The sequence below is a fragment of the Panthera uncia genome (genome assembly GCF_023721935.1).
Source record: "Panthera uncia isolate 11264 chromosome B2 unlocalized genomic scaffold, Puncia_PCG_1.0 HiC_scaffold_24, whole genome shotgun sequence".
Classification (NCBI taxonomy): domain Eukaryota; kingdom Metazoa; phylum Chordata; class Mammalia; order Carnivora; family Felidae; genus Panthera; species Panthera uncia.
This window is the reverse complement of record NW_026057580.1, coordinates 83,590,467-83,662,555: the sequence shown is the minus strand read 5'-3', so window position 1 is coordinate 83,662,555 and position 72,089 is coordinate 83,590,467. Positions and strand designations below refer to the sequence as shown.

General features: G+C 38.8%; 1 protein-coding gene across 1 annotated transcript; it reads left to right on the top strand.

The window, feature by feature from the left end:
• The first annotated feature begins 28,959 nt into the window (after positions 1–28,959).
• On the top strand, positions 28,960–70,491 carry SOGA3 (SOGA family member 3). Its single transcript, XM_049652964.1, has 6 exons — positions 28,960–30,152; positions 30,612–30,836; positions 32,864–33,022; positions 61,464–61,535; positions 67,106–68,281; positions 69,714–70,491. The coding sequence occupies exons 1-6, from the start codon at positions 29,055–29,057 to the stop codon at positions 69,822–69,824; spliced, it is 2,841 nt and encodes a 946-aa protein (XP_049508921.1). The 5' UTR covers positions 28,960–29,054; the 3' UTR covers positions 69,825–70,491.
• The last annotated feature ends 1,598 nt before the right edge of the window (positions 70,492–72,089 follow it).

Genomic DNA, 72,089 nt, shown 5'->3' with positions numbered 1-72,089 from the left:
TCAAACCTGTAACAGAACCATGCATTAAATGCAGATATTACAGTTCTTTCATCTGGCACATTTGTTTGCAAGAAGAATGCCCTACTTTAAAAAGCTATAGTAATGGATCAATCAGGAGACCGACCGGTAGAGATGGTTCTGGCCTTATGGAAGAAGAAACAGTTGATGGGCCTTTCCACCAGCACAGTGGCCACACCAGAGAGGCAATCTGCCAGCAGGGGGCACACTGCTCCCTTCCTGAAAAGAATTTCCAGGGATGCCTGGGTGACTCAGTGGGTTAAGCCCTGGACTTTGGCTCAGGTCATGATCTCGTGGTTTGTGAGTTGGAGCCCCTCATTGGGCTCTGCCATGGCAAAGCAGAGCCTGCTTGGGATTCTTGCTCTCTTCTCTCTTTCTGCCCCTCCTTTGCTTTCATTCTCTCTCTCTCAAAATAAGCAAATAAACTTACAAAAATAATTATAAAACAAATTCATTTTGTATTTTAAACTAAGTTTTAAAGCATATAAACAACTGAGAAAAGAGCTACTTGATATGTGGTATCCTTCTGCTGCAAGAAACTAAATTTTTTTATCGAGACTTTTGGAAATATTTTATGTCTCTGTCATGCCCAAGGGCAAATTTTCTACACATCAAAACAAAAATCCAAGCATAAGCTTCGTGAATAAGTTTATCGCTCTCATTTTTCAGCTTCCCACGATTCCCATGGAATGTAACAGCACCATCCTGCCAAAAATGTAATTCAAACAATGATGACATTTCACCGTGAAAGACACAGTGAGACTTAATGCTGCAAAACATAGATCAGAGTACAAATCTGTTGAAAAATCAGGCATTGATATGCACAAACCTACAGTGGCTCCCCTGGAAAAATACTTGTTATTCAGCGAGCATAATAAGAGAGGATTTTGTTCCCCCAATTACGATGCAATGTTGATTTAAAATTCAATGTTGTTTCTTAGGAAGGTTCTTTGCCAACATTAAAAAAAGGAAAATAATTCATAGACTAATTTGAATAAAAAGCACTCTTTCAACACATGTGTTCACTTAGTGTTCACTTTTTGGGCAAAGAAACAATCAATTTATATTCATATTTTCACTTTGGAATCACAGCTCTTAATTTAATGTTAATTAAGTTAAGCAGAATAACATTATAAAGCAAGCTACCACCACTGATGTGTGGCAGGAGCTGAGGTTTAATGTATTATTTCCGTCTGTCCTTATTACTTAAGAGAAGTTTCACTTATGCTTTGATACTCGAGAACTGAACATGATAGATTTTATTTTTTAAAAGAACCATTCACCATTTCAAGTTGGCTGAGGTGATTTGTTTACTTAATTTCCATTCACATTCCAAAGAAATAATTTTATTAACAATTTAAGAGAAATCAGAGAAAGGTGACTTCAAGCAATTTCGGCAAGACTGATGAATTTGGTAAATGGCAAACCACCCAGCAGTTCACTAGCCCACCTGGAGAGTCAATGGGCAGTTTTCAGAGAGATCTGAAAAGACAGGTAAGCTCCAAGGTGCAAGGAGTGCCGGCAAGCCTAACCTAAAGCAGGGCTTGTGATGAGTGAGGAAAGGAAAGGGAGTTCTCAACCTCACCCTACATACATCTTACGGAAGTACATGGAAATGGGTTTGTTCACAGGCTGTTACTTCTTTCTTGCACTTGGCCCAGATGGTACACTGGGAAGTGACCCCAACAGCAAATATTATGCTTTATTGAAAAACAAAGCCAAAACAAATCTAGCTAATCACACTAGAATCATGAAGATTATAAGTAAGATGAGGCTGCACCATTGTCTACTGTTGTTCAGCTTTGTTTAGAAAATTTTAACCAAGAAAGAAGGGAAGGAGAGAAGGAACGAACAGATGAATGAAGGAAAGAAGGAAGGAAGAGAAAGAAAAAGAGGGAGGGAATGAGGGAGGGAGAAAGGAAGAAAGAAATATGAAAGAAAGATAGGGAAGAAGGGGAAAAGGGGAGGAAAGAGGGAGGGATGAAAAAAGAAAGAACATCAATAGGACATATATATATATATATGAAAAAAGAAGAGTCAAATTTATTATTTACAAACAGTAAAATAATGTACCTATAAAATCAAATAAATAACTGTCAGGGTAGGTGAGAAATTAGAATGGCAATGTGTTCCTGGGATAAAAATGGACAATTCAAGGCTTTCCTATATCTGAGAAAAATAAAAGAAATAAAATATAAAACAAAAGAATACAGAAAAGTAAATAAGACACTTGGTAATGGCTAAAGCAGATAAATGGGACAGAAAAGAAAGACCAGAAATTGGCCCAAATATTGGAAGCAGTTTGGTACATGATGAAAAAGAACTTCCAAACCACTTTGGCTTTTGAATAATGTATTGGTCTAAGTAACTAAAAGTCAAGGTAGACCAGTACCTCAGAAAAATAAATTCTACATCAAAGCAAAAAAGAAAAAAGTTTTTTTAAAATTTTTTTAGGTGTATATATTTATTTTGAGAGCAAGCTAAAGAGAGTGCATGTGCACACAAGTGAGAGAGGGGCAGAGAGAGAGGAAGAGAATCTGAAGCAGGCTCCTTGTTATCAGTGGGCTCTAACTCACCAACTTTGCCAAAATCAAGAGTGAGACGCTTAACCTACTGAGCCACCCAAGTGTCCCAGAAAAAAAGTCTTTTAAAGAGTTAATGAAAACGTAATTACAGAGGCTCCTGGGTGGCTCAGTTGGTTAAACGTCGAACTTCGGCTCAGGTCATGATCTCACAGTTTGTGGGTTCGGTCCCATGTCAGGCTCTGTGCTGACAGCTCAGAACCTGGAGCCTGTTTTGGATTCTGTGTCTCCCTCTCTCTCTGCCCCTCCTCTGCTCTCTCTCTCTCTCTCTCAAAAATAAATAAACATTTTAAAAATAAATAAAATAAAATTACTAACTAAAAAGCCAAATGGTTTCAATAATGTTCCAGACATACTAGTAAAATATATCACCCACAAATTTATCCTAAAGAAGTATGTTAATGATTAGAGGTATACATTTCATGTTTTGAGACTCCATTTGAAAACAAACAAACAAACTTCTGCTTCCATACAAATGTGATTAACACTTAAAGTGTATCTAATTTTAAATCTTACTACTCAATCAATTGCTTCATTAGCACTTAGTTTCCCAATGACACTAAAAACTGCTCCCATGCTGGTGGTTGATACAGGAATTAAAAATTAAACTAATTAAGAAGCTGGAGTAGCAGCTCTTTTTTTTTTTTTTTTTACCTGGGGGAAGGGTATGATAATATTTCCACATAGGATGAAATCTTGTCACCTCAAGGTAGGAAAACATCATGTTCAAGTTACATACTTTCTCATGATTTTTCCCCTTGTGGAGCATATCAAGATTTGAATGACCTCATCAAATAACTAGAAAGTCATGAATATTAGCTTGATTTCAGTCTTATAGAACTTATAGAGCTTGGTGAATCTCTAAAGATATGTAAAATCTCTTGTTACACTCCAGGAACAAATTCAGTGATCACATGCACTGTGAAATATCATTTCCACAATAGAAGTGTAAGTTTATACTAAAAAATAATCAAATGATAAACTAAATGTAATCTTAAAAATATTCAGTCAAATGGTAAATATGTTTACATCAGGCTATCAGGTTTCCCTTACCTTAAAATTGTGCTGTAATATGTAGAAATTTAAAATGCCAGGGCGTTCTTGGGTGGTTCAGTTGGTTAAGTGCCTGACTGATGATTTTGGCTCAGGTCATGATCTCATGGTTTATGGGATGGAGCCCTGCGTCAGGCTCTGCACTGACAGCGTGGAGTCTGTTTGGGATTCTCTGTCTCCTTCTCTCTGCCCCTCCCCCCACACACTTGCATTCTCTCTCCCTCTCCCCTCTCTCTCTCATTCTCTCTCAAAATAAATAAATAAACATTTAAAAAAGAGAAAGATTTTTTTTAATCCAGAACTATATTATTGAAAATCACAATTATAAAAGAGAACAAGTATGGCTGCATTGTATCAAAATTATTGGTAGGACCAGAGTGGACAGGTGGATTCACAAGCAGGTTGACTGTCCAGCTCTGTGCCCTGTGGCTCCCTCTCTCCTATCCTAGCAGCAAACTGCAGAGGAGTTCCAGTGCTGCCTGAGGGATAAGTGAACACGTCCTCAGGAAGGCCCCCAAGGAAGGCTTGTCTTTTTACTTCATTCTTGGTAGCAACTATTTACTTCCCAGAAAGAGGGTTCACATACCACACTGTCACAAACCTTGAAATTTGACTCATTCTATATTGCATCTGAGAGCAAATGCCCATTTTCTGCAAGAAAATATCTCCCAATTTTTTTTAAATTTCAAAATAATTGTCAGCATCAGCGCTAGAAAGCTAGTTTCTTGAATATTAATTGGAAAAAAATCCTTTAAATGTATGCTGCTCTCTTACTGGGCCCACAAAATATGCAAATATTTGATTATAAATATATTGCCTATAGAGTGCCTTTTTAAAGATTACCTTAAGCAAAATAAAATTTCCTCAGTTCGTAGTGTGAAATATGAACAATGATGAAATTCTCTAGATTACCACTAGATGGTACTAAAAAACCTAGTAAATGTAGTCTGCTCCCCCTTGGTTTTGCTACTGTTTCAGCCTCTTTCAATATGGCTTTTTTTTCCAATGATTGCAATTATAATTCATATTTATTTAATAACTTTTACAAACACTGATCAAATAATATTGTGCTAGCTGAGCTACCTTGGACAAGTCCCTTATCCTTGTGCTTCATCTATGTTTCCTCATCTATGAAATAGCCAGAAGACTCTGGGTTCTCTTGCAGAACCCCACATCATGGCCTCTTGGCCCTGGATGAGTACAGCAAGGGGAAGCCTAGAGCAATCAGAGAATAAAAGAGCAACTTAGAATCCTTTCCTGGGATTTTTTTCAAACTAGAATTAGGAAAAGCCAGCTAGTGCTTCCCTGGTACAAGGAGCACCAAGCAGTGGGATACAGGCGCTGGGGAAATGGGACAGGAAGCTGGTCTCAAATAGGAAAAATGAAAAGCAGAGAAACAGAGCCAAGGGCCAAGACTGAGTCCTGGTAGTGTTTGTGTCCCCAGTTCCAGCTGTTCCTGGAGTTGGTGTCAGCCCTGCCCTCCCAGAGGTTGATTAGTCACACTGCTTTAACCACAAATGTGGTAACATTTGACCACAAAGTGTTCCTCCAATAAATACACCTTTTTGCCCCAGATAGTTTGAATTGAGTTATCGTCACTTTGACCAAAAGAATTCTTACTAATCAAGGTGGTGGCTTACTTTATCCACACAAAAGTGTAGCCAAGTGGTTTAAGTCCTTACCCGCATATCTGTTCAAGTCTCACACCCATGGTATGTAATAATACCAAAAGAGAAAAATGCAAATAAAGCAAAAGGTGAAATAAGGAGAGTAAGTTAAAACACTTATGATCCTTTAGGAGTAAGTAGAATCTTAAAGGGATATGCCCCCCGAGAAGTGTCAAGCACTTTGTGAATGGATGTTACCTCTTACAGCCATCACTTTGGTCTTACAAGACTAGATGGCTCAGTCCTTCCAGACATTATGCCACTGGGCATTTCAATAGTTTTGAAGGTTCAGTGAGTGGTATGCCTTTTTTGCATTAATTTGTAATGGTCTTGATTCCTCCCTTATAAGCTAATAGAGTAGACATATATTTCCTACATTCTCAGAAATTGAAGACTAAAGAAAATAGCAAAAGTTATTAGGGTTTCAGTGCAAAGCAGTAAACAAATTGGGATCTTCCTCTGTCTCTTTCTCTCTATTTCTGTACCTCAGGGGGAAAAACGTGAGACCTTGAGAATCCATTATGCCAACGTGCTGTCTATAAAAGCAGAGTCCTAAGATGGGCACACTGGCAGGGTGGTAAGACCAGGGAGAACCTAAGGACTCATCTCTTAGTTTTATGACTCTTTCAGACCCAGCAGGAGCATACCCTAAATTAACCCGGAGCAGTACAGACTCACCCCTCTGGGAATTGGTATACGGGTCAAAGTACAGCTGTCTGATACGTAGAGGAGCGATATAAAACACAAAATAAAACATGGTTTGAAAAAGTCCTTTATGACGGTAAAATTTTGTTTTCATTCACTCTTCTCTAACTCATTGCAATAGAGAGTACTATGGGTTCAAAATGACTTTTAAAAAACTATCCATAAGCCATAACCCTTCCTCCATAACAGCAACGCCATCGCCTCCAACTTCTCCTTGTGGACAGTGGTACAACAGCTCTCTAAGGTCACAGCATTAGGCGTGTCTATGAAATGCTACTTCCAATCACCCCCTATAGTTAATTTAGCCAACTCACTTGTTGTTCCATTTGAATTCATTACTTTTTCTCCATTTCCATAACCATTCTCCTGAATCAGATCCCAGGGACCTCAGATTGGATGACAGCAACCCCTCCCTTATTCTCTGTCTTCCTGATTTGTTCTCTCTCTGACTGTAGGTAACCTCTACTTCCTTCCTCAAATATCCACAGTGTATCCCTGTTGCCAAAACTCTGTCCTGGCATTTGAAACCTCCATCAGTTCTTTCTTTCTTATTCATGCATCTATTTTTTTTTATTAATTCATTCATTTATTCCATAAGTAAAAACATTTTTGAATGCCTTACTATCATCCTCTGCCCTGGGTGGAAGTGGAAAAAGCCAAAACCCTATCATCTTGGAGCTCTCATTCTAGAGCAGGGAGGCAGACAGGGAACAGATCAATTAATACAGAATCTGTTACATGGAAATAGTGTTGTGAAGAAAAAAACTAAAGCACAACAGAAAGGATCGAGATTGTTGAATAGGCATATATTTATTTGTATAAAGAAGTCAGAATATTGGGGCAGTCAGAAAAGATGACATTTGAAAAAGACCAGAGGAGATACGGAGATGAAGCAAGCGACTATTTTGGGGAAGAGCTTTCTTGTTGGAGTGGAAATAATGCTTCAAAACTCGTGAGTCTTGGGTGTGTTTTAGTGTCCGAGGAAGAGCAAGGAGGCCAGTGTAGAGGGAGAATGGGAGAGCAGGACAGAGAGAGCAAGGGATCCAGATCATGAAGGGCTGCCCAGGCCACATGTATGCCCTATATGCGTATTTTGCTCGGGGAGAGATAGCAAGCCATTTTAAGGGCTGAGCAGAGGAGTCACATGGTCTGAATTATAACTGAAAAGGTTACTCTGGTCACCGAGTGGACATTACTCATATAAGCAAGAGAACAAAGGTAGAAGGTAGAAGCAGGGAGATACTTTCGGGTAAGTGATGATTTTCCCTTGGACTGCAGTGGTAAGAAATGGGTCCATTTAGAATTTGTGTTGTATTTAGAGTTGACAGGACTACCTGATTGCTTGAGGTGGCATATGAGGAGACAGAGAACGGTCAAAGATTTGAACTAAATTACTGGAAAGATGGCGTTTCTCCTAACTGATATTGGAGAACTGCTGAAGATACCAATTTCCCCTTAACAGGAAGATTCTACATCTTTCAGTTTGGCTCTTTTCCTGCCTTTGTCTGTATCTCCTACTTTCTTTGTTTTGATCCATCTGCCAAGCACAACACATTCATTCAATTGAGAATATTTATGAAGAATTCATAATTTGCAAAGCCCTGAGCTAGAAACTAGAAGAATAAAAATATGTAAGATTCCTCATACATTTCTAACAATCCATCTGAGAAAAATAATATATACATTTGGGATAATAAAACAATATAATTCCAACATGCAAATGTTTATGAATAAATTACCTTTGTGAGCAAGGAATATTGAATAGGTACAGAGGTACAGCAGGGATGTAACTATGAGCAAAACATGGCCCTGGTTCTCAAGAGCCATTTGCTGAGAGTTCAGTGAGTGTCGTTACCCTTCCACAGCTGACATATAAGAGATTTGCAATAGGCGCTAAGTGGCAAAATGAAAAGAAGGACACATCAGGATTAAAGTGGGAAGAGATCGTGTTAGCCAGGGGAATTCAAGAAACAGGTCAAGCCTGCGGTTCTTTCAAGGCCAGCTTGAGTTTTACTAATCCATGATATTGTGCCTAACCCAAGTGCCTTTCCAGTGAGCTTCCTCAGCACCTGCATAAAATCAGCACTACCCTGATCTGCACTTACATTGATGCTTTCTTTTTTTTTTTTTTTAATGTTTATTTATTATTGAGAAACAGAGAGAAACAGAGCACGAACGGGGGGGGGGCCGAAAGAAGGGGAGACACAGAATCTGAAACAGGCTCCAGGCTCTGAGCTGTCAGCACAGAGCCCAACAGGGGGCTCGAACTCACAAACCGCGAGATCATGACCTGAGCCGAAGTCGGATGCTTAACCGACTGAGCCACCCAGGCGCTGCACATTGATGCTTTCTGAGAAGTGTACATTAGTTATATTCTGGAGTGTAAATTTAAAAGCAGGAGCTTCATCTTATTTAATTTTCTCTGAACTTTAGAAACACTACATAAATATTGTGAGAAATTTATAAAATATGCTGAATATTATCAAATATCTTACAATACATTAAAATGATTCTAGAAAAGGAGTATGGGAGGGTAAGGGGTCTTCCAAAAAGTACAGAAAACTTCATCCTTTGGAGTGTGTGTGTGTGTGTGTATAATATATATATAACATACATATGGTATGTGTATATAAATAAACTGTGTATATGTGTGTATACGTGTGTGTCATATATCTATGTATCTATCATCTATCTATCTACCTAATTATCTATTTATCTATTATTTATCTATCTATCTGTCAACTATCTATCTTAGCCCAAAATCGAAATCCACCAAATGTTCAAGAGACTTAGTCAAATACTTGTTCTAGAATTTTAGTTCTTAGACTTTAAGTCAAGCAATTGTACTCTTTGCACATGTATGTTTTGTACAATTTCTATGAGTTATGAGATGTGTGAGGATCTGGGGTTTTTTGGGGGGGAAGTCAACACATTTCCCATTTTACTAAGCATACTTATATACACAACATATTCTTTATTTTTTTTTAAGTTTATTTATTTATTTATTTTGAAGGGTGGTGGGAAGCAAGTGGGGAAGAGGCAGAGAGAGAGAAGGAGAGAGAATCCCAAGCAGGTCCCACATTGCCAGCACAGAGCTGGATGTGGGTCTCAAACTCATGAGCCCTGAGATCATGACTTGAGCTGAAGTTGGTTGCTTAACCGACTAAGCCACCCAGGGCCCCCAACATATTTTTTAAATGTGCTTCACAATACATAATTTTATCACCTGGTTTAAAACGAAATATTTTGTGAATATTGTCTCTTCTACAACAGTTAAATTACCTTAAGCATAGTATGGAGAGAACATAATTTATTAAGCACTCTTGTTGGGGAAATTCAGAGCAAATTTTTTCCAATGAGACTTCATTCTCTTTACAGTCCCTTGAAAAAGAAACAGTATCCTTGACTTATGTAACTTTTTGTAAGTGATAGAAACAGGTCCTTCAACTTAGTTTTGCCTTCCTTCTCTGTGCCTGTGTAACCATCAGCCAAGTAATCCATTTTATTTTTTCTGAGCTTTCTCTCCCATCTGCTTCCTCCTTTCTATCTGCACTTTCCCTCATACACACTCACACTTCCAATATTCCATCCTGTCCCTCACCTAGAATATCTGCCTCCTCCCTTTCAGTTGCTCCCCTTACAGATGCTTCCTTTCCTTTCCTTTCGAAGACACTGTCTTCATTGATTTTGATCAACTCTGCTCAAAACTGTATCATCAGTGCCACTTTACCAATAGACTATAATAATCTGAACATAAAATTCAACTTTTTTACAGGAAAACATTAGGTAGCCCTTGGTAGTGTTCAGATGTAAAGATTCCTTTTATCCAGCACTGCGTGTTGTACTAAATTTTTTTTCTCTGAAATATTTCTTTTTTTAGTGTTTATTTATTTGAAAGGGGGTGGGGCAGAGAAAGAAGGACATAGAGAATCCCAAGCAGGCTCCACGAAGCCAGCACGGAGCCCAACATGGACTCCAGTTTACCAACTGTGAGATCATGACATGAGCCGAAATCAAGAGTAGGATACTTAACAGACTGAACCACCCAGACGCCCCTGAAATACTTCTAATTTAAACCGCTATCACTCTGTGATAAAGATTTAAAAATAGCAATGTATGAAAACACTGTCAAGTTTGAGGCATTCTGCAAAGGCAGCATATTTTTATAAATCACTAAAACCTGCTGTTCGGCTAGTTGTCTTCTCCTGAAAAGATGCTCTTGGTTAAAATGGAGCATTTCATCTAAAATGAATGCTACCAGTTTACTGTTTTGCTGATTCTGCACTTCACACATCAGAGGTATAGGTTAATGTGGGATGTGTGTGTGTGTGTGTGTGTATGTGTGTGTATTTCAAATGAAGTATTCATTAGGTTGTTCAGACCATCAATGACATTCATAGAGTGAAGTTTTTGCCTTTTAAAGAAGCTGAGATTGACAAATCATAAAGAAATCATTGCACAATGTTGATGTTTTCACTTTGAGTAAGGCATACCTTAGTTGCTTAATCAAGATTTGAGATTACCATAATAATATAAATTGACATATAATTTTTTCTTACACTTTTTCATGCAAAAGAAAAAGAAAAAGCCAAAAAAAGGACAGGAAAGAAAAAATTAAAGTGAGGAAAATTGTTTTACACTCACATGGACTAGCTCAAGATACATAAGATTTAGTCACTTTAATGGGTAGATTCAGGGAACATAATAGTTCCCTTTGCCATTCTTTTTTAAATTATTAATTTGTGTAACAATTATATATTCTTCATTTCAAAAGGAAATCCAAAAGGCTTTCAGTCTTCATTTCTAAAAGAAACTTAAAGTAGTAAATGCAAAAACAAATAGAATTTACAAGATTATTCACCTGCATTGCAGAGACAAAAATAAAAAAAAGTAGTTTTCATACATAATAATACATAATTAGAAAGTATAGTTGAAAATTTGCTATTTCAACAGTTGAAATACCTGAAAAATAAAAGTAAATAAAAGTGCAAGACTATAACAAAAAAAAAATAGAAAAGAAAAGAAAAGAAGCATTGTTAAGGATCAATTTTACTTATTTTCTATTTTTTTAACATTTATTTATTTTTGGGAGAGAGGGAGACAGAGCATGAGCAAGGGAGGGACAGAGAGGGAGACACAGAATTTGAAGCAGGCTCCAGGCTCTGAGCTGTGAGCACAGAGCCCGATTCAGGGATCAAACTCATGAATTGTGTGTTCATGACCTGAGCCAAAGTCAGATGCTTAACTGACTGAGCCACCCAGGCACCCCTAGGATCAATTTTAAAAAGTCAAAATCAGTGGGTAGATTATGTTCTTATATAAAAATACTCTAATATTAGGGAGACTTTAATTATCTCAAATAAATGTATAAAGTCAGATAATCAAGAAAGTTTCCAAAAAACTTGATAAGCTAATTCTAAAAATTGCCATGAAGGAGAAAATGGAAATAGACAAGAAAATATGTAAATAAATAAGAGGGGATATGCCCTACTATATATCAATGGTCTTGAATTCATAGTAATTAAAACAGCATAGAGATAATAGTAATACCTGCCTTTATAAAGAAAGTTGAGGGGGAGGAGCCAAGATGGCTGAACAGCTTGGAAGCTTTTTGTGCATCTCGCGTCTGTGGAATACAGCCAGACCAACACTAAACCATCCTACATACCTAGAAAACTTATTGGAAGATTAACACAACAATCTGCACAACCTGAACCACAGAATTCAGCAGGTACGTGACACAAAGAGCTGAACTTGGGGAGCAAGAAGCCGTGAAAGGTAGGGAACCCCTTTTGTGGGCAAAGAGAGGACAGAGACTGGGGAGAGGGGAGCATACGGGAAAAACACCCCTCCCCAAAAGCAGCTGGAGAGAATGTGGAAAATTGGAAACAGCCACAGGGACTAAACTAAAAAGGGAGAAAGGAGAAAGGACAGGGTTTAAATTCCATTAAGACTGTAAACAAGGGGAGCGCAAAGGCTGCAACTCCACAGCTCGATACCTGGCGGTGCTCTGGTGGGAAAGGTGAATCCCCAGGAACAGAGTTGGGTCCAGGAGGTTCTCGGGCCACACAGGGAAAAGCGGTTCCACTGCTGGCAGGACATTTGGTAGAGACTGTTGAAGCCACCTGGTCCCAGCAGACCCCTGAAGGCAGCCACATTCACCGGTGCTGGGGCAAGGTCATTGAGGGTGAAGCCTGGTGCCGGATGTGTGTTGCGATTTTCCATAATCCCTGTAACTGTGATGCTACACTGTCTTGCGATCTTTTTGGGGGGCAGGCTGACGCCTGGCCGCAGTCTCGGGGCACCGGCAACAGCAGGGTCCAGCGGGCGTACCTGGGTGCAGCCGATATTCAGCCATTGCTTATTCATCCATTGCTCAGTGAGACCCTCTCGCAGAGGGGCGGACCAGATCAAAGCCGCAGTCTTTCGGAAGTAAGGGGCCGGGGAAAAAGTTGCATCTGAGACAAAATTTGGGAGAGCAGTACTGCCTGGGGCCTGGTCACAGAGAGTGGAAAAGCAGGGAGTGGACGAGAGCTGAAGACGGAGGACATGTGCACGATTGCTGATCTGGGAGAGCAGACTGGGTAGGTGGGTGGCACCATTTTCACCATCCCACACATGTGCAGATACACCTACAAGCCTCACAACAATACACCCCAGTAGGCTAGCAGCACCATCTAGTGGAGAGCAGAGCTGTTACACCAAGCCCTGCCCAACTGGGCCAACTCCGCTCTTCAAGAACACAAACGTCGCCATTCGCTTAATTTATGGACTATAAAGAGCTACATGGACTGACCTCTAGGGGAAAACGAAGCAATTTCATTCCTACTTCAATCTGTTAGCAGTTTCATCTATTCAATTTTTTCTTTCTTTTTCTCTTTTTCTTTTTTCTCTTTTACAATTCTTTTCTTTTTCTTGAATAGAGAAAGAGAAAGAACTCAATTTTATGTTCAGTTTTTATTAACAATATCTGTCTTTAATTTTTATTACTATATTTTTTACTTTTGTGTAAATTTTTTCAAATTCTACTTTACTTACATCATTTTATTTTAGTCTACTTCAGTGTACTCACCTTTTCAAATTTTCAAACAATTTCCTTTTTTCTTTCTTTTTCTTTTTTTCTCTTTTTCATTTCTTTTCTTTTTCTTGAATGCAGAAAGAGAAAAACTTCATTTTTACCTTCAATTTCCTTTAAAAAGATTTTTATTTAATTTTTACTACTATATTTTTTGCTTTTATGTAAAGTTTTTCAAATTCTATCTTACTCCCATCATTTTATTTCAGTCTAATACAGTGTATTCACTTCTAAAAATTTCAAACTATTTTTTTCTTTTCTTTTCTTCTTTTTTTACTTTTTTCTTTTTCATTTCTTTTCTTTTTTCTTAAATACAGTAAATGAAAAAATTCATATTTCTTTCTAATTTTTATTAAAAATATTTTTCCTTAATTTCTCTCCACTATATTCTCTACTTTTGTGTATATTTTTTCAAATTCTATTTTGCCCACATCATCTCATTTTAGTCTACTTTAGTGTATTCATTTTTTCAAATTCTCAAACGATTTCCTTTCAACCCTCTTTTTTTTTCTTTTTCGTTTCTCTAATCTGCCAAACCACTTTCAACACCCAGACCAAACACACCTAGGATCTAGCATCATTTATTAGATTTTTGTGTGTATGTGTTTTTAATTATTAATTTTTAATTTTAATATTTTTTAAATTGTAATTTTCTTTAATTTCAATTTTTCTACCTCATTAATTCCTTTTCTCCCTTCAAAATGAAAAAATGAAGGAATTCATCCCAAAAGAAAGAGCACAAGGAAACGACAGCCAGGGATTTAACCAACACAGATACAAGCAAGATGTATGAACCAGAATTTAGAATCACGATAATAAGAATACTAGCTGGAGTCGAAAATAAATTAGAATCCCTTTCTGCAGAGATAAAAAAAAGTAAAAAATAGCCAGGATGAAATAAAAAATGCTATAATTGAGCTGCAATCACAGATGGATGCAGCCGTGGCAAGGATGGACAAGGCAGAACAGAGAATCAGTGATACAGAGGACAAACTTATAGAGAATAATGAAGCAGAAAAAAAAGAGTGAGATTAAGGCAAAAGAGCACAATTTAAGAATTAGAGATCAGTGACTCATTAAAAAGGAACAACATCAGAATCATAGGGGTCCCAGAAGAGGAAGAGAGACAAATAGGGGAAGAAGGATTATGTGAGCAAATCATACTTGAAAACTTTCCTAACCTGAGGAAAGACACAGACATCAAAATCCAGGAAGCACAGAGGACTCCCATTAGATTCAACAAAAACCAACCATCAACAAGGCATGGCATAGTCAAATTCACAAAATACTAAGGCAAGGAGAGAATCATAAAAGCAGCAAGAGAAAAAAAGTCCCCAACCTACAAGGGAAGACAGATCAGGTTTGCAGCAGACCTATCCACAGAAATTTGGCAGGCCAGAAAAGAATGGCAGGATATATTCAATGTGCTGAATCAGAAAAATATGCAGCCAAGAAGTCTTTATCCAGCAAGGCTGTCATTCAAAATAGAAGGAGAGATAAAAACTTTCCGAGACAAACAAAAATTAAAGGAGTTTCTGACCACTAAACCAGCCCTGCAAGAAATTATAAGGGGGACTCTCTTAGCGGAGAAAAGATGAAAAAAAATATATATATATATAGTATAAAAGCAGCAAAGATTAAAAAGGACCAGAGAACACCACCAGAAACTCCAACTCTACAAGCATCATAATGGCAATAAATTCATATCTTACAGTACTCACTCTAAACATCAATGGATTAAATGCACCAATCAAAAGACATAGTGTGACAGAATGGATAAGAAAACAAGATCCATCTATATGATGTTTACAAGAGACCCACTTTAGACCTAAAGACACCTTCAGATTGAAAATAAGGGGATGGAGAACCATCTATCATGCTAATGGTCAAAAAATGAAAGCCAGAGTACCCATACTTATACCAGACAATCTAGACTTTAAAAATAAAGACTGTATCAAGAGATGCAGAAGGGCATTATATCATAATTAAGGGGTCTATAAACCAAGAAGACCTAACAATTGTAAACATTTATGTGCCAAATTTGGGAGTACCCAAATATATTAATCAATTAATCACAAACATAAAGAAACTCATCAATAGTAAATACCTTAATAGTAAGAGACTTCAACACCCCACTGACAGCAATGGACAGATCATCTAATCAAAAAATCAACAAGGAAACAATGGCTTTGAATGACACATTGGACCAGATGGACTGAACAGATATATTCAGAACATTTCATCCTAAAGCAGCAGAATATACATTCTTCTCCAATGCACATGGAACGTTCTCCAGAAGAGACCATATACTGGGACACAAATCAGCCCTAAGTAAGTACAAAAAGATCAAGATCATACCGTGCATATTTTCAGACCACAACGCTATGAAACTCGAAATCAACCACAAGAAAAAATTTGGAAAGGTAACACATACTTGGAGACTGAAGAACATCTTACTAAAGAATGAATGGGCTAACCAAGCAGTTAAAGAGGAAATTTAAAAGTGTATGGAAGTCAATGAAAATGATAACACCACACCCCAAAATTCTGGGACGCAGCAAAGACGGTCATAAGAGGAAAGTATATAGCAATCCATGCCTTCCTAAAGAAGGAAAAAAGACCTCAGATACACAACCTAACCTTACGCCTTAAGGAGCTGGAAAAAGAACAGCAAATAAAACCCAAAACCAGCAGAAGACAGGAAATAATAAAGATTAGAGCAGAAATTAAGCTATCAAAACCAAAAAATACAGAACAAATCAATGAAACCAGAAGCTGGTTCTTTGAAAGAATTAACAAAATTGATAAACCACTAGCCGTTTGACCAAGAAGAAAAAGGAAAGGACCCAAATAATTAAAATCAAGAATGAGAGAGGAGAGATCACAACCAACACAACAGAAATAAAAACAATAATAAGAGAATATTATGAGCAATTATATGCCAATAAAATGGGCAATCTGGAAGAAATGGACGAATTCCTAGAAACATACACACTACCAAAACTGAAACAGGAAGAAGTAGAAAATTTGAACAGGCCCATAACCAGTAAGGAAATTGAATTAGTAATCAAAAATCTGCCAAAAAACAAGAGCCCAGGACCAGATGGCTTTCCAGGGGAATTCTACCAAACATTTAAGGAAGAGTTAACACCTATTCTCTTGAAGCTGTTCCAAAAAATAGAAATGAAAAGAAAACTTCCAAAGTCTTTCTATGAAGCCAGCATTACCTTGATTCCAAAACCAGACAGAGACCCCACTAAAAAGGAGAAGTATAGACCAATTTCCCTGATGAACATGGATGCAAAAATCCTCAACAAGATATTAGCCAACAGATCCAACAATACATTAAAAAAGTTATTCACCACTACCAAGTGGGATTTATACCTGGGATGCAGGGCTGGTTCGATATCCACAAAACAATTAACGAGATTCATCACATCAATAAAAGAAAGGAAAAGAACCATATGATCCTCTCAATAGATGCAGAAAAAGCATTTGATAACATACAGCATTCTTTCTTGATAAAAACCCACAAGAAAGTAGGGATAGAAGGATCATGCTTCGAGATCATAAAAGCCATATATGAACGACCCAATGCTAATATCATCCTCAATGGGGAAAAACTGAAAGCTTTCCCCCTAAGGTCAGGAACAAGACAGGGATGTCCGCGCTTGCCACTGTTATTCAACATAGTATTGGAAGTTTTAGCCTCTGCAATCAGACAACACAAAAAAATAAAAGGCATTCAAATCGGCCAGAGGGAGGTCAAACTTTCACTCTTCATAGATGACATGATACTCTATATGGAAAACCCAAAAGATTCCACCAAAAATCTGTTGGAACTGATTCATGAATTCAGCAAAGTTGCAGGATATAAAATCAATGCACAGAAATCGGTTTCATTCCTATACACCAACAATGAAGCAAGAGAAAGAGAAATCAAGGAATCGATCCATTTTCAGTTGCACCAAAAACCATAAAATACCTAGGAATAAATGTAACCAACGAGGTGAAAAATCTATACACTGAAAACTATAGAAAGCTTATGAAAGAAATTGAAGAAGACACAAAGAAATGGAAAAAGATTCCATGTCCCTGGGTAGGAAGAACAAATATTGTTAAAATGTCAATACTACCCAAGGCAATCTACATATTCTATGCACTACCTATAAAATAACACCAGCATTCTTTTTTTTTTTTTTTTAATTTTTTTTCAACGTTTTTTATTTATTTTTGGGACAGAGAGAGACAGAGCATGAACGGGGGAGGGGCAGAGAGAGAGGGAGACACAGAATCGGAAACAGGCTCCAGGCTCCGAGCCATCAGCCCAGAGCCTGACGCGGGGCTCGAACTCACAGACCGCGAGATCGTGACCTGGCTGAAGTCGGACGCTTAACCGACTGCGCCACCCAGGCGCCCCAACACCAGCATTCTTTATGGAGCTGGAACAAACAATCCTAAAATTTGTATGGAACCAGAAAAGGCCTGGAATAACCAAAGCAATTTGGAAAAAGAAAACCAAAGCTGGAAGCATCACAATCCCAGACTTCAAGCTATATTGCAAAGCTGTCATCATCAAGACAGTATGGTACTGGCACAAGAACAGACATTCAGATAAATGGAAAAGAATAGAGAACCCAGAAATGAACCCACAAATGTATGGCCAATTAATCTTTGACAAAGCAGGAAAGAATATCCAATGGAATAAAGATAGTCTTTTCAGCAAGTGGTGCTGGGAAAACTGGACAGTGACATGCAGAAGAATGAACCTGGACCACTTTCTTACACCATACACAAAAATAAACTCAAAATGGATGAAAGACCGCAATGTAAGAGAGGAAGCCTTCAAAATCCTTGAGGAGAAAACAGGCAAAAACCACTTTGATCTTGGCCACAGCAACTTCTTACTCAACATGTCTCCAGAGGCAAGGGAAACAAAATCAAAAATGAACTACTGGGACATGGGACATCATCAAAATAAAATCTTCTGCACAGTGAAGGAAACAATCAGCAAAACTAAAAGGTAACTGACAGAATGGGAGAAGATATTTGCAAACCACATATCAGATAAAGGGTTAGTATCCAAAATCTATAAAGAACTTACCAAACTCAACACCCAAAAAACAAATAATCCAGTGAAGAAATCAGCAAAAGACATGAATAGACACTTCTCCAAAGAAGACATCCAGATGGCCAACCGACCCATGGAAAAATGCTCAACATCACTCATCATCAGGGAAATACAAATCAAGACCACAATGAGATACCACCTCACACCTGTCAGAATGGCTAACATTAACAATTCAGGCAACAACAGATGTTGGCGAGGATGTGGAGAAAGAAGATCTCTTTTGCATTGTTGGTGGGAATGCAAACTGGTGCAGCCACTCTGGAAAACAGTATGGAGGTGCCTCAAAAAACTAAAAATAGAACTACCCTACGACCCCGCAATTGCACTACTAGGCATTTTTCCAAGGGATACAGGTGTGCTGTTTCGAAGGGACACATGCACCCCCATATTTATAGCAGCACTATCAACAATAGCCAAAGTATGGAAAGAGTCCAGATGTCCATCGATGGATGAATGGGTAAAGAAGATGTGGTATATGTATACAATGGAGTATTACTCGGCAATCCAAAAGAATGAAATCTTGCCATTTGCAACTACGTGGATGGAACTGGAGGGTACTATGCTAAGTGAAATTAGTCAGTCAGAGAAAGACAAAAATCATATGACTTCACTCATATGAGGACTTTAAGAGACCAAACAGATGAACATAAGGGAAGGGAATCAAAAATAATATAAAAACAGGGAGGGGGACAAAACAAAAGAGACTCATAAATATGGAGAACAAACTGAGGGTTGCTGGAGGGGTTTTGGGAGGGGGGATGGGCTAAATGGGTAAGGGGCACTAAGGAATCTACTCCTGAAGTCATTGCTTCACTATATGCTAATTTGGATGTAAATTTTTAAAAATAAAAAACAAAACAAGTTAAAATTAAAAAAAAATAATAATAAATAAATAAATAAAAAAGATATGCAGCAAATAAGCAACAATATGATCAAGAACTCAAAGATTTTAAAATTACTGTTTCTCACAAACTCATATTTTTCATATGTGATAGAAATCTTAAAATTTCCATTTTCAGAAAAAGCATACATTTTGAGATACTACTTTCAACACTGGTAATGAATTTTCTCTATTGTCATTTTCATTGGAATTGCACATTAATCAATTGAAAAGATTATAATTTTTATGATATTAATTTTACCTTTACATTAACTTAGTACATCTTTTTATTTAATTAGATTGTCTTTTTGAATATGAATAATTTTTTGTTTTCCCAAAAAGCTTATACATGCTTTATTAGATTTGTTCCTAAGTATTTGATATTTTTATGCTATTTTTAAAAGTGTCTTCTTTTTAAGCACATTTTAAAAACGTTTTTATTTAAATTCCAGTTAGTTAGTGTACCGTGTAATTTTAGTTTCTGGTGTATATAATAGTGATTCAGCACTTCCATACAACACTCAGTGCTCATCACAGGTGCACTCCTTAATGCCTATGACCCATTTAACCCAACCCTCCATCTACCTCCTTTCTGGTAGCAATCAGTTTATTCTCTCTAGTTAAGAGTCTATTTCTTGATTTGCCACTCTCTCCTTCCCCTGCCTCCCGCCTTTTGCTAATATGTTTTGTTTCTTAAATTTCACATGAGTGAAATCTTATGGTATTTGTCTTTCTCTGACCGACTTATTTCACTTAACATAATACTCCCTAGCTCCATCTATAAGCACATTTTCAAATTGTGTGTTGTTAGTGTATAGAATAGCAATAGACTTTTGTATAATAACCTTATATGCACACGTCTTGCTGTATTCTTCTATCATTTCCATTTTTTATTAGATGATTATATTATGTAAAAATAATGAATACAATTTTCTTCTTTCCAATCCTTTTGCCTTAAATTTATTTTTTTTTTTCATCTTATTATACTGGTTAGGACTTCTGGTACAATATTGAATAAAAATAGTGATGATGGAATATTACTAAATTTGGAATAAATGAGAACATTCTCATCTTGATATAGTGTATCCACAAAAAATTATCTCACGAATGCTGATCATGACCTGAGCCGAAGTTGGAAACTTAAATGACTGAGCCACCCAGGTGCCCCAATAGAAAATATTATTTAAAAAGATATGTATCATTATACCTACAAAATAGGTAATATGTATCTCAACACACCAAATAAGAAATGCATACCTTTTTAAAGAAAATGATGAACTCTTATTCAGAAAAATTATATTAGGCCTATGTCAACTAATAGATTGATATTCACAAATGTTAATAGGAGGACTCAGTATCTTAAACATTTTTCTAATGAATTAATAGAGAATTAATAGTTCAGAGAATGCCAGTCAAAATCCTACAATTTGCTTTTTGAATTATAGCAGTTTGATTTTTGTATGTGAAGTGTGAGGGTCAAGAATAACCATGATACAGGGGCGCCTGGGTGGCTCCATTGGTTAAGCATCCAACTTCAGCTCAGGTCTTGATCTCATGGTCCATGAGTTCAAGCCCCACTTCCGGCTCTGTGCTGACAGCTCAGAGCCTGGAGCCTGCTTCGGATTCTGTATCTCCCTCTCTCTCTGCCCCTTCCCAATGTGTGCACTCCCTCAAAAATAAATAAACATTAAAAAAAAAAGAATAACCATGATTCAAAGTGAGTTAACATCTCTTATGAGATATTGATATTTAAACTTTATTTTTTAATGTTCATCCATTTTTGAGTGAGAGAGAGAGAGTTCTGTAATTAACATTGTATGTTAATTATACCGGAAATAAAAAATATATAATAAATATTCATGAGAAACGCTAGTTAAGTATACACGCTAAACTGTCAGAAATGATCACCTTTGTGTTGGAAAATGATGTCATAATAATAATAATAACAGTACCTATTTTTACACATTAGGAAATCAATGTTCAGTGAGATTATGTAATTTTCCCAAGGTGACACAATGAATGTCAGCATCAGATTTGAACCTAGGCAAGGTGGCTCAGGAATGCATGCTGTTATCATACTATGTTTATAATATTCTTTTATTTTCACACCCAGCGTGGAGCTCAATGCTGGGCTTGAACTCATGACCCTGAGATCAGGACCTGAGCAGAGATCAAGAGTCAAACCCTTAACCAACTGAACCACCCAGACACCCCTATAATATTTTAAATTCCAATAATAATAGATGTCTTTTCTGTACTATCCACTTACTTTGTTGCTCTATTCCTATGTTACTGTATGCTATTTTATTTTTTATTTTTTATTTATTTTTTTAACTTTATTTTTTATTTTTAAAAATTTACATCCAAATTAGTTAGCATATAGTGAAGCAATGACTTCAGGAGTAGATTCCTTAGTGCCCCTTACCCATTTAGCCCATCCCCCCTCCCAAAACCCCTCCAGCAACCCTCAGTTTGTTCTCCATATTTATGAGTCTCTTTTGTTTTGTCCCCCTCCCTGTTTTTATATTATTTTTGATTCCCTTCCCTTATGTTCATCTGTTTGGTCTCTTAAAGTCCTCATATGAGTGAAGTCATATGATTTTTGTCTTTCTCTGACTGACTAATTTCACTTAGCATAGTACCCTCCAGTTCCATCCACGTAGTTGCAAATGGCAAGATTTCATTCTTTTGGATTGCCGAGTAATACTCCATTGTATACATATACCACATCTTCTTTACCCATTCATCCATCGATGGACATCTGGACTCTTTCCATACTTTGGCTATTGTTGATAGTGCTGCTATAAATATGGGGGTGCATGTGTCCCTTTGAAACAGCACACCTGTATCCCTTGGAAAAATGCCTAGTAGTGCAATTGCGGGGTCGTAGGGTAGTTCTATTTTTAGTTTTTTGAGGCACCTCCATACTGTTTTCCAGAGTGGCTGCACCAGCTTGCATTCCCAGCATATCCCTTTTATTTTAATTGAAGTATAGCTGGCATATGACATTTGATTAGTTTCAGGTGTATAGGATTAGTAATTTGACAATTACATACATGACAAAGTGCTCACTATGATAAAGTGTAGTTACCATCTGTACCATACAAAACTTTTACAATATCATTGACTATATTCTCAATATTGTACTTTTCATTCTGGTGACTTATTTATTTTATATCTAGAAGTTTATACCTCCCAATCCCCTTCACCTATTTTGCCTATTTCCCGATTTTACCCCCTCCTTCAACCAACAGTTTGTTCTATTTATGACTCAATTTCTGTTTCATTTGTTTTGTTTTTTAGATTCCATGTACAAATGAAATCATATGGTATTTTTCTTGCTCTGTCTGACTTATTTTACTCTGTGCTGAATCTTATATTTGACTACTTTGAATTTGCTCTCCAACCAGGAGAAGCAGGCATGAGTGGATCACATCAAATACTTCCATAGTCCTCTGGATTTAATTGGTTCAACCAAGGAGAGCCCCAGCAGAAGACCGGAGGCACAGAGGAGAGTCAGGTCATCATGAGCTGACTATGTCACCCAATAGAAAAATCACTGTTCTCCTCTTAAAAAAAAGGGGGGGAGGGGTGGGAGGAGCACCTGGGCGGCTCAGTTGGTTGAGCATCGACTCTTGATTTCAGCTCTGGTCATAATCCTAGTGTTGTGGGATTGGGCCCTGTGGTGTCAGGCTCCATGTTGAGTGTGGAACCTGCTTAAGATTCTCTCTCTCCCTCTGCCTGTCCCCCCAGCTCATGCTCTCTCTCTCTCAAAACAAAAAAGAAAAAGAAAAGAAAAAAAAGAAAAAGAAAGAAAGAAAAGAAAAAAAAGAAAAAGAAAAAGAAAAAGAAAATCACTGTTCTCAAGTGGCATGCTCTACACAAACTTCTTTTTTTCTGGGTTCCAATGATCACTCTGTTCTCTTATCTTTTTAATACTATTGTCAATGGTAACTTGATTTTTTTTACAAAGTGTGTGGATAGCTCCACCCTGGTATTCAACCCCAAGTTATTGAAGTATCCATTATGGTTTCCCCTATATCCAATCTACATCTTATAAATAATCTCATTTAAATAAACCCCATTGAGTGAAGAATAAATCAAGTCAAAGCAATCTAGGCTCATCAGATAAAAGAATGCCCTGATTTTTGCATAGCATATTATAATATCCAAAACTTTAGTGACTAGACATTGAATAAAAACCTCACTGACATTTAAGAACAACAAAAAACTGGATACTAGAACATAAAATATAGGTGGGATTTTCCTTATTTTTCTATAACTGGATCAAATAAATGTTAAAATATTACTTTTGCAGCTTATTTAACAAATAGTCAGCATATAATAACATAAAAAAAGAGCAAATCCATTTACCATTAGTAGAATCTTTTCTCTATTATGTCTATGCAGAGGAAGACACTTAGATACTTTTTTTAGACAGCATGGGGGAAGGTAGGAAGTAGAAAAGAAAAACTTGAACTAAAATTTCCTAAGAAGTGTAAGGTAGTTTAGGATGCCATTCTTGTTGGTTTGGCGTAATGAGAATTAGCCTACTATATTTATATTAGGTCAGTTTAATTATTGATGAAGAAGGATTTAGGGGTGAGGTAAAGAGTTATTAAGACATTGTTATAAAAATGAATGATTTTGATATTAGGGGAAATTTAATGGTGATTTTAAATATGTATAACATTTGCATAATAACTAGCAGACTTCTTAAAATTTTCCACTGAGATTAAGATTGACAATGTGGCTATGTTGAAATCAGACATCTGACAGCATTTTGGCTATGATGAGTGCCTAGACACTGGTTTGAATTACCAAGGGTGAATATTCATGAGCATTTATAGAAGTAATGCAATGGAATTTTGAGTATGCAATACCTAACTGCAAACTTACACAACAGCAAATGCATGAGTAACTAAAGCATTATTGTAGAGTAGCAATTTCTGCCATTCACAAAGCAGCCTGAATTATGAATTAAACTACTGAAATATGAATTAAACTACTAGTTTTTGGTCACAATGTTAAGTTACAACAAGCATATATTTACTTTGAGAAATTGTAGACTAGAAATTAGACTAAACACAATATATAATATGGTGGATAATCTGTTTAGACAGAAAAATGTGAATCATGATGTTTACAATGCAAGGAGTCTAGGATTCATAAATCATTATCTGAAATGTAGTCCAGAGAACAAATGTGACTTGTGACTGCATACATATGTCAGTAAAGGTCAAGACAATAGCACACCTCCAAGGTAAAGTACTTTCTAAAAACAGAGGATGGATCTGAAAATATCACCTTTCTTCTGTCACTTGAAGCCTATGAATAAAAATCCAGCCCCTGTACTAACTATGTGCTAGAGATAATGAGAGAAACAAGAGTATTATTTGAAAACATTTACTACATTTACAATTAATTTTTAGTATAATTATAGTTAACATATAATATTACATTACCTTGGATGGACAATTATAATATAACCCAAGACTAACCAAGTGTCCTTAAGAAATTCAAGAATGGGAGAATTTGTGTAAACTAATGCAATAATATCCTGAAAATATGAACAACAATAATAGTTAACATTTAATGAGAGCTTACAGCACCAGGCACATAGTAGTTATCACTTATAATTTGTTAGAATTAGTACATGTCCCATGCATTGTGATAATAATTACCTTCACCAGGACGCCTGGGTGGCTCAGTCAGTTAAGCATGCGACTTCGGCTCAGGTCATGATCTCATGGTCCATGAGTTCAAGCCCTTTGTCAGGCTCTGTGCTGACAGCTCAGATTTGGATTCTATGTCCCCCTCTTTCTCTGCCCCCTCCCCACTCATGCTCCATCTCTCTCTCTCAAAAATAAACATTAAAAAAATTTTAATGATATTATTTTATTTGTAAAGATTAATGTGAAAAAATATTTTTATCCAATTTATCCAGTTTGGTTGAATGATACCTGTGGATCTTGGTATTGCTTAAGGAAATTACAACTCAAGTTTGGGTACATAATGACAAATTGTCTACTATAAATTCCGAATAAATTGTGATTGTATTTTACTTTGCTTTTTTTCCCTTTATATTTAGTACCCTAGTTGAGGTCTGAACTATTCATTATAGATGTCACAGATACTGCATTTCCACTTTCAAAAAGTACTCAAAGGATTATATGGAAATTATCCTAATTCGTTTCAATATGCTGGAGCCTCGTTTCTTGTTTTAATCTTTGCATACTTAGCACCTTGGACAGTGCCCAGCACAAACTAAGCACTTCTCTACATGAGTGTTTTTGTCCTGATACTACATTTGTCTTATAGATGGCTGGAGATACTAATCACCAGGACTTGAACATCTTTTTATTTTGCTGTAATTATGTTACTTGTATGCAAACTACTCCTAAATTGTTTTTATTTTATTTTTAGTGCTAGATGTTATGCTCAGAAAATAAAATGTCTTATACTAAAATTCATGTTAGCATAAAAAATTATTAGTTCAATATATTGAGCTCCTGATACCTACAAAATCACATATGAATATGGGAAAATTTTAAAACAAAAAATACCCTTTCTAAAGCAGTGCTTACTTTTATTCTCCTTGAAGATGAGAATCACCAAGTTCACGATGGAATCCTTTGAGGTAGGAGGGAGACCTTCATGCCAACCTTCCCCCCCCCAAAAAAAAAAAAAACAGGAAAAGAATTTCTATTCGGATTTTAAAAAATATTACTGTGGAACAGTATGGATTAGTGTACATTGTAAAGACATATATTCTGAATTACCTCCTTTCCCCATGAATTGCCTTTAATCTCACATTTTATAAACACATTGGATGATTCCCGTTAATCACATGCACTACGGTAAAGATTATGGATGCTAGCAATTACGCCTTGTATTCACAGTTGAAATTAGAACTCAATAAAGGAGAGAAGGAAATGTACCGAGGACAAACCCGTCTGTAAACGATCTCTGTAAAGGGATATTTAGTCGGTTTGTACTAAATTGGTCGAGGCATCACAAGAGCCCTTTGTCTGTGGGACGGTGGGTCTGGCAACCATTATCTACTGGGGAAAGCGATGTGTGATGACTCCGCCCGGGCTGGGGGTGGGGAGGGTGCACCGCGTGGAGAGCTCTACCGGAATTAAAGTGAGCGAACAAAGAGAACTCCCAGCAGCCGTCCGCCAGCTCCTCGCAGCTGCATCAGGAGACGTCAGTCACGCCAGGAAGGCTGTTCGAATACGCCTCCCTGAGAAAAGAGCTCAAGTAAATAATTGATGGAGATTGATAGGTCCAGGACAAAGCTTTGCAGAAAACCAGTGCATCCGATTTCGAGCGGTTTTGGAATCTTCTGCCAAGTACGGGATATGAGAGCGCAGCACGGACTTTGAGCGCAGCCACGGATCTTCCATCTCGGGTGTGGCTCCGGCCTTCTTGTCTTCCTGCCACCTCCCCTACCATCCTCCGCCCCCGGCCCGTCCCCGCCTTCTTCTCTTTCCTCTTGAAAGTAGCCTCTCTTTGGTTACTTCTAAGCTATCCTCCCTTGCAATCCCGCCCTCTCCCCTGCCCAGTCCGGTGAGGTCAGCTCATGAATATCAGTGCACTTCCTGAGGAGCGTCTGGCACGGCTTGGTACCTCTCGTGTTCGCCTGCTCGGAGCCGCAGCTCCAACCGAGTCACGGGCCGCGGGAAGTAACCGGCTCTGGGGGCCGCCGAGTCTGCACGTTAACGCCATTGTTTGGAGAATTGGGTGTGGAACTGAGGCGAGACAGCCCAAAGTCGTGCTCAGCCAGAAAGTCGCATATAATACCACGAAGTTAAACTTTCCTTGTCTTTAAAAGGCATAAAAATAAACCCTGAGGTCGCCGGAAGAACAGAAGGAAACCGCTGTTCATTTGCATCAACTTCGAAACATCGCGTCTGCTGAGAAGTGAGCAGTTCTTCTGGATTTCTAAAAGGGTGGGGATGAGAGATGGGGTGGGTCGGTGGGCAGATAAAATTTGAGATTAAAATTGTTGGTTTGTGCTCATCCGGGGTTGCGTGGTCGGCTATTTCCACGGGGGAAGCCTTGAAGGGGCACAGCATCTTGTCACTTTGTGAGAACCACGTGACAGCGTGGTACCTTTGATTGTGGGAGACGAGTTCCTGGAACCTGAGCTTTCTCCTGGGTTAAAGCTGTCTGAGAACCGAGTTTAAACGTTGTCTGGTGGCTCTCAGCTCCGGAGTGATTATGCCTAATATAAAACAAAAATAAGGTTGCTTTGGCAATGTAACTTGTTTAGGTGGTCCATATTAGTGTGACCCATGACCATGAACTAGGCCAGATATTCTAGGAGCATGAGGCTCCAGAGAACATATAGAAAATAAGTTGGTGGATAACTTTTCTCCCCCTAATGTCTTCTTTATTCACTATTATTTTTCAAATTGAGTTGGAAGGAGATCCTGAAAAAAGAAAGACAGGTGGAGAAGGAAACTTCCAGTAATATTTCTTCATAAAATGAGGAGCTGATGCATGTTGACTAAGTTATGATACTTAAAATAGGCCATAACAGGAATAATGCTAGTAAAGTAACTGGCAAGCATCTCCTCTCCTCATCGGAGGAATTTTTTAAAGCAGAACTTTCTGCCTAGTCATACTCTTTTCAGTGTGTTAGAGAGAGACGATATTTCTAAGGAAAAAGCACCAAATTGACTAACTAGGTAGATGATCACTAGGGAGAAGAACCTCATAAAGCAATGGCTTGCTATTTCCCGGATTTTAAAAGCCAGCGATGGATTGATCTTGTAAAAAAAAATACACAATAAGGGTTTATCTTACCACCATGAGTGAGGATGCACCAGGTTTCTGGGGTGCAGGGTCATTCTGTCTAAGAATTTGTCTCCATAGAAGGAACTGGGCACTTTAAAAGTACAACTTTATCTATGATATATAACATGTAATAAGATGCTTAAGAATGAAAATATTTTCTATTTAGCAATTACACTTAAAACCAAAATGACTCACAAAAACTATAAAATTTGGATAAATATAGATGTCATCACCTATAATTTAAGAAATTGTGCAGAGCCACCAATGAACCTTTCCAAAAGTATATATATTTTTAAATTATTTGCCAAAGCTTAAAGAAGAATACCTTTAGGGGTACTAATAACTACACCATATAGGTGATTCTCAATGCCATTACTTTCTTGAAACTGAAGTTGAGTTAAAGTCATTCATTACTTTTATTTTAGCTCTAGTCTAAAGGAAAATGGGTGCATTTCTCTAACCAAGAACAACATGAAGAGTTAAAGGTGTCTGAGAAAAGTACCACATATCCACGGAAAATTTTCTCTAGAAGCCTACATCATGACCCTTTTCCTCTAATTGAGAATAATAATTAAGTAAAACATTTTCTACTAAACTAGGCTTTAAAATACAGATTGAATAAGGAGGAAATCCAAAGTTAAAAAAGGGGATTCACCTTTAACATGTGGACACCTCCTTTTCCTTCTGAAGCTTTTGCCTGACTTTATCCCCTAACCTTTTTCTCCCCTAAATCTCTTCCTACCAATTCCTTTCTGATCCATATCTCAGCGTTGCCAGAACCTGCAACCATGAGAATGTTACATTAAGCTGCTTTCAGATCATCACCATTTTACTGAGATGGAATTAAATGGAGATGGCGCTTCCCTGGGCAAAATGAGAATTGACAATTCTTGCACCTGTTTCTGAAGTCGGGGTTTCTATTAAGTGCTTTTAAAATCTCATTATTTTCTAGGACTTCTCTTTTCTAGGGAAATCACCCTTTGCTCTGTAACAATGCAGACATGTTGTGTGCTTCCCTTCTTTTGTTTCTACCCCAGATTAGAAAGGAAGGTTGGAGGACTTGAGGAGGGAAGAGAATGAGAATGATCTGGTGATGGACCATTCTAAATCTCATCTGATAGATTCTTCCTAGACCGCCATGAGTCAGCCACCGACGGGGGGCGCTGCCCCTGCCACAGCTACAGCTTCTGCCGCCACCTCTGCCACTGAGGCTCGCCTGCACCCAGAGGGCAGCAGCAGAAAGCAGCAGCGTGCACAATCACCTGCTAGACTAAGGGACAATTCGGTCCGGCAGACAACTACGACCACCCGGTCCCCCGTGGGGACCGGCACTAAACTCAATTCTGTTCGACTGCAGCAGCTGCAGCAGCAGCAAGGCAACAAGACCGGGAGCCGCTCGGTGCCTCCGGCCAGCGCCCGCGGAGGCGGAGGCGGGGCGGAGAAGGCTGCGCCCCTGGCGCCCAAAGGGGCCGTGCCGGGAGCTGTCCATCTCGCGGCTGGTGCTGAAGCGGCCCCCGCGGCGACCCTGGCCCCGGTGGGCGGCAGGAGGCCTGGCCCGACGGAGGAGCCTCCCCGGGAGCTAGAGCCCGTGTCTGCTAAACTCGGGGAACCCCCTCCGCTAGGGGAAGGAGGAGGAGGGGGTGGGGAAGGAGGAGGAGCCGGCAGCGGCTCCGGGGAAAGGGAGGGGGGCGCTCCGCAGCCGCCGCCGCCGCCGCCGCCCAGGGGCTGGCGAGGGAAAGGCGTACGAGCTCAGCAGAGGGGCGGCAGCGGCGGGGAGGGGGCCTCCCCTTCACCATCCTCCTCTGCGGGCAAAACCCTAGGCCCCGGCAGCAGAAACTCCGGAAGCGGTGTTGTGGGGGGTGGCAGCGGTGGCGGAGGGAGCTACTGGAAGGAAGGATGTCTGCAGTCTGAGCTCATCCAGTTCCACCTCAAGAAAGAGCGGGCGGCAGCGGCGGCAGCCGCGGCTCAGATGCACACTAAGAACGGCGGCAGCAGCACCCGCAGCTCCCCGGTCTCTGGCGCCCCTGCCATTTGCGAGCCTCTTGCAGTCCCTTCCGTCTCCCCAATGGCGGCGGCAGCGGAGGGCCCCCAGCAGAGCGCAGAGGGCAGCGCAACTGGAGGGGGCATGCAGGCGGCGGCGCCTCCTTCGTCGCAGCCGCACCCGCAGCAGCTCCAGGAGCAGGAAGAAATGCAAGAGGAAATGGAGAAGCTCCGAGAGGAAAACGAGACTCTCAAGGTGAGAAGGGTGGGGGAACCCGGTTGGGGGAGGGGAGGTGTGGGCTTTGGAGGATTAGGGCGTGTCTCGCGAGGGTGAGAGGCTGTTAACATGTTAGGGAGCCTTAAAGAGGGAAGGGAACAAGAAATGAGAGGAGGGGGTTCCTAGGCCTTTTCCAGATTTAAAGCAGCCTAAGATCAGTAGCCTTAGGTTTAATTTAAATCCAAATGTGGTCCTTCGTTTCTCTAATTATCATGGGTTGTCCCACTTTTTCATGGAGAGAGGTTGAGTAGGAGAGCTGGGGAAGGCCCAAAGAAGGCCCGTTTTTATAGTTTCTTCTTCATGCAGCTCTGTCACTCCTGTCTTATGGAGAGGGGGCAATAAAACGGAGAATTTGGAGTTGGCATGGGGTGTACACTTTACATGTCCGAGTGCCGGGGGGCGAGGTTAATTTTGACCCGCGGCCTGTCACCGCTTCAGAACGAGATTGATGAGCTGAGGACCGAGATGGACGAGATGAGGGACACTTTCTTCGAGGAGGATGCCTGTCAACTGCAGGAAATGCGCCACGAGTTGGAGAGAGCCAACAAAAACTGCCGGATCCTGCAGTACCGCCTCCGCAAAGCCGAGCGCAAAAGACTCCGCTACGCACAGACAGGGGAAATCGACGGGGAGCTGTTGCGCAGCCTGGAGCAGGACCTCAAGGTCTGCAGCGCTGGGGCTGGGAGGCGCGGGGTAGGGGCAGCAAGTGGGGACCTCTTTGCTATGAAAGGCCTTCAGTGGTCATTGGCAAAGACACGGAGTTTCGCAGCGCTGACCACAAAGTATCAGGTTCCGGGCAGGGGAAGGGAAAGAAGAGACCAGTGGGTCTGAGGGGTCTAGGGTGTGTGGAGTGCCTCGCGGAGAGCGAGCCCTGGGAGCTTTCTAGGGAGTCCCGGCGACTCTTCCAGAGACGGTGGCAGAGGGCGTCTCCCCTCCGCCCCCAGCAGAAACGCGGGTGTGGCAGAGCGCAGGCTCTGGCGTCGACCTGGCCTCCAGAGGCTGTCTTCCAAGTAAAGGCCAGTTGAAATCGAGAGCAGCGAGATGTAGACTCCTGCGGAGAGAGGAATTAAAGCCCAGAATAGGAACAGCATTGGGACGATATCGGAGTTAAGGTTTCTCTCCGCAAAGTCTCCCTAACCTCCTTCCTTTCTGTACTCACCACTTTGCTAACTCCCTGAAAAGAAATCTGTCCCACTTGCTGCCCCTTTTGGAGAAGTAAAGAGTGCAGTAAGTGAAAGAACCTCGTTTTTAATGTGAAGTTGTTCCTTTAGAATTTCCCCCAGTGGAGAAATTTTAACCTTGAAATAAGTTTTGTAAGTAGATGAGGTCTGTTCAGTTCAGTTTGACTGTAGGCAGATCCATTGACAATGCAAACCCAATGTTATCTTCATAACCTTGGACCACCAAACATAATTTTAATTATGTTAACCTCATCAATATATAAAAATCAAGTGTAATTTTCCTATGTTTTAAAGAAAGATGTGAGAAAACATTTAATGAAAGTCATTGTATTATTTCTTTTTGTTTTTTCTTTTTCTTCTCCTATCATTTGTTGAGTGCTCACTATGTCCCAAGCAGGGTGGGAAGCATTGTTATATACATTAACATTTAGTTATCTATCTAAATGTTAGCTCAAGATTTAAATAAAAAAAAAAGCACCCATGAGGTTAGGATTAGTAATCCTATCATCATTTTATATGGTAGCTGAACCTTTTACAGAGGTTATAAGTGCCCAGTCCCTACCCATGGATATAGGCTAGTAGGTGGCCAAGCTGTCTCCTCACCCAGTATAAAACCACAGTCTATGTCCTGAGCCACTACATCATACTACACCATAGGGTTTTGTTCCAAACCCTAAATTTCCAAGATAATCTCAAAACAAAAGGCAAAAATGTACACTGTAATCAAAAAACAAAAACAAAAACTTAATCTCAAGGACTGACATATTTCTTAAAAGTAAGCACCTGACATTATAGGATTAAAATTCAGGCCCACTCCTACTAGAAAACTTTGTTTTCTAGTTTTTTAAAAAAACTCCTTAATGTTTACTCATTTTTGAGAGAGAGAGAAAGAGCAGGGGAGGTGCAGAGAGAGAGGAATACACAGAATCCAAAGCAGGCTCCAGACTCTGAGCTGTCAGCCCAGAGCCCCCCACTCGGGGCTCAAACTCAGGGACTGCGAGATCATGACTTGAGCTGAAGTCAGACACTTAACTGACTAAACCACCCAGGCACCCCCGTTTTCCAGTATTTAAAATGAGTGATAATGGAAACATCTTGTTTTGTTGTAGAATTAGAGGAGATATGTGAAATTTCTATACACATGATAAAGCATGATTGAACATCTATTACCATGGTGTAGTGTAGAGGTTGAGGAAACAGAGTGGAGAGCCAGACTACTTGACCACTTGTTAGCTGTGTGACCTTGAGTGTATTACTTCACATCTCTGAGACTCACTTTCCTCACCTGTGAAATAGGAATAATAATAGTACTTATCTCATGGGATTGTTGTGAGGGTTAAATAATTTATATATGTGAATGACTTATATGTAAAGCATCTGGAAAGATGCCTGGTATAGCATAGAAACTATTTGTGTATTGGCTTTTAGTACTTTTAATGTGAGTATAAGTTTAGCTCACTTATTGTACTGTCTTTAACTATATTTTATTGTTAAAACTCTTCAATTTAGGTTGCAAAGGATGTATCTGTGAGACTTCACCATGAATTGGAAAATGTAGAAGAAAAGCGAACCACAACAGAAGATGAAAACGAAAAACTGAGGCAACAGCTTATAGAAGTTGAGATTGCAAAACAAGCTTTACAGAATGAACTGGAAAAAATGAAGGAGGTTAGTATTTGATTATCTCATGGTATGCAACATATATATTTAGCTCTTTTTTTTTTTAAGTTTATTTAATTTTGAGAGGGGGAGAGAGAAAATGTGAGCAGGGGAGGGGGAAGGATCCATGAGATCATGACCTGACCCAAAATCAAGAGTGGGACGCCTAACCAACTGAGCCACCCAGGTGCCCCCATATATATGTAGTTCTTTACAAAAGAATCCCCAGGACTAAAATGACTGTTAAAATAATTCTGTTTTTTAATGATTATAGAACAGTTCATTGTTCTCACCCAATATGCTAACAGATACATGATTTCATACTAATTAATAATTAGCAAAGGAAAACTGACCTCAGGCCTGCCTTTTGTGTGAAATATATGAGCTCTGACTGTGGTTTCATCCTGTCATCCAAATTTGTGTTAAAGAAATTACACAGCTATACCAGACACGCAGGATGTCAAAAGTATGAAGGACTAAGCCTTGTGTCAGTTGAGAGGAAGAACTGGTCCTGTGATTATTAATGAGTTCATAGAACCACAGACTTTTGGGGTAAAAAGACCATAAAAAACCATTGAATCAAATTGAGTCAAATCATTGCTTCCATCCTCTTTATAACAAAGCCCCCAAATGATCTAATGCTTAAAACATCTCTTGCGACTAACCTTTAAGATCTTTTGCAGTATCCAATTCTGTCACAGCGTATCTCTGTTTAAAGGTTTTCTGTTTTGAGTTGAAATCTATTTCATTGTAACCTTAGCCAATTCATCTTAGTTCTTTCTCTTTGGTATAGAAGAGTCAAGAGTTCTCTTCCACATTAGGTATTTGAAGTTTCTACCATGTTTCTCCTAGATCTTCTCAAAGAACAAAACTAGTATCAAAGGAAATAAATCGGAGGAGAAAAGACACAGAAAAGATTTATCAAGAAGTAATTAGCTTTGTGATTAGTAGCAATTTGAATTAAAATAATATTATTTGAAAACCATCTGAGAATGCAGTGCATTTGTGGAAGCTATTATTGAGCATTAGCTGATACACATGTGGTCCTCTGGACATTTTCCTCTGCTTAACTGTGCAGAATTTAAATGAAAATCCGAATCTTTCCATGGACTAAATGAGATATTGCACCTTTCATTGTTATGCTTATGTCAAAATGGTATAAATATATATTTACCATGTAACAGTGAAAATAATCAAGTCTGCTTAAGGTGTCAAGGGCACGCCTGCGTGGCTCAGTCGGTTAAATGACATACTCTTGATCATCTTGGCTAAAGCCATGATCTCACGGGTTTGTGGGATCGAGTCCTGAGTCAGACTCTGTGCTGACAGTGAGAAGCCTGCTTGAGATTCTCTCTCTCCCTCTCTCACTGCCCCTTCTTTCCCCATCTCTCTCTCTAAAGACATAAACTTAAATAAAATATGTCAGGAATTTGTAGAAGATGGTTTCAGTGGGGTAAACTATTTTACGATCTAAGTTTCTACTTGTTATATTATCCTGATTTTAAACATTTTTTAACATGACAAATTAAGGGAAAACTATTTTAATGATATATAATTCTTGGTTAATGCCTAAGGATGGCTGTATGCTCCAGTATGGACACTGGGAGCCATGTGACTATCTTCACCAATAACCAATGGGGCGATTTTAAAAGGTTTCTAACTTGCCTCAGTTTATTCAGTTGTAAAATGTTGTTTTAATGATTCTCAACATCTCCTGAAGCTATCATGACTTTTATCATCAAATCCAGGACATTATCTTTAAAGCGTAGCATAGATTTTTTTTTCCTGAAGTTAAGAGATCAAATATGAAATTATATATGTACAAGTATATGTTTCTTAAACAATAATGTAGAGTTGAAGTGTGTCAAAAAATGAAAGTTTAATTTGCAGGAAAAAAAATGAAGTAGGTGACTATGTGAGTTTGCTAGGGCTACTGTAACAAAACACCACGACACGTTGTGTGGTATAAACAATAGAAATTTGTTTTCCTCACTGTTTTGGAAGCTGAAAGTCCAAAATCAAGGTGTAGGTAGGGTTTACTCCTTCTGAAGGCTGTGTGGAAAGGATCTGTTCCAGGCCTGTCTCCTTGTAGATGGTCATCTTTATGTTCACACTGCATTCTCCCTATATCTATGTCCAAATTTCCCTTTTCTGGACGCCAGTCGTTGTAGATTATGGCCTACCTAATTTTAGGTTGTACATTGTAGATTGATTGCTTCTGTAAAACCCTATCTCCAAATAAGGTCACATTCTGATATACTTAGGGTTACAGCTTCAGCATGTGAATTGAGGAGATACAATTCAACCACAGCAATTAAACAAAGGAAAGAGAAAATTCTTTCTTCTTATAGGAAAGCAAAGAGAAAGTTCATTGTCAGTTCCATTAGGCTTCAAGTCAGAACAAACTTCATTTGATTACTAAGTATAAAAGAGAAATACTTTGTGATTTGATATCATGTAAATGGTTTTTAGTGAAGATCTGGAAAGTTGGATTTAAGAATGGTATAAGAGCTTTCTGATTTTATTCCGCTTCCAGAAAAGGGGGAAATGCCTATAGACTGCTGTCCATTAGCCAGACAGATGGGACCTCTTCCATTGTAAATAAAGCCAAAATAATCTGGCTACCAAGGAGAAGGACTGGAACCTGAGAATGTCCTCAGGAAAATCATTATAAAAATACATTTCCTTGATTCTGTTCCCTACGCTCTTCCCTATAACTATTTCCTCCTTCAGGGCTCTAACTCCGATTTGGGAAAACAGTCTTACAGCACCAAGCAATGTGGGTATAAGTTCATGCCAAAAAGGAAACTCACATTCTCTTGGAGTTATAAAAGCCAAACTCCAATCCCTAATTGGAAACTACAACAATAAAAGTATAAGGAATGTAGGAACATATATTCGGGATGTCAGCATTTAAAGTAACCTTTTATTAAAAAGATGGGCTCTACCAAAGCATAAGAGACTGTTAAAAACTGAGAACAAACTGAGGGTTGATGGGGGGTGGGAGGGAGGGGAGGGTGGGTGATGGGTATTGAGGAGGACACCTTTTGGGATGAGCACTGGGTGTTGTATGGAAATCAATTTGACAGTAAATTTCATATATTAAAAAAATAAATTAATTAATTAATTAATTAAAAAAAAAAAGATGGGCTCTAAACTAGCATTCCCAGTTTGAGAAGGTGGGTGGCAGTCAGGAAAACATAGAAACAGAGAGGAAGGACAAGAGAGTGGAAGATAAATATCTGGGGGATTCTAAATGTAATAAAGGAAAAATGGAAAGTATCCTGGCAGGAAAGTTCTGTAATCATTTATCTGAGGTTGACATTCATAGTGTCTAGAAAAGTGTCAGGAAAGAAAAGGTAGTTTTATTTGGATATCAAAAATGTTTCATTAAAATGAGATGTTTGTAACGGTAACTTTGTTATCTGCCAAGAAGATGAATATTGAAACTGAGTTTCAGTAATAAGTGGCTCACTTTGTGGGGTAGGAGGTGTGAGTTTGAAGCCTAACTTGGCCTTGTATAACTGTGACAGCTTCAGTTAATCATCTGCTTCCTTGGTTGTAAAATGAAAACATATTCAAGTCCTTGGATAGGGTTAACCACACAACTGTCATCCCTTTGTGGCATTCTAATCAGTGGAGAGAATAGAATCAGGCCAAGCTTTGCATTATGAAGAAAAGACAAAAGTTATGGAGTAAATTATAAAATGGTAAGTAGGATATACTTAAGAGAAGCAATCCTCTAACTCCCAGTTTTTAGTTTCTTATATGGAGTCATATAGATGTTGAACTGCACAATTGGGACCAATAGGCCATCTGCTGGAGTTTGGAAACCATTTACTAAGAGTTTAATTGGCTTCAAGGGTTTTGACCAATTGCTCTCAAGGCTAGTGGTTGCACAAGGTCCTGTGCACCTGCTCACATCCATCTGCTTATCTTCTTCCTCTGAGAGTATGGAGTAGGCACTGGGGGGTAAGAAGAGTTGTGTAGAGGCAGGATAGACATAATTAGTTGAGTCTACTGCAACTCATTGCTTGCATTGAAACAGTTGGTTGTCTGCCAACTGCAAACAAGAGGGACCTCTTAGGATGCTGCCTTAGAATCTTAATGGTATTTTCATCCGATTACAAAACATTGATTGCTACTAGCTCTATGCTTTCTTGCAGTATAAAAATGCCTTTTTTTATATATAACCTGGCAAAAATGATGGTCTTTCAGCATCACAAACACTCAGAGACTGGTTTTTGCAAAAGTTTTTTCATGGAAACTATGAATAGCTTGCAGTTTGAATTCCTGGACAGGTTAATGTACAAATAGCATAAAGTGAGGAAGGATATGGAGAAAGCTCTGTGTGGCATGGGTCTCTGCTACAGTTAATGGGAGGTCACTGTCCTTCATGAAGTCCTTCTGCTGTAGGAAGAAACTTTGCTTTGAGAGCTTTGAAACACTGTTCTCTTCAGAAGGGAGGGGTCTTCTCACGTCACCTTTAAGATCTGACACTTGGAAAAGCATTGATGACAGACATTTGAGGGAAAAAATAACCAGTAGAGACCTTTGAAGATGGAAAGGAAGGAAGACTAACTGAGATAATGATGACAAATGTTTATTTGATCTTTTTACTTTAAGAATCTATACTCTTTGTAATGTTTTGTCCCTTAACCTCATGCAAGTCTTAAAATAATCTTCTTAACTTTTCCTGGTCTTTGCTCTAGAGGGCTCTTAACTTGCCTACTGCAATAGCACTATCTATCTTGGGACGTTTATTTTCTGTGCACTTGGTTAATATATCCTATCTATTACAATGAACTCTCATTCTAGAACACAAAAATAATTGGTACCATAAATTTCAACAGTAGCCTCTCTCTCTCTCTCTCTCTCTCTCTCTCTCTCTCTCTCTCTCTCTTTTTGAAAAGAATATGTCTGCTCAGACTCTCTTTACGGACAGAACACTTTAATAAACAAATGCTTGTCTTGCACATTTACCATTGCCTATTTATTTTCTTATATAAAATAATGAATTGAGTATAACTTTACTTGGTTTTGATAGGGCATGTTTATCTAAGTTATAAAGTGCAAAAAAAAAAAAAAAAAAAAAAAAAACCTGGGTGATAAATCAGCAAAGATGCAGCCCTTTAAGGGGGAATTTCTTTGGCATTCAAATATTTTTCCCCTGGTTCTGTGAGTTATAATTTGAAAAATAGAAGAACAGTCATTGACCTTTTTAAATGAAATTACCATAAATATTTTTAAATGTGTCAATTAAACACTATTACTTTAGTCACATCTTTTCAGAGGTGGTAGTTTGAATGCCTACCTGTGTTGGCTGTGTTGAATAACACAGGAATGAATAATACAGACTAACTTAAAAGCAAAAAATAATATGCCAGGTAAACAGAGGAAAGTTCGTTTTCCAGGTTACTGTATGTCGTGACTGTATTTTCAAAGTCGTATTTATTTAGGAATCATAAACTCCGTTGGATTTTTTTTTCATGAAATTGCATATGCAGCTGTATGCACAGTGAAGTGATTCCCAGGACTCGGTCCTATGTAAATGGCTCTTTTCTCTCACCCAGATGCCAGGCTCCCAGCAAAAGCAAAGTAGTATACACAGATAAGAAAATCAATGTTGGTGGAGTATTTTGTGAAACATACAGAACTTTTATTGTAAACTTCAAATTTCTGTATATTTATGTGAAGAGCACAAGGGCTTCAAAGCTTGGAAAGTAAAGGTTCTTCCTACAGCGAGTTTGTGTGTTGGCTAGAATTTTGCACTTCATATTCTTGAAACAGTAGGGCACTGTATGAATATAAATCTTACCTAATTAGGCATCTCCTTTTGGTTACGTATTAGGTTCCCATTTCAAATATCTATTAATTTCAATGTTTGCAATGGCATGGCTTCACAGAAAATGTTCAATAAATGCATGTTGAAATGTTTGTTGCATTTGCTGATAAACCATATTGATGAGAGCTAAGTCTCCAGCCGTGGACTCTGCCAGTTTAACAGGGGTCCTGGGGCTCTAGGCTGGACTTTGAGTGATCTGCATGTAAGAGATGAGCAGCTTATGTATGTTTAAATATCTCCATGGGGCTACTTTACCTACACAGGTATTAAAGAGTTGTTCACCTCTCTGACTTCTTTCCCCCACCTACCTTAAAAAGGAATTTGAAATGGTTTTCAAAAAATCATAACTGTTGCAATCAGGGTTTAAAATTTTGCTCAAGTAAGAATTCTGGGAAGATGAGGAAACTCTTACTCCAAGAGGTATGCATTGCTGGGAAACAGCTCTGAGTTTAAGAGCAATCAAGGCAGGGAGAGAGATATTGAAAGTAATTCTTTCCTAACTGTGACTGGATATGGAGGCAATACCAAGTTTCATAGCAGGTCTTCAGAGCAATCATGAACAAAATTAATCATAAACAGACCTCACAGGACAACCAGTGGATGGCTGAGCCTTCATAACAACTGTCAATTTTCATTTATAGAATCAATAAACTAAGAATTATAGTTTTGCAGAAAATAAAATTTAGACATCTTGTCATTAGCTGTGAATTTGAGTGTGGCTTGTTAGAAAGCACATATGTCATGAAGTCTAGAAACTGACTTTGAAGCCCACTTCCCATACCCTGTGACTTTGAGCAAATATCTTGAAATTTATAGGCTTCGGTTTCTTTTTTCATAAATGTTGAACAAGAACTATGGCTCAGAAACAAGGCTTTTTTTGTGGGGCTTAGTATAATACAAACACGCTACAAAGGAGCTCCAGCCTCACCCTGCTTCCAGAACTAGAGATCTCTTGATACTGGTATCTCTTAGAAACTTCTAGTCCTCTACCATGCTTCTCCCAAACCCCAGTAATTCCCCAGAAACAACAAGTCTTCCCTAAAACAAGGTCTTATAGGTTTCTCAGGATGGGGGATGATTACAGGGGCTCAAAAACGACGGTACAACTCTGACACCCTAGACCTCAGCTCTGCATCTGACTTCTGTATCCTTTGGTGAGACAATATGAAATGCCGCTTTAGAGAGTAAGAGAAGGCTGCAGGTCTTGTCATTCCCAAACTATTTGCTTTAAATCTTCAGTGTTGGGATAGTCAATTTAGCAGTTAATTTGACTGGAGAACTAAGGAAAATTACCCCAGGGCCGCCGCTACCATTGATGAGTGCCAATCACTGTGCCAGATATTGTAGGTATAGTTATGTTGCTAATAGTTTCATTTTAGAGATAAACACTCAAAGCTCAACAAGGCTAATAGCACTAGTAAGCTGGCACGGTCCATACTGATCCCCCTGCCTCTAAGCCCATGGTCTCCATCGGCTAGTGCTGCACAACTGCACTATTGGGACTCAGAGTCCCCTCCGCATAGCCACTTCTATCGTCCTGACCCACAAATGACATGCCTTCTTTAGAGACCTCAATTCTCCTAGAATCTCTAAGTCCTGAATCTCTAGCACACATTTAGAAAATGCATGGAGCAAGGACTTCCAAGGTATCTAAAGGGAAACTCTATTTTATCCGAAAGAAAGGAAGTCTTTGGAGAGAACAAAGAAACTGGGACCATAGGTCTAAAAAATGTGTTTTCAGGTCTGTTGATGCTGTCTCTTCTTTTTATAGACTTAATACATGTGTTATTTCAGATAAGTCACTTAATAGCTGACTCTCAATTTAATCACCTCTTAAAGGAAAATAAATGTTTTCCCTAGGCAACCCATTCACAAGGACAACAGAAGATAATATGTGTGGCGTGCTTTATAAACCGTAAGGTCGTGTGGACATCAGATGTTCTTGTTATCACATAGTTCTAGATGAGCCGATTAAAACTTAACTCTGCGAGAGAATGTTTAAATCCATGAGAGTGAAATTTTGGATTTACCCAAGAGTCTAATTCTTTTACAGTGGGCTTAGAAACACTTTTCCTTTCTCTTTCCCCATGAATGTGTATGACCGTGAAGTTCCCCTTTATAGGTCACTTCACTGTAGAGCCATTCTAACTTCTATGTATCCTGTTCTGTCTTCCACAAGACATGTCCTTAGTCCTTACTGCTTCACCATCCAGGACCTTACATTTGCAGGGGTCTCAAGGGAGGTGCAAACAATGCAGTTACACTGTCTGCCCCTGCACTCGCCAATGGGACTGACCACTGATTTGTCTGGATAAATGCCTCTCCTACCTTTGCTGCTCTATAAATATTTTTCTTACAGAGAAACATCTTAGCAGAGAGAGGAGGGCTATTGTATTCAGGTTCAAGATACTTTAGATTGCTTTGTGTGTTTTAGTGACTCCAACAGCTAAATTCTATGCTCTCTGAATTTAAGAACTGTATTTCTATTTAATTCACACACAAAGACTGTTAGAGATAGAAAAACTGTAAATGCTTGGCCAAGAGAAGAGGTGTTTAGGAAGATATGATTGCTGTCGAGGAGCTCGTCTTTAGCTCTTAAATTAGAATTTACTCGGTTCCTTTGTTTTCCAATACTTGTGTTACATTGGAGTAAATATACCATGCAATTTTGCTGTATATTAGGAAGTATTTTCCAAATTGAAAATTCAGTTATATCTTGAAGATTTTAGACTTCATTGCATTTTAATGGAAATACAATCACTTATTTGATGTCTCCATTCTAATTCCATTTTTACATTTCAGGGTCAGTTAAACTGATCTTTATCCAGATGGTAAATGACATTTGAAGATGACATTTAAAGATGTCATTTAGCTTCTCTCCTGACATTTTCCATTTTATACTTATATATTTCACTTAATGGGGTCATTTATATTCAGCGTGATTCAACTCAGAACTGCTTAAAATTAAAAATTCAAAGTATTCTATATTCATCTGCTGGCTAGCTCAGTTATTTCCAATTTGTCTAGCCAATTAATCATGGTGGTAAGTGGTTAATAAAATTAACTACATTATTTTTTCTTTCCTTCACAAAGTAAGCGTTCTTACCATTACATTGGCCAGCAACCTTGAATAATAGCAGAAATAACTAGACAGCCCAATTGATTACTGTATTCAAGTGCATAATGAGTGGCTAATATGTTGGTATGTGGTTGTATCCACCACGCCCTCGCATATAGAAGAAAAGATTTTCATTGAACTTTATCAAATGGTAGCCACCTGTGTGTATTCAAGATGATCTGTTTTATGTAAAGTATTGTTTTTCAAGGATAAAATACAGCTTTCAGGTTCATTTCTTTAGAGACATGGCTACATTTAAAATAGAATAATTAGGGGCGCCTGGGTGGCGCAGTCGGTTAAGCGTCCGACTTCAGCCAGGTCACGATCTCGCGGTCCGTGAGTTCGAGCCCCGCGTCAGGCTCTGGGCTGATGGCTCGGAGCCTGGAGCCTGTTTCCGATTCTGTGTCTCCCTCTCTCTCTGCCCCTCCCCCGTTCATGCTCTGTCTCTCTCTGTCCCAAAAATAAATAAAAAACGTTGAAAAAAAATTAAAAAAAAAATAGAATAATTATGTTCTACAATGATTTGGAAGGTAGTTATTCTGTTTTTACTTCCACTAGTATTAACCCTAAGGGTTTTTTGAGGTTGGTTTTTTTTTTTTTTTTTTTTTTGGTAATACATGTATGATTCTCAATTTTCTCAACTACTAAAATCAAGAATAAAATAAGGAATTAAGAGTTATTTCAGTTAGCCCAACCCCTTGGATTACTGTCTGATCTTTGTTAGCATAAGATTATAAGATAAGATCGTTACTATTATTTATTGTTACAGTATATAGTTTGAATTTAAAGAATGTCTTTTGCTTCATATGTAATTCAAACAATATACATTCAGTTTCAATACTTAACTATCAATGATTTTAAACTACAACTAAATTTCTGAAACCTCAGTTTTAAATTATCTTTAATTGATTAGGTAATGACCTTGAATTTTTTTTAAAACAGGAAAAGTTTGTAGAGGTTATACTTTTTCTGAGTTTTTGTACTTTTGAAAAGAGCCTTTGTGCTTTTGACCTCACACAGGAATGACAAGATGGCATTACTGAGTCAAATTTTTTTCTTTTCACATCATATACTCTGCTCCATTATCTTCTGGCATTTGTTTTGGAGTGAAGAAATATGAGACTAGTCTGATTTTGATTCCTTTGTGGGTCAGATTGTTTTCTCTCTACATATTTATGGATATTTTGTCTTTACCCTTTCTATCAATCAGGATCCTCCGGTAGATGGATCATGTAAATAAGATTACTCACAGTGGTGTGGGCAAGATTAAGGGAACATGCTCTTAATTTGGGCTGGTGAGGCATTCAGAGAAGACTGGCAACACATAGAAATCATCACCACCTCTAGATATAAAAATGCTGCCAAGGAAATGATGTTACAGGGGCTTGTGTAAGCTGGAACTGTGGAGGAGGGGCTACCCGGTGGGAGTTGTCCTCTGGAGGGTTCTCAGCAAGATATGGTGTTGACAAAGTGAGGGAGTGAGGAGAGATACTGTGAACTATCTCTCCTCCTACCCTCATTGCTCAGCATTTCTGCCAGTGCCTTCTATTGGCCAAACTCAACCAGAAGGCATGTGGCAGGGAAGAGAACCTGGGCAGAAATATATGCAGAGGGCAGCCTCCTGAAGCACAGAGCAGGACAGAGAAGGGGCAAGAATGAGTCTGGATAGCTAAGGAGAATAACCAGTTCAAAATTATTGCCGGGACATATCTAGGTGATGGTCTTTGTGGACTCTTTAATCTGAAAATTGACATTTATTAATTATCTCAGAGGAGCGTTCGTGTAGTATAGGCTTGTCAATCACACATACTCTATTTTCTCTCCTTCACATTTTCTTCACTTTGTGCCCCTTATGACTATCTTCTCATTCATCCACCTTCTCTTTGTCCTTTTAACCTGTGTCCTTGGACAATTTCTCAAGTTTGTTCTCAGTATCAGGGAGTTAATTTTCTGGTATGTCAGTCGTGCTGTTTGAAGACTCCAGTGCAAAATTTGATTCTTGCATTGAAGCTGAGTGTTCTCTGTGAGGTTTCTTATTCCCAACACCTTCCTATTTTTCAGATCTTAATCTCCCCTATCATCTTCTATTTTTAGTTTATAGAGGCCATGTTCATTATCTTAGCAAGGATACAATATTCCTAAAGCTATCTTCTGTTTTCCAGAGTAGTTTTTAGACATATACTTTTTGGGTTTTTCCCCCCTTTCTCTTTAACTGAATACCTTTCTCTTAGCTTCCCCAGTATATTTTATTGTATACAGCTTTATTGAAATGTAATTTACATACCATAAATTCATTTTAGGTATAGAATTTAATGCTTTTTAGCAAATGTGCAGGGTTGTGGAACCATCTCCATAAGACAATTTTAGAACATTTCTATTGCTTCCAAAAAGATCTATAGTGCTCACTTGCAGTCACCTCCTGTTCTCACTTCTAACCGCAATCAAGCACTAATCTGTTTTCTAAATCTATAGCCTTGTATTCTCTGAATATTTCATACAACTGTAATCATACAAGTTTTGGCCCTTTGTATCTGGCTTCTTTCACTTAGCCTAATGTTTTTTAGGCTTACACATACCTTGTAATGTATATCAGTACTTTATTCCTTTTTTACTTCCAAATAATATTTGAATATGCATATATACATACACCACATTTTGTTTATCCATTCATCAGTCGAGGGACATTAGTTTTTTCCCCCCATTTTTATGAATAATGCTACTGTGAACATTCACATAAAAGTTTTTGTGTGGACCTGTGTTTTGGTTTCTCTTGGGTAGGTATCTAAGAGAATTTATGGGTCATACGATGCAGTTACACTAAACTTTTTAAAGAAACTGCCAAACTGTTTTCCAAAGTGGCTGCATCATTTTACATTCTTACCTGCAAAGGAGGAGGGTTCAATTTGGCAACACCCTGGCCAACTCTTATTGTCTATCTTTTTTGTTACAGCTCTTCTTTTGAGGTTTATTTACGTGGCATGTCTTTGTGGCTTAAATTTGTGTTTCTCTAATAATGTTGAACATCTTTTCCTGTGCTTATGTTCCATTCATGTATCATCTTTTGTGTAATATCCATTCAATTTTTGGTTCATTTTAATTGGATTGTTTGTCTACTTATTCTTGAGTTTTAATATAAACTTCATATATTCTGGGTACAAGTCTTGTATCAGATGTGTGATTTGCAATGTTTTCTGTGTCGCTTGTCTTTTCACTTTCTTTATGATGCCATCTGCAGTGCAAAAGGTTTTTATTTTGATGAAGTCCAACTTATGAATGTTTTTCTTATATCATTTATGCTTTTCATGTTATATCTAAGAAATCTCTGTCTAACCTGCAGGAAAATGACTACTGTTTTTCTAAGAGTTTTACTACTTTTGGCTATTACATTCAGCCTATGATCCATTTTGAGTTAACTCTTGTGTATGGTGTGAGTTAGGCATCTGAATTCATCTTTTGGCATGCGGATCTCCAATTGCCCCAGCACCGTTTGTTGAAAGATCCTTTCTCCACTGAAATGCCTTTGTCCAATGCACTTTTATCTCTTTTTCCACTTCGTTTTCCTTTTAGAAAATATCGTTGAATGTCAAACTTTCTTTTTTTTTTTAATTTTTTTTTTTAACGTTTATTTATTTTTGAGACCGAGAGAGACAGAGCATGAACGGGGGAGGGGCAGAGAGAGGGAGACACAGAATCCAAAACAGGCTCCAGGCTCTGAGCTGTCAGCATAGAGCCCGACGCGAGGCTCGAACTCACGGACCGTGAGATCATGACCTGAGCCGAAGTCGGCCGCTTAACTGACGGAGCCACTCAGGCGCCCCTCAAACATTCTTTTTAAATTCAGTGTTGGCTCCAGCTACTCACTGTGCAATTTTTGCTTTGTTCCTCTCACTGCTCGCTTTCAGACCCAGAGTTATAGCACAACTTGATATGCACAGCCCTAACCCAACGTCTGATGGCTGGTAGACATCTATCTAGTTCTGGCCTTTTCTGAAGGAATATGAGAAACTCTACTACTATAGCACTCAGGCATGTTATGAGGAAAATTTGAATCTTAGAAAAATTTGAAGCATCTTGTAGTTGTTCTTTTCTTACCTTTAGTATGTGAAAAATAACAAACCCCAATTTGGGTGTTCCCAAGGCTTTTCTGCCTGTGTTTCTACCCGTGAAGCCCTGAGTAAGAAAAGAATATATCTGGGGCGCCTGGGTGGCTCAGTTGGTTGGGTGGCTGACCTCAGCTCAGGTCATGACCTCTCGGTCGGTGAATTGGAGCCCCGAGTTGGGCTCTGTGCTGACAGCTTGGAGCCTGGAGCCTGCTTCAGGTTCTGTGTCTCCCTGTCTCTCTGCACCTCCCCCACTCGCACTCTGTCTCTCTCTCAAAAAAAAAAAAAAACACATTATTTTTTTTAAAAAAAAGAAAAGAATATATCTAATGATTCATTGCCCAATTAATCATCTAGCTCTTTCCCTGCTAGAGTATTGGAGTATTGCAGTTTTAACAGCCTGAGAGCTGCTGATTGCAAATGAGCCGAGCTCTTTCTCCAGATACATGATAAAGCAGTACCTGTGCAATATCTATGCATGTGCTGGGGCAAGTAGGGTTGGGATGTAGAAGTGCTGGCTGGCTAGTTGTCTGTTTTTTAATAACTTTTTGAGGCATGTTTGTTACATGTCATATAATCATGTTTTTTACATGTCATATAATCAACCCATTCCAACTATGCAATTCAGTGATCTTTAAGTAAATTTTCCAAGGCATGCAATTACTACAATAAATTAGTTTTAGAACATTTTCATTACCTCATAATATCTCTCATACCCACTTACTGTTAAACCCCATCCTTCCCTCCCTCTTGCGACTCCAGACAACCATGAATCTGCTTCCTATATCTATTGATTTGCCCCTTCTAGACATTTCATATAAATGGAATCATACAATATATGCCTATTACATCCAGCTTTCACTTCACGTAATGTTTTTGAGATTCATCCATGTCATATCATGTATCAGTAGTTCATTCCTCTTTACTTTTTAAAGTTTGTTTACTTACTTTGAGGGAGAGACAGAGGGTGTGAGACAGAGAGAAAGGTAAGGGCAGAGGGAGAGGGAGACAGAGAATCACAAGCAGCCTCCGCACTATCAGCACAGAGCCTGATGCGGGGCTCGAACTCGAAACTGTGAGAACATGACCTGAGCAGAAACCAAGAGTCAGACGCTTAACTGACTGAGCCACCCAGACGTACCATTCCTTTTTTAAAAAATTTGCTGAATAGTATTGTATTGTATTGTATTGTATGGACACCATATTTTATTTATCCATTCACCAGTAGGTGCACATTTGGGTTGAGCTATTATGAATAATGCTTCTAGAATATTCTTGTGTAAATCCTTATGTGAAGACACGTTTTCATTCCTCTTGGGTATATACCTGAAAGTGGAATTGCTGAGTCATATGGCAAACTTGTGTTTAACCTTTTAAGAAACAGGGATGTTTGGTTTTGATTGGTCTGCATTTCCAGTTCTGTTTCAGACAGTAAAGGTTACACATAGATACATTATGTTTCTTTGTTGAATTCCACTGATGCTACTGTTGAAGGAAATTTTTCTCAGATTCTGGAAAATGCTTGACTGTTAACCTCAGTTACCAGTGTTACTGCATCTATATTTTTATCTTTGTGTTCAAGTATATCTTAGTAGAGAGAAAGTGATAAATTTGTGTTATATTTGGCCAAAATTCTTTTTTTTAATGTTTTATTTATTTTTGAGAGAGAGAGAAAGAGAGAGGGAAGAGGAGCGTCTGAAGTAGGCCCCATGCTGACAGCAGATAGCACGATGTGGGGCTCAAACCCATGGGCTTGAACCCATGAACCCCAAGATCATGAACTGAGCCAAAGTCAGCCACTTAACCAACTGAGCCACCCAGGCACCCTTATATTCACCCTAAATTCTTTCTAATTGACCAGCAATGTAAATGGTAAGTTTTCTTTAAAAAATAATACCTAAGGGAGCACTTAGTCTGTTAAGCATCCGCCTGTGGCTCAGATCATGATCTCACAGTTCGTGGGTTCAAGCCCCGCATTGGGCTCTGTGCTGACAGCTTGGAGCCTGGAGCCTGCTTTGGATTCTGTGTCTCCCTCTCTCTCTCTGCCCCTCCCCCACTTGTGCTGCCTCTCTCTCTCTCTCTCAAAACTAAAGAAATAAACATGAGAAAAAAGAGAGTTAAAAAATAATAATACCTTAAGAAATGAATCTGGTTCATCTGTGATTCCTATCCATAACTTCCTTAATATATGGAATATTTTATTTTTATTCCATTTATATCTCATGCTCTTATATTCATGTGTGTATTCCCCTTAGGTAGGTACTTATTTATTATTTATAAAGGCACTACTATGTGTGTAGCTGTTACGTTGTTCTCATGTCTAAAAAAGATGCATGTCCACATGTGTATATCCTTTAGGATTATATCAAGGGACTAAGTAGATTTACTTAGCCTAGAATATGGTCCTTATTTTTGTTCAAATTCAAATTTCAGAAATCTAATGATTGTCCATTTATTCCAAAATTACTTTAAAATGAACTAATTTGGTCAAATACAATACAGTTCCAAAGGATATTACAGTACCTCTTAATATGAAGTAAAAGCAGATTGTAACATTTCAATGAGTATGTGTTCTCTAGTGATGTCTATAATAGGTTTCAAATTGTATGGTATATAGATAGAAGTTGCAGAGATTCTGTTTGTCCCTGTGTTTTATAATCCACTGAGCAGTGTTTAAGATATGCTGAAATTCCTTCCAGGGCCTAAAACACATACGTATATACACATGTATGTTCCAACACATATATACATATATTCACATATGCACATAGATATGCACACATACTCATACTCGTTTGCTCTATGAATGTGAACATACACATAAACACAAAACACACTCCATGGATGTATTATTTGATTTTAAGAGCTTGGGTTCAGTTTTTTCCTTATATCTATTGATTTGCCTTTTCTAGGCATTTCATATAAATGGAATCTTACAATATATGTCTATTATGTCTGGCTTCGGATGAAGCTTTTTAAAACATACTCTGTGGTTTTTTTATTAAACCAATTACTTCTGCCCTTACTTTCTCTGTCCTTAAAAATGGAAAAGGGCCAGTTCCCAGAAATAGTTCATTGTCACTGAATTAAACCATGGAAACAAGATTTTTCTTTTAATCAATTTAAGAGTTGCAGACAAAACTCTTGTAATCATACTTTATTCATGATTTTTATTTTCTTGGCACATCAGAGAGACTATAAAGACTGTGATTGTCATGCTTTAGTCATAAATATTTTCATGTTTTCATAAATTCGTTAAAAGAAATTAACTCAGTCTTCTTTTTTTTAAACTTAGTCTTTCTTCTTATGCCATTTGTTTTCACATTATTTCAACTATGTCATAAATACCTATTATACTCTAAAACATATCTAAGTGGAATCCTCCTTAGTAGCAATCAAGAAAGATACAGGCAGGGGCGCCTGGGTGGCTCAGTTGGTTAAGCAGCCGACTTCGGCTCACGTCATGATCTCGCGGTCCGTGAGTTCGAGCCCCGGGTCAGGCTCTGTGCTGACAGCTCAGAGCCTGGAGCCTGTTTCAGATTCTGTGTCTTCCTCTCTCTGACCCTCCCCCATTCATGCTCTGTCTCTCTGTGTCTCAAAAATAAATAAACGTTAAAAAAATTTAAAAAAAAAGATACAGGCGAAGACAATCAGAATGATGTCGACATAAGAGAGTGCACATTAATAAGATGAAATTTATATGAATAAATGTGGAGGTCCTATAATGTGATTTTTTTTTTTAATTTACACAAATACAAAAGGATAGAAATATAGCTATTTACACAAAAACAGGCGAAGGGAGTTTCATTGACCAAAAGCTATGTATGAGACCATGTCATATGATGAATGCTTAAAAGAACTGGGGAGTGGGGCGCCTGGGTGGCTCAGTCGGTTAAGCGTCCAACTTTGGCTCAGGTCATGATCTCGTGGTTTGTGGGTTTGAGCCCCACATGGGGCTCTGTGCTGACAGCTCAGAGTCAGGAGCCTACTTTAGATTCTGTGACTCCCTCTCTCTCTGCCCCTCCCCCGCTCACACTCTGTCTCTCTCTCTCAAAAAAAAAAAAAAAGAAACATGAAAAAAAAGAACTGGAGAGTGTGTTTATATATGTATATGTATATATATATATACATGTATATATATATATATATATATACGTATATATGTGTGTGTATATATATGTATATACATGTGGTATTTATGTATGTATATATATATATACACATACATAGATACATACACACACACAGACACACATAGAGTAAAATCTTGGATTGCAAGTAACTTGTTCTGCGAGTGTTCTGCAACTAGCAAACATTTCTAATAAATTTTAACTTGATAAACAAGCCATGTCTTTCAATACAAGCAGTACATGAGGCCAAACATCACATGATCACAACTAAACCAATGGTTCTTGAAATTCACTTTGATATACAAGTGCTTTGGATTACAATCATGTTTCTGGAATGAATTATGCTCGCACACCAAGGTTTTACTGAATATGTATAACCTGAAGAAGAAAATACTTGACATGTGATCACTCTCTTCTAATGTTTGAAGGGATTTAATATAGAAGGAAAGGTAGATTTATTCTTTGAATCACTTTAAGTGATTTTTAATTTAAGTAGATTTGGGATCAAAATACAGACATTTTATCCATCAGAGCCATTTGTAAAGGGATTGGGTGACTTACCACATGTAGAAGCCCAGCTCCTGCAAAAGCACAAGAAAAGACTAGGTGGTATATAAAGGATTCCTGTAGGATGTTGAATGGAAGATTGCTTTTCTTAGTCACCTTTCACATATGTGACGTTAGTGGTCCAGGTCCACTGCTACTGGAGGGCCAAACAGGTTATATAAATGAGGGAAGCTGCTTTGTTAAGAGTGATGGAGCAAACTGGATATTGTATGTCTTAGTATTTAGTTCCAACCCGAGGATGTCATGCCATAATCAGACCTAACTTTACCAGACCTTCAGATTTTTCAAGCACAACTGGAGATCTTGATTTTTAAAATGTAAATTGTCCACATTTTAAAAATTGGCAACTAATTCCAAAATTTTTAAGGCACAACTATGGGCTGTCACCTTTTAACCTAGTGTAGGAATTATTCCATAAATTTATATCTGCTCCTTTTCAGTACATTTCAGGAATGATGGAGAATTCTGACCTTTAAAATTTCATCATAAAATATCTTAAATGTGTAGAAAGAATCATTTTAAAGTACCTAAGTACTCACCCCTTAGCATCCTGCCACTTCAGTGGCAATTGTAATGCACTTTCTGCATATTTCTCACAAGATTCTGAACAAAATCTTCTGTATTAATAAGGTAGAAGCTATTGAGACACCATATAAAAAAGAGAGGACAAATCATCATTTCAACTTATAAATGCTGGCTGCAGGTTTCCCCCTTTCGGGTCATTATAGAAAAGGCCATAAAAACCTGCTACCACTACAGAGCCATAATTTTCTAAATGTATTTTAGCTGCCAAATGCAATGGTGCTTAGAAATCAATTCATGAGCTATAGCAAATTAGAAGTGAAAATAAAGCTTTGTATTTGCTGAAGATATTCATAGCTTAGTAAGTATACTAAGTAAGTATACTATATTGTGGATTATGGGTTCAAGGCATAAAATAATTTTTTAACAAGTATTATTTCAAAAGTGATTAACCAGGCTTTCAGATTTAAAAAAATAAACTCAACCTGGAAAGCTTTGTGTCCTAAATCTATTGCTTGTGTGAGACTTTCTGAGGCATTTGCATGGCTCCTATCCAAGTGTAATATATGATACGAATAGCAGAGAAGCATTGATTATTATGTTGTCTGTTTTTTAAAAGCAAGCTGGTCTTACTTTGGGATCAGTTTACTATCATAATTTGGAAGACCCACTAACAACCTATACCCTGCTCCAAAAGAGGGTTTCTACAATGATGTGAGAGTTTCTTATATTAGAAACTCTCTTGGGGCGCCTGGGTGGCTCAGTCGGTTGAGCGTCCGACTTCGGCTCAGGTCATGATCTTGCGGTCCGTGAGTTCAAGCCCCGCGTCGGGCTCTGTGCTGACTGCTCAGAGCCTGGAGCCTGTTTCAGATTCTGTGTCTCCTTCTCTCTCTGACCCTCCCCCGTTCATGCTCTGTCTCTCTCTGTCTCAAAAATAAATAAACGTTAAAAAAAAAAAAAAAGAAACTCTCAACAGTAGCCTTGAGCCCCTTGGGGGTCCTACAGTAGCTCAGAGAATACAAAGACTAAGTCTTTCTAAGGATCCAGGAGTTGTTTTGATCATATGGTATGAAGCACACAATGGATAACAAGCAGTTATTGGTTCTATGTCCAACGTGGGCTTGAACTCACGACCCTGAGATTAAAGGTTGCATGCTCTACCGACTGAGCCAGCTAGGTGCCCTTATTGTGTCCAAACCTAACTTTTAAAAGGGATATTTTTCAAAAAAAAGTTTTTTATAAGACCCAACTATTACAATATGAACTCCAGCTTCCTTCCAAGTTCACTTCCTCTGGTTCTATAGTAACCACATCCCATTAAATAATGAACCTTCATTTCTCTCTCTCTCTCTCTCTCTCTCTCTCTCTCTCTCCCTAATATTTCTGGGATTAAATTCAAAATTAATTTTCTGGGATTAAATTCAATATTTTGCTCTTCAAGTTACTGGCTGCTTACCTGAATTTCACTGTACTTACTAATCATGGAAAGTGAGTTCCAATGTAAAAACATTGAAGCACTATTAGCAAGCAATATGCCAGGAAAAAAGCAGAAGAGTTCCAAAGTAATTATTCGTACCAAACAATGACTTTCATGAAAGAAAGATACTGTGCAGCTCTAGAGCCATTCAAAGCCATGTGGCCCTGAGATAATCCTGATTCTTAAAAAGACAAAAAGATTCAAATGTTTCTCTTTCATTGGTATCCTGGCTTCCTAGCATGCTCTACAAAGTTCACTCATTAGTATTCCCTAGCAATAAAGAATTTATACAACTCTCTAGTCAACCTGACCTTGCTGTAGATATCTACCTTAGCACAAAGGGAGAAAGGTGAAGGAGTCAAGGAAAGGAAAACTTAGTGGATTCTTTTACTTAAAAATAAAATAACTAAGACAAATCTGGTACTGGTTTAAGGTTTTACAGCAAGAAAAGGAGCTTTTCCAGCTTTTAAAAGTGTTCATTTAGGCATTCACTGGAGGTAAAAAAAAAAATGAACAACAGCAACAACAACAACAAAAAAAACACAAGGTTTGGAAGCTTCATAACTCGGAAGATAGGAATGGGCTTGTAGGATAGAAAAGGAGATGACCTCCTGGCAGAAGAAGGTTGATTTATTCCTGCAGAACTGGGGCTCCGCCTCCATGATATACACTTCTGTATGCCAGATCTGCCTCTCCACCTCTGTGACACGTACCTCTGTGTCAACATGAAGAAGGGGATCACTATCTTTCCTAAGAATGAAAAGTGCACAGCTTTTTAAATTTATTAGTATCTTATAGGAACAAATTCCGGATTTGAACTGTTGATCAGTTTCCTTTTCTGAATCTTCCAAGGTTGTTTCTTGGAATAAATGAATTACTGGTTTCTTTCTTTTACTCTCTTCTCCATTCTGTTCTTTTCTGAATTCTGGTCTTCTTAACTAACAAGCATTAGAAATTTGCAAAATCTAATCCTTACGTTACAATTAAGGATTGTCTGGGTACAGCTTCCTTTATATGCTTTATGTTTCTATTCTGTAAATTGGCTTAAGTAGAAAGTCTTTTAAAATTAAAGTTATTTTCTTCCCATGCCTGGGAAAGCTATACAAACAAAAGAACAAACAATTTGATAAAACTTTAGTTTTAGTGGAATTGACAGATATATTTAAGAAACCTAGATCTAGGGAAGCACTGTAAATGTTATACATCACATCTTCCTTAAAAGGAAGAATAAAAGCTAAGTTCAAATGGAAAAAATACTTCAAAAATGTGCCGAGCCAGACTGTGTAATAAACTTGACTGTTAGGATGAACTTTATTAGCTTTTAACTCCTATCACACCTTTGGTGCTAATTGAACACCTACTTTTATCAAAAGAAGCATCTGCAGTATAGAACTGAAAGGTGGCCTTTTATAACAATTTATTTAAAGCTCAGTTTTATTAAAAAATACTTTATGGAATCAAAATATTGTCAAAGGCAGGGGAAAAATAAAAACAAGGAAAGTACATTGAGCTTTATTAGTTCCTGTGTTTGATAACCCACTTCTACTCTTTTTCTTGACTTTTTACATGGGCCATTTGCTTTTCTGGAATTTGAATCAGGGATTTTTTTTTTCTTTCATAAATATCAACTGGGACTTTTTCAATTCCAATGGTGAAACATGGTTGAAAAACGTATCCACTTTTGCTTTGTAACCATTTAGTGGCTTAAAACAACAGTCATTTATTTACATAATTCTATGGTCCTCTATATGGATTATTGTGGTCTCAGTTGGGTCCTGGCATTTACTTTTGGCCAGCTGTCAGCTCAGAGGCTCTGCATCTGGAAGTTTGCTGACTATCGTCCAGGTCAGTGGGAATAACTAAGCCATGTGACTCTTTCCGTCCAGCAAACTATTCCACCCAGGCTTATCACATGGGGCAGCGTGTGTCCAAGACACAGTGAGCAGAGTGTGCAAGCGTCTCTTGAGGGTAGCGTCAGCGTCACCTCTCCTACCACATTTTACTCCCGCCATATTTTATTACTCCAAACAAGTCCCAAGTCCAGCCCTGTTTGAAGAGCCGCGGAAAGAGTCTCTGCCTCTTAATGGGGCACGTTGCAAATGGACTGCCTACTGGAAAGGGAGAAATACAACTAGTTTTGTGAACAGTCTTACTGTGGAAAACCTAATCACTAATGTAAGTCTTAAGTCTAACGTATAATAGACAGTGGTTGGAACCCAAAGGTTAGGTGCCTTTATGCCGATAATTTCCTGACTATTTTTTGTAAACCCTTGGTGAGTTAGATAACACGGAAAATAACTTAGTTCACATCAGAATATTCACATTGGTGAATATTGGTGAATATTGGTGAATATTCACCTTGGTGTTTCTCCAAGGTGAGGAAAAGGGAAAGAGTGGGAGAGTCATTGACTTGGTCCTTCCATGAGTGAGAGCAAAGAGAAGGCACTTTAGAAAGCAACTTGGAGAAGAGTCTCTGTGACCTGGGCTTGAAGCCAAGGCTCTGGAGACTTTGAAGGTCAGCACCAGAACACAAACTGTGTGAGAGGAGCTACTGAGTAGAAACCACAAAATCGGCCACAAAACCAAAGAATGTTGGTATCAGGTATCCTTTACAAATGAATTTGAGAGCCAAAATCTTAATTTTTGACACTGGGGAAAGTGGGATTGGTAAAAATCAAGAAAAATATTAGAGCGCCGTGAAGGTATATCATATGTCCCATTTTAAATACTTTTCAGCTCATCATTTTTGCTCTTTAGGTTTTTTCTATTGAAAAGTTTTATTTTTATAAACTTTAAATGGAACTTTGGACTTTTATTTCTTTGTTTTAACCTTCTACCAACTTCTTGGATTCGAATGCTTCAAAAACAAATGTGTAAGAAACCAGGTCTAAGTGGTGGTCTCTGCATTCAGTTGATACTGTCTGAGCAACTACTTCATTCCAGGTATATTTCTAAGAGCCGGAGCTGTAAGGAACAACACATAGTTCCTGCGTGGGTGGAGCTCATGTTGCAGGATGAGGAGATAGGTATGAATCGAATACACAAGTCAGATGGTGAAAGGAGCTATGAAGAAAAATAAAGCGAGGTTAGGACGACAAGCAGTGCATGGAGCAAGAGACTAGAGGAGGTATTTTGTATGGAGTTATTTGTTGTTTTGTATGCAATCGTAGAGGAAGGACTCTGATTAGGGACCCCGAAGGAGTTGCTGGGGTGGATATGGGAGTGTAGGAAGGAAGAGTGCTTGTAGGCAGAGGAAAGGCCCCTCTTTGGAGCATGCTTGGCATGTCTGAGGAACCGCAAGGACGTTGGTGACACTAGGGCAAGGAAAGCAGGGGAGGAGAGTGGTGGCAGATGAGGCCGAAGAGCTTGTTTGGAGGAGGTGACGGAGGGTCTGCGTGGAGCAGAACAGTGATTCTCAGAGCACACTGTACTCACCGTGGGAACTTTGGGGGAAAAAAAAAAAATGCCTGAGCCTAACAGTGAAATATTTTAATTGGTCTTGGTTGAAGTCTGGTGAAGTCTTTTTAAAACATTACTGGGATAAATCCAGTGTGTAATTGAGGTCTCCTGTGCCTTAGTAAAGCATGGCTCTGATACTGAGTGAGGTGGAAAACTGCTGGAAGATTTTGCACAGAATGGCACGACGGGATAATCCTAGCTCGCTTCCTTCACCCACATTCCTTTTGGGCCCCAAGATCCTGTCTTCATATAGAGCTTGGGATCCTGCTTCATCCTTTTAAGGGAGGTGGTGGAGAATGTTTGTGAGCAAGATCTCTGGGCACTCTTGCCAGCCTATCCTCTGCCAGACTCTCTGGTAGGCATCCAGGATATAATAGGATGGAAGGAGGGAAGACTTCTAGAGCCTCTCCTGTTCCCCTTCAAAACGGAATGAAGCCTGTTTTAGTCCATTTCAGCTGCTATAACAAAGCACCACATACTGGGTGGCTTATAAACAACAGAAATTTATTTCTCACAGTTCTGGATCCTGGAAGTCTGATATCAGGATGCCTGCATGGCCAGGTGAGGGCCCTCTTCTAGGTTGCAGACTTGTATACTCACTGGACAGAAAGGACTGGGGTGCTCTCTGAGTCTCTTTTGGTAAGGGCAATAATCCCATCCATGACCCATCCATCCCCTTATGACCTAAGCACCTCCCAAAGGCCCCATCTCCAAATGCCATCACATTGGACATGAGGATTTCAAGATAAGAATTTGGATGGGGGCGGGGGGGGGAACGTAAACATTCAGACCATAGCAAAGCAAAGTTCCTGCTTCTTTCAGTTTTCCCCCAGTCTTAAATTGGTAATCCCCATTTCTCCTTCCCAATGTTGCCCTAAGTCGCAATATTTATAGGACAACTGTGAGAATCAATGAGTGTGTATGTCACTTCTGGTGACTCCTATGTTAAAAATAGAAAAACACATTGATTGTGTGTAATGTATGTAAACTAGTGCCCCAAGCCCATGCAGCAGTGGTGGAATAGCATAGAGAAGAATATGCTTAGAAATAATATAATCCTGTACTTTTCTTCCTTTGGAGGAACATTGTAACGTCATTGTTCAGAACAAGAGCTCTGAAGCTGGATAACTTACCTCGGGATTCAACCACTTACTAGCTGATGATTTTTCCTTGGTGTGCTTCAGATAATGGTGCCAAACTCCTAAGACGGTTGCAAGATCAAATGAGTACTTACATACTAAGCAATTAGAAATGTGCACAGCAGACATTTAGTACTCATAAATACTAGATATTAATACAGTTATGGTTTCCTTCTTGATTTCATCACTGTACAAATGGATCTCTTTAATTTTATCAAATACATAGGAGACTTTTATATATACTCTGTCTTTCGGTGCCATTTCAGACAGGTTGTTTAATCGCTGAGATGCTACCTATTAAGAAGCGGACCAAATTTCAGCTGAGGAAAAAGGGCAGTCTCAAAACAAACAATTGTTTGTTTAGAACACAAACGACCCATTTTATATAATTGCTGTGCCAACATATTTTTTGGGAAAAAGTCTTGAATTCCTGGCCTTCACATGGATAAAAAGAACAGCAGTCTCTTTTGGGCTAGTTGGGGCAGGGAATGCAAAGAATTAAGACATGGGCAAGACATGTTTTCAACATATTTATCTAGTAGGAAGCGCCTACTTCGAGAGCAAAGATGAAATGTGAGATTTCGTTCTAGCATCCCAAACTGCTTCCCTGAAGAGGTGCCCAGATGACGAGGGGGAGATGATGAAAATTTATACTCACAAGAAAGAGACTGGATTTACATTATTTCTCCAACTTTCCCTATCCAGATGAGCCTCATCTTTGTTTTATTGGAGTCAGAAAGTTAATAAAAACTTGCTGGAATATGAAAAGATGATGAAATATTTATTGAACATTTAAATGTGATTATTAAAGGTACTTGGACTAGAGGCACCTTAAAGGCTGTGTACCTTTATTCAGGAAGAAATCTTTTTTCAGGGCTGTGGGTTTGACACCTTGCTTGATTGCTATTCAAATAAAAGTAAAATAGAAAATGCCTCTTAGGAAACGATGGCCTGGTTTCAGCATTTCTCCTATATTAATTTAGAGGGCTCATTTTAACATTGCCCACAGGATAAAGTCTAAATTTCTCAGCTCCACAAGCTGACCTCAGCCCTATAAGTGCCTTCTTCGGCCTCACCTCTGTAGTGTCTCTGCCTCCATTACTTTTTGTCAGAAAGGCAGTGATGTATAAAGACACACCTATTCTCCTGACTCCTTGCTTCTTCTTTTATTTGGTTTTATGTTTGTTGACATTTTGTACATCCTTCAAAGATCAGCCATCTTAGATGATTTCCTCTGGTTTCTGCAGATCTGGGATCATATCTGCTTCTTTGTCCTCTCGATCTTTTGTTCTTCATTTATTGCCCTTAGTTAATTCTGTCTACTGTTTTAGTTAATTATCTGCATGCTTTTAACCATCATAAAGTTAGCTCTTTGGTGGGGAGGAGAATAGAATATTGCTCAGTCATATTTGTATAACTGTATAGTATCATTTATATGCCAGAACCCAACAAATATCTATGGAATGAATGAAAAATAAAGACCCCCTCCAAAAAGCTCTCAGAATTAGAACATACCTCCCCTCATTTCCCTTGTATGATGGCCCTTTACCTCATGGCCATTGGAACTTCTACTTTTGTGTGTATGTTTCTTCTGTGACAGTCTGATTATGGATGCTTTTTTCTTGAAACAACCCTATTCAGTATCCTTCAAGATCTGACTCATGCCATCACCATCATTTATTCTCCTTACATTTTGTTACAGACATACTGAATTGTTTCCCAGAAATGGTTTTTCCACATGCAAGGCTTTGCTCTACCCTTTCTGCTCTTCTCTTTGACTGGCTTACTCCTCTTCTTCCAGATTTAAGATAAGATATTACTTCTTTCTGGAAATTATCCTTAGCTCCCCACACCATCTCCTCCCCAGAATGACTTAAGCCTTTCTCCTTATGATCTAGTATAATAAAGATCAAAATGACTTGGGTCAAAACCTGATTCTGCTACTTATCAAGCAATGATTTCAGACCAGTGCTTCTCAAACTTTATCATGCGTCAGGATCACCTGGAGAGCTTGTTAAATTGAAGGGATGTTTTAAGAATTAATTGAGATAATGTATGTAAAGTGTTTGACATGAATTCGTGCTCAATCGATGCCAGTTAATATTATCTTTACATTATCATTTCTTTCATCACACTGTTGTAAATTGCAGACCGAAAAGACCATTTACCAGGTAAATTAGGAACCTCATAATAAGCAGTGATTAGGCTGGTTTTATTATTATTGTATCACAGGTACCTTATGAAGTGCATTAGTAAGCACTAATAAATGTATAAAAATATATTCAAAATAAGTGTATTCAGTAAATATTTAATAAAGTGAATTTGAGTGCTTCTTTGTAGGTAGCCCCTACGCAGACTGTTCCAGGATTCCCTAGTTCATCTTGCTATATTCTTGGGTTTTCTTGGGACTGTTTTTGCTGATTGGTTTGTAAACCACTTTTGGTTATGGCGAATCAGTCCCCACAGCTTTTGTTTCTAAGATTATACAAGCAACATAGCATCTTTCTGTAAAGAAGTGGAAATAAGCACACAGGCCATTCATTTGTCTCTGTAGTTTAAATTTCATACTGAATGCAAACAGTTGCAGCAATGCAGCCTCTGCCTTCTGGGCCTGAACATATGCCTACATTGAACACTGGATATGGGTTAGAAAGGAACATGGGAAAAATGTAATTTGAAGTTCTTTGCAAATTTCATGAAACCTCCTCTTTTGAGAAGCCTTTCCTGCCTTTATATTCGCTCTATATCCCCATCTTCCTCTTTGACCTCACAACCTCCTATTTTATATTTGTTCATTAGTTCAGCAAATATTTTTCCCAATATCTGTCATGTGATGAAGTACTATCCTAATAGTGGTGATGCCACGCTAAGACAAAGCCCCTGCTTCACAGAACCTAAAGCATGGCATTTACCAATCAGTATAATTGTTCGCTTCTCTGTCTCCCATGGTGTATTCTGAGCTTCCTGATGATAAGTGTACTATTTAATTGATATTTGGATATCCAGTACAATATTAGGTATATGGTAGGTATTCATACATATGGATTATTATTTATACAGAAGGACCCTTCTTATTATATTGGTGCTGAGAAATGGAACAGAGTAGCAGGGATCGTATATTGCTGTTCCGTGAAAGGATTTGGCACTAGATATGTATTTTTTGACCTACAAAGTGTTGTTTGTCTGAATTTCAGTTAGGGCCAACCAATACAATATCCAGATTCCTAGCTACTCTAGGAAAAGCCCACATTCCTGTATTGTACCAATCAGCTGAAGCTAATTCCCACTCAGCCTGCTCCTTTATTTATTTTTTTAACTTTATGTATTTATTTTGAGAGAGAGAAGGGAGAGAGCATGCAAGTGGGGCATGAGAGCGAGGGGCAGAGAGCGAGGGACAGAGAATCCCAAGCAGGCTCCGTGCCATCAACGTGGAGCCTAATGCAGGGCTTGATCTCACAAACCGCGAGATCCTGACCTGAGCCGAAATCAAAGTGAGACACCTAACCGAGTGAGTCACCCAGTCAGCCTGCTCCTTTAGAAAGAACATGTCCTCTCCATTTCACTGTAACCATCCCCTACATGCTACACGTTTGTATGGGTATCTGTGTATTGTATTTGTTTGCGTAGATGTGTGGTGAGGAAAGAGTAAAATTGTTCCAATTCTACACAAACCCAGTAAAAGTTTGTCTTTACAAGCTTATAGAAACCTGCCTTTGACTGGAAATACCCTATTCCTCTTTTTTTTCCCATTTTGGTGATGCAGAATGCTAACAAGGATTTGCTTTCATTTGGAATATGTCGCATATTGGGTCATCAGTCTGAATTTTATCCAGGTTGTTCTCTGCAGCTCCACGGTAGATTTCCTGCCCTTCCTCAGATTATTTAGATGATTGCCATTTACTCTTCTACTGTGAAGTATTTCCCAGTCTGAAGAAAAAATCTACGTGGTTTGGTGTTTTTTCCTCCTTTATGATTATTGAACTAACACTTTTTATTTGGCTTGGTTTGGTCACATGACATTAGACACTTAAAAACATAAAATGGAGTTAAAATGATAGTTCACCAAACTAAATACATCCCTGCTTTGTTTCAGCTATCCTTAAAAAGAAGAGGAAGCAAAGATTTGCCAAAATCCGAAAAAAAGACTCAACAGACTCCCACAGAGGTATGTGGAGATAAAATTTCAACTGGTACATCAAGTATTATGCAAATGTACATAATAACGATCTTCGTCTGTAAGTGGACATGGTAGCCAGATACACTCATGCAAAGGAAAGTTTACATCCATTATGTACTATACATACAGGCAGTATAAAGCATTCAGTATCGTGGCTTGTAATGTTAACACTAACTAACATCCCTGTTATTGCTTTTACGCAATAAGCACATAGCAATATGCCATTTGTACCTTATGTATCGCTATGTTTGAGAAATGTACGCATGGGGTTAATCTTGTTCACTCATAATTAATAAAGTCAATAGAATGGGTGTTCCTATAGCATTAGGAGTGAGTAAAGAAAGGAATGTTGTAGGAAGAGGTGGTGAGGGGAGAGAGAGGCTGGTGATAAGAGCCCTAGAAGGAAGTAATTATCTATGCCGGTGATTAGAGAAGCAAAAAAAAAAAAAAAAAAAAAAAAGGAAACGAAGGAATAAAAATAAAAGTTAAAAGATGTATTCGGGGGTGTCTGGCTGACTCAGTCAGTGGGGCATGAGATTCTTGATCTTGGGGTTTGGGGTTGTGGGTTTGAACTCCACATAGGGTGCTGAGATTACTTAAAAATAAAATCTTTTAAAAAATGTATTCAACATGGGCTTGTTAAGAACTTTAGAAATATAGCCACAGTAAAGACTCTGAAAAGACTCTGAAAGCTCTGCTTTCAGGGTGAGCAGAAGGTACTAATGGATGTAATGAAGGAGATTTTAAGACAGAAGAGGAAATATTTGGGGACAGAAGTGACATTATGGCTCTCTAAAAACACTTAGCTAGTCAGGGACTTTTAATTGCATAAGTTGGAATCTCATACTATAGCATACCTTTTTTTAAATTTTTTACAAGGCATTTTCTCGTTAGATAATAATTTTACCTGAAGCAATGTTTAAATATCCAAAATTTGAAAAAGTTTGCCTCCATTTTTTTAAAAGCACAGCATAATAAATGTTTATCTTTCCTTTTCTTCTCTCTTCCTGCTCTGTTCTTAGTTAATATATCTCCTGGTTCTGGCACAAGGACACTGATAGACTTTAGCAGTTCAAAAATCCCAGACAGTCTCATATTAAGATCATTACTCCACTTTCTCTCTTTCTCATGGTTTCCTTAATAAATGCAAATATGCTCTGTCACTACAACTTTCTCACTCTGTCTTTGCCATAACTTTAGCCACCTGTCTCCATGTATTTTGCTAAGGATCATTTCACATGTTGCCATCAATTCTCTCCACCTCATTGAAGGAGAAGGGGCTATATTCTCCCTGTTCTAAAATCCTAAGTCAGCTTTAATCAGCAGTTTACTTTTTTAAAAACCCACATGTGGCCTATTGTTATACTTACTGTGTTAAAGTTTATTTATTTTTTTCAACCACACCCTCTTATCCAGGAATGCTTATCTGTTTCCAACTCTTTTGTTTATAACTTGTTTGTTTCTTAACTCTATGACCCTCCCACTCCATGTGCACTTGGGTACCTTTCTGTAAAAGACATCCACAGCTTTCATCAGTTTGTTAGTGGGACCTGGGATCTTACAGCAGTCAAGAAACATTGCAGCCCACCAGTTGTTATGTCATGGCCCAAATGCCTGGGAAATTCCTAAGTATGCTGTTGTGGCCTTTGAAGTCCCTGCTAGTGTTTCCGGTTCATTTATTTTCAGAGATCATTACCTGTAGGGTTTTTAAAAACCCACCCCAGCAGATTGGTCGGAACTGTCTCGGGTGGGAGATTTCAATTATAAAGTAGTCACAGATCATTCTATTGCTCAGTCAGGGTTGAGGACCATTGATTCTTAGATTACTGCAAGCATCCCATTCTATTGTAATTCTTGTTTACGTATTCAGCTCCCATACTTAGCCAGGGGAGATTGTAGTCATGGGTCATGTTATTCATCTTTAACTTGTCAGTGTCTAGTGTCTGACACTGCAACATGTTCAATATGCACTTTTGGATACTCCTGTGTCCCCTTTTGCTAGGTTAAGCCAAATGAAATTGTCAACATGCTGTGATTTTGACCCAAGCAATTTCATATGGTTCAGCCTCCTATTATTTGTACAGCTTTGTACTTCATTTTTATTTGCTTCAGCTTCTCTGATGAATTGTTTACATGCTCCTTCAGCAGCACAGTGACTTTACTGAGAAATGGTTTTGCGTGACAATTAAGAACAGTAGCATGCCAGCTGTATGGCCTTAGATAAGTTACTTATTCTTTCTATGCCATTGTTTCCTCATCTATAAAATGGGATCGTAATAGAGCATTCTTGTACAAATTAAATGAGTTTAATGCATGTAATTCATTTAGAGTGTAATGTAGCTTCTGGCAGTGGCTGAGTCAAAGCCAGACTCCTCTCACTTCTTTTGGCCCCTCATCATCTTTATGCTCCCCTTCTTCACAGGTCATTTGTGCTTTCTTAAGAGTGAGTCTTTGGGTGCTGGGGTGGCTCAGTTGGTTAAGCATCCAATTCTTGATTTCGGCTCATGTCATGATCTCATGGTTCGTGACATTGAGCCCTGCATCAGGCACCATGCTGACAGAGCAAACTCTGGGTTTCTCTCTCCCTCTCTCTCTGCCCCTCCCCCTGCCTCAAAATAAATAAATAAATCAACTTAAAAAAAAAAGAGTATGTCTTTAACATACACAAAAAAAAGAGACAACGTGCTTCTCATTTCAAAGCATTACAATGTTTCTTGCCTAGCATTCACTGTGGAAAATAAGAGCAAGCATGTACTGCTCAGTTGCTGTCAACCAGACACTTTCCCTACCATCTCTGATTTAACATTTTCAGCATTTACATACAGTATTTCCCTGCTCAGTTGCAAATGCAGCTACAATAGTTAGGTGACAGGCTGAGCCTGCAGGGCACATTAGCGTACAGGGTTCTTAAGTTCTCAGCACTGCAGAAACTATCATTTTGTATCTTGAGAAGATTTCTTTAAAACAAATAAAAAATAGTGACTATCGTGCCCATCATTCTCCTTCCCTCATAGTGACTTTGTTACATGTAGTATATGTCCAAGTCTTAAAATAATATTTATGTTTTCATTCCTTTGGGCAGGAGAGCTTACATATACACAAATGAGATATCCTTCTTTTTTATACTTGCTTAACATAGCCTAGTAAGGTGTTACTCTGCTCCAATCTGTGGCTTATATCACATCCACTGCTGTTTGGGTTAGATTCAAACTGCAGCATTTTACTTTTTTTTTTTTTTTTTTTTACTAGCAAATAAATGCCTTGCCTTGCAATCAAGGAGTTCTATCATACGTGTAGCTCAACCTAACCCCCCAGTCTCCCCTACTCTTACTTCCCAACAAAGCCTAGTCTATATAAAAGCATATTTGATAAGCATACTGCTGCATCACGTTTCTATTCAAACATCGTTTCAAATTCTTACATGATATTTGACTCCTGCCCCCACCAACCCTTTAATCATTTCTTCTGGGTCTCTCTTTCTTTCCCTCCTCTTTTTGGTTGCTTTCAAAGCCATTGTCATAGCTTCAACCATCACCTCTACGCATTCTCATGTTCTCCCCTTTGGACCTGAAGTCTCTGCAGGGTCAGAGTATATAATCTTTGTCATCTTGGGCCTGAAATTCCACTTGCCTGTTGATAGATGTTTCCACTAGATGGCCCTCCACTGACAGCCCTCAAAGACAGTAGTTTAATACACTTAGATCTATTGTGTTCATACCTGCTCCTCTTGGCTCATTCTCTATCCCTGTTATTAGTGGCCTCATCCATCAAGACACCTAAGCTGGAAACATCAGGGTTCTCTTTGCTCCTCCTGTTGCTGTGCTATTAAACATTGTAATGTGTCCTTGCTTTTATCCTCACTGAATTAGTGTGAGGGCCCAACACACAGTCTCTTGCAAAGCACCTTCTCTCTTCCCTTGTGAAATGGATTCTCATGTCAGCTCTACATGACGTGGGACATACATTCTCATTCTTCTCTCTTGCTGTGCTCCTGAGGTTCTCTCTTGTCTTTTCTCTGTGCTTCTGTCCTTTCTTCTAAACCTCTTCTAGAGGAAAGCATACAGGCCAACACATCTAATTTTTTTTTTTTTAATTTTTCCCCAATATCCTAATTTTCTTTTCTTGGGCTGCTTTTCTAGAGGCAACATGTACAGTGGAAAGAATAAGAGTTTTGGAATCAGTCAGAATACAGATGTGCTCTGTCACTTATTAACTTGTGCTCTACTGGTTTACTAACCTCTCTGAAGCTCATCTCCTTTTCTATAAAGTAGACCTAGATCACCTTCCTCACAGGGCTAATGTCAGGGCATAATAATATAAAGAATGGGATGGTCAGGCTCTGCACACTCAGCAGCTCTCAACCCTTCCGTACTAATTCTCATTAGCAGATGGGAGGACAGGAGACCTGTGCCCTGCTCTCTCCATCTCTTTCATCTCTCTCCATCTTTTCATCTCTTTCATCTCATATTTAATGAGCATCTCTGGCAGAAACTTATTATTCTCACCTTCACCACCAGTGGTTGCTGCTACTTTAGCACAACTCATCTCAAGCACCGCTGACTCATGGCTGGGAAAGGAAGGCATTTTTATTTCCACTTAAACATGAGGAAAACAAAACCCACAGAAGTTACATAAGTGACCCAAAGTATGTACTTAGAAGAGAGTTTTGGGAAACTGTCTCCGAGAGATGTGTCCCTGGACAAATGTGCTTTCATATTAGCTCTGAGCCTGTGCTACCGTCCATTTACCAGACAGAGCCAACTTTATCCATTTCAGGCTGATGGGGAATACATTTTACTTTTCAAGTGATCTGGATGAAACACTGTCCAGTTTCTCCTTGGACGTGCCAGGCCAGTGTTAAAATTCCCTTACTTTAACGCCTTTAAAAGGCAATTCTGCTTTGAATAAAGATGGAAGAAGAGATTACCCTCTTTGACCATTTAGAGTGATCATAAGCTTGAGCGTCAGGCAGAAATGAATTCAAATTTCACCTTTGTCTTTTGCCACTTACCAGCTCTGTAACCTTGAACAAGTTATTGAACATCTTTAAACCAAGTATTTCAATGAATACTACTTAGTAAGTTTACTAACGTTAAATTAGGTCACATGTATAAAGAACTTTACAGAAAATGGCTGAGAGTCAGTGCTCAGTAAATGGCAGTGAGTGCATGTTAAGTCCACGTTCCTTCCAGGGAATAGGTTTCACATTTATTTATAGACAGGGGAATTCATATCATGTAAAACATACAAAACAAACGTTATTGAAATGACATCCCAACAGTTGTGTGCAGTTACAACATATGATAATCGCTGAATAGTGATGACCACAGTGTTTCTCTTTTTGTTTCCAGGATGTGCTATTGTCCTAATTTTTTATCTGCCAAATAATCTTAAATGATTTGTAGAAAGTATACGTCATCTACTTTTCTCTCGCGCTTTGTCTCTCTCTCGTTGAATCTTAATTACAAGAAAAAGCCATTATTTTTGCAGGTGTCCTCTTTGTTTTCTCGATTTACATAAAATGATCTATTCCTCTTCCCTTCTTTTCCTCAAATGAGGAGGACAATGAAGATCTAAAATGCCAGCTGCAGTTCGTGAAGGAAGAAGCCGCGTTGATGAGAAAGAAGATGGCCAAGATTGATAAAGAAAAGGACAGATTCGAACACGAGCTTCAGAAGTACAGATCCTTTTATGGCGATCTGGACAGTCCTCTGCCCAAAGGAGAAGCGGGGGGCCCTCCCAGCACCAGGGAGGCTGAACTCAAGCTGCGGCTGCGACTGGTGGAGGAAGAAGCCAACATCCTGGGCAGGAAAATCGTCGAACTGGAGGTGGAGAACAGAGGCCTGAAGGCCGAACTGGACGACCTGAGGGGGGACGACTTCAACGGCTCGGCCAACCCCCTCATGAGGGAGCAGAGCGAATCCCTGTCGGAGCTGCGGCAGCACCTGCAGCTGGTGGAAGACGAGACGGAGCTGCTGCGGCGGAACGTGGCCGACCTGGAGGAGCAGAACAAGCGCATCACGGCGGAGCTCAACAAGTACAAGTACAAGTCCGGCGGCCACGAGAGCGCGCGGCACCACGACAGCGCCAAGACCGAGGCTCTGCAGGAGGAGCTGAAGGCGGCACGCCTGCAGATCAACGAGCTCAGCGGCAAGGTCATGCAGCTGCAGTACGAGAACCGCGTGCTTATGTCCAACATGCAGCGCTACGACCTGGCCTCGCACCTGGGCATCCGCGGCAGCCCCCGCGACAGCGACGCCGAGAGCGACGCGGGCAAGAAGGAGAGCGACGACGACTCGCGGCCGCCGCACCGCAAGCGCGAAGGGCCCATCGGCGGCGAGAGCGACTCGGAGGAGGTGCGCAACATCCGCTGCCTGACGCCCACCCGCTCCTTCTACCCGGCGCCCGGGCCCTGGCCCAAGAGCTTCTCCGACCGGCAGCAGATGAAGGACATCCGCTCGGAGGCCGAGCGCCTGGGCAAGACCATCGACCGGCTCATCGCCGACACCAGCACCATCATCACCGAGGCCCGCATCTACGTGGCCAACGGGGACCTGTTCGGACTGATGGATGAGGAGGACGACGGCAGCCGCATCCGCGAGCACGAGCTGCTCTACCGCATCAACGCGCAGATGAAAGCCTTCCGCAAGGAGCTGCAGACCTTCATCGACCGCCTGGAGGTGCCCAAGTCTGCGGAAGACCGAGGCGCCGAGGAGCCCATATCCGTGAGTCAGGTACAGTTCTGCCTATTGCGAGCCACGGCGATGGCGAGGCAGGTCCGCGGATTCGTGGTCCCTGGCGGGGCGTCTCCGCGCACCGACCTCCACGCCCCGCTTTAGGGACCCCCCCCTTCCCCCCGCTCAGAGCCTCACTGGGCTTGGTGGCCCCACAGCACACTGTTTTCTCACACTGTCCTTCTTCAGGCCTCAGGTCTCCATAACCCAGTCACTTAGTAACGACCTCCCCGCTGTTGTGTTTAAAAAGGAAATGTGCACACACACCCTCAGTTTTTGTGTCAAGATTAAAGGATGTTGAAGATACATCATTATTTGTCAGCATGTTCGGTACTACTCTACTGATTCTAACTGATCAACCTGCAAGAAGATCCCAAATGGGAATCTTCAGTTGTAGATTTGCAGGTTCAAGATTAAACCCAAGATTCAAGTTGGGTTTAAAGTAATTTTTTTTTTCATTACTAAATATCCAGGAGTATCGTATAACTACTGACAGATGTACAAACCCGCAATAAAGAGAGGTGATATTGTGTCTAGAGCCCCACCAAGAGGAAAAACTGGAAGCCTCTCCTTTGCCACGAATGGTGGTAACACGATCATTATTTCTAGAAACACATCACTGCCAGCTCTCTAGCTGAGAATCTCAGGACTGGGGAAGGAGTGTTTTACGTTAGCTTTAACGCAACGCTAATTCAAAGAAATAGTAATAACTATTCCCGAACAGGGAAAACCAGCATTTTTCCTTCATCCTAATTTGTAGAGGCACAACTGATGAATTGGACTGAGCTGCTCTAGCCAGGTATGGTGGCCAAAGACCCATGCATTTTGTCAGAATTAACCACATAAAAGGGAATTTGTAAAACATAGGCACTGCTACCTCTCTGGCAAGCCTCCTGTCCAGTATCCATTGGAGAAGCCACGGAAGTACAAGAGCATGCATGGCTTTTAAGACACGCAAGATATTTACACTCAAAAATCAGTCACTACACAGAAGCATGGCATTAAATTAACTGCCTGTTAGTCACAACTAGAAAAATTGCAACCCTATTGCTTATTTACCTTGCATGTTGCTCTGCTTTGCTATGGAAAAAAAAGTTTTATGATACAACTTGTTGGATTTTGAAATGTTAAAGCTTATTTTTTTTTCTCTAATTATGTCAAATAGTTGGTTTTTAGTTTCCTTGTAGCAGATTTTTGAACACGTTGAGCATGTGGGTTTTCAATTATACCTTCAGGGGGAAAAAATAGAGATCAGAGTGGGAGAAAGCACTGTGTATAATAATAAGAGGTTTCAGATTTTGTAAGTCTAGGCTTAAGGGAGGGTTCTTCATCTTAAATTGGATGAATGCTTAGATTAGTTAATATAAATTTAAGTTTTAAAAATTTTATTATTAATTAACTCTTCTCTTTGTCTCTGCATTTACCTTCCCAGATGTTCCAGCCTATCATTTTACTTATTCTCATTCTTGTATTATTTTCATCACTTTCTTACACAACAATATTTAAACTTGTCTTCCTTTTTACACTGTTTTTTGTACTGTAAATCTTTCATCATTTACCATTCATTGTAGTATTTTCAGTTTGTTTATTTTGTTCACCCTTCAAGACAAGAAGTAAAAGAAGTATAATTTCTGTAGTAATCAATGCTATAAAAACACTGAAGACTGCTTATTTCTTTAAAAAGACACCTCTTACCACTACCAAATTCAATAAGAAGCCCAAGCATTAAAGTATTTCAGGTAAGGATGTAATTGTGATTTTTTTTATATAAGTCATTGTAATATTTTTCTTTTGCATATTAAGCTGTACTCTTCTTGATAAATAATCGTAAGAATGGTTGTAAAAATTGACTAAGTCTGTCAGTTATTTCTCAGTAGTTGACTATTATGATAACTGAAAACCTAGACATTCACGAGTTGGTGTCACATTTCAAAATATAGACAGATTTAGAAAGTAACTTTGCTAGATTCTATCAGACTAACTAGTTTTGATATCCAGTAAATGGCAATGAAAACTATGGTGAACAAATGAAATGTGACCATCACAGAAACTCAATAATTTATTGCAATGCTGGTGGTATTCTGTCTAAAAAGATGTGTTCAGAAGCATGAGAGTGAATTAGGCCTTAGTTCATTGAGAAAATGGTTATAGCCCTCCTACTGCATTTAACCAGTTCCAGTCAAAACAGCCATTTCTGCCTTTACCTATTATACTTGGACATTCATTGCTGATTAGATGTGTTGTCTGGAGTTCTGTCCTCTATAATAAATAGATTACCACACAGAACTGCCTCCATAGCAGACAGTTGAGTAAGGAAAATATGGTCATTCTCTAGAATTTCATTAAATCGCAATCCAAGGCCAGTAGCAGAGTTCCAGCGGGAGTGGATCTCTAGTATAAACTCAGGTGAAACTGAACATCCCCCTTTCTCCTCATCCTTAAAATGGCCCAGATAGGTTCCATATATCTGAAGTGTCCTATTCTGTCCATCTTATTGACTATTTACCCAATAGAAAGCTGGAATGCACCACTGCCACCAAGATTCAGAAATACCAACATTCGTGGAAGTTATGTACTCAGAAATGTTTGCAGGTTGGTTGGTGAATACGAAAATCTGTGGTAAAGTGAGGTATCTTGCACTTCAGCATCAAGAATAACATTGGAAAATTTTTGCTCTACTACGAAAATTGGTTCTAGTAACAGTCTCCTGAATCCTCATCCCCCAGTACCTCCATTTCCCTTTGAGTATTAATTAAAAAGAAGAAGAGGAAGAGGAAGAAGAAGGGAAAAAACTTCACAATAGTTGACAATTCAGTTTAAAATAACTGCTCTTATTCAGTCATCAGTTGATGAACACCTGGGTTCTTTCCATAGTTTGGCTATTATTTATAATGTTGCTTTTGAACTTTGGGGTGCAAGTGTCCACTGACTGATAAATGGGTAAAGAAGATGGAATGGAATATTACTTAGCCATCAAAAAGACGAAATCTTGCCATTTGCAATGACACGGATGGAACTAGAGTGTATTATGCTAAATGAAATAAGTCTGTCAGAGAAAGGCAAATACCAAATGATTTCACTCATATGTGGAATTTAAGAAACAGAATAGATGAGCATATGGGGGGTGGGGGAAGAAAGAGGGAAATAAACCATAAGAGACTCTTACAGATAGAAAACAAACTGAGAGTTGAGGAAGGGAGGTGAGTGGGGGATGGTCTAGATAGGTAATAGGTATTCAGGAGGACACTTGTGATGATGAGCACTGGGTGTTGTATGAAAGTGATGAACCACTGAATTCTACTCCCTAAACCAATATTGCCCTGTATGTTAACTCACTGGGATTTAAATAAAAGTTTGAAAAGAAAAAATAAGAAAAAAAAGGGAAAAAAAAGAAAAAATAAGTGAAAAACCACATCACATCCTTTTAAAAATACATGGATATATATATATATATATATATATATTTAAACTTACAAGGGATATCTCAATATGTATAAATTACTAATAACCTCCTCTAGAGAGCTTTCTAACAGTGAAGGTAATCCATTTACATGAAATAGCTTTGCCAGATCTGGTCAGAGCCTGCTCCTAACCCTTTTTCTATATGATGCTGAAAAAGAACATAAATACATCTTAGTTTAACAATCAAATAACTAGATGATGATAATAAATGATAGCTAACATTTATTGAGAACTGAAAATTGTATGTTAAATTTCATTTAATTCTATAAAGCACAGAATTATACTAAAAATAACTTCTCTTAATCTCCATGTTTTTAAATTTCTTTTTGGTTTTTATTTTGTTTTA

Bases quoted from the DNA above. Each gene is read 5' to 3' on its own strand.
- SOGA3 (XM_049652964.1), top strand. From the start codon at position 29,055: ATGAGTCAGCCACCGACGGGGGGCGCTGCCCCTGCCACAGCTACAGCT. The intron at 30,153-30,611 runs GTGAGAAGGGTG...TCACCGCTTCAG, and splicing joins AGGAAAACGAGACTCTCAAG to AACGAGATTGATGAGCTGAG. The intron at 33,023-61,463 runs GTTAGTATTTGA...GCTTTGTTTCAG, and splicing joins AACTGGAAAAAATGAAGGAG to CTATCCTTAAAAAGAAGAGG.